At 33.5% G+C, this 72089-nt stretch overlaps 3 protein-coding genes and 1 non-coding gene across 4 annotated transcripts; 1 reads left to right on the top strand and 3 right to left on the bottom strand.

Moving 5' to 3' along the window:
- Window positions 1-44087: 44087 nt before the first annotated feature.
- LOC139872366 (mitotic spindle checkpoint protein MAD1) lies at window positions 44088-50168 on the top strand. The gene is made up of 16 exons (XM_071860226.1): window positions 44088-44385; window positions 45033-45132; window positions 45497-45657; window positions 45858-46055; window positions 46170-46262; window positions 46398-46514; window positions 46676-46923; window positions 47056-47227; window positions 47652-47759; window positions 47849-48052; window positions 48542-48704; window positions 48928-49018; window positions 49100-49169; window positions 49316-49444; window positions 49539-49577; window positions 49910-50168. Exons 1-16 carry the CDS (start codon window positions 44218-44220, stop codon window positions 49997-49999), a joined length of 2151 nt encoding a protein of 716 aa, XP_071716327.1. The 5' UTR covers window positions 44088-44217; the 3' UTR covers window positions 50000-50168.
- A 522-nt stretch (window positions 50169-50690) lies between these two features.
- Window positions 50691-52584, bottom strand: LOC139871080 (uncharacterized). The gene is made up of 2 exons (XM_071858820.1): window positions 52116-52584; window positions 50691-51463 (listed from the first exon to the last, which is right to left on the bottom strand). The coding sequence occupies exons 1-2, from the start codon at window positions 52582-52584 to the stop codon at window positions 50691-50693; spliced, it is 1242 nt and encodes a 413-aa protein (XP_071714921.1).
- Window positions 52585-54140: 1556 nt separating this feature from the next.
- Window positions 54141-61542, bottom strand: LOC139871941 (DExH-box ATP-dependent RNA helicase DExH9). The gene is made up of 14 exons (XM_071859699.1): window positions 61105-61542; window positions 60211-60411; window positions 59916-60134; window positions 59057-59386; window positions 58500-58604; window positions 58266-58376; window positions 57898-58148; window positions 57610-57733; window positions 56917-57199; window positions 56633-56787; window positions 55932-56081; window positions 55617-55849; window positions 55166-55430; window positions 54141-54536 (listed from the first exon to the last, which is right to left on the bottom strand). Exons 1-14 carry the CDS (start codon window positions 61393-61395, stop codon window positions 54258-54260), a joined length of 2997 nt encoding a protein of 998 aa, XP_071715800.1. The 5' UTR covers window positions 61396-61542; the 3' UTR covers window positions 54141-54257.
- An 8868-nt stretch (window positions 61543-70410) lies between these two features.
- Window positions 70411-70517, bottom strand: LOC139874021 (small nucleolar RNA R71). The gene has a single exon (XR_011767725.1). It is a non-coding gene; the product is annotated as a small nucleolar RNA R71 (small nucleolar RNA).
- Between the last annotated feature and the right edge of the window lie 1572 nt (window positions 70518-72089).

Genomic DNA, 72089 nt, shown 5'->3' with positions numbered 1-72089 from the left:
ACAGGTCATAGATCAAACTTTAGTGAAACTTATGAAGTTAATCATTTTTGTTACAAAAATATCATTTAATGACCATTTTTCTAAAAATACTTATACTTTGAATTAAATCATGAAATTTTTATGTGTTAACATATTCATAAGAAATATCATTTTTCCAGAATATAAACCTCCAATTCAAAGTTCAAGATGGTTTTTAATTATCCAACCCAAAACAGCCCCCGGTTATACTCCGACGTCGTAAATTCAGTTTTTAAGGTGTTCTTTGAAAAACCAAGTTATACCTTGTTAAATTAGCATATATTTATGTTATATTACAGGTCTTGAAGTATTTTAAAAGTTAAGTTAGAAGGATCCATTTAGTTTGCAAACAAGTTTGAAAACATTCAAACTATGTTCTTGTTGTTAAAATTTTATACCACAAAATAAGATAGCTATATATATATGAATCGAATAAGGTTATGAACAAAGTTACTACCTCAAGTTACTTGGACAAGATTGCTGTAAAAGAGGAGTAAGAACCTAGAACCAAAAGAGTGATGGAATTGGATGAAAGATTGGAAGTAAACTTGTGTTCTTGGAAGGATTCTTGAAGTGTTTTTGTAAGGGTTTTCTTATGATGATTAAGTGATGTTTTTGGAACTAGATCTTCATGGTTGTGAGCTGAGATGGTTAAGGGGTTTAAGGCTCATGAAAGTGTGTGTGTTTAGCTAGAAAATGGAAGTGAAAATGAATCAAAATGGAGTACTCCTTACCCTCCTTAAAAACGTGAATGGGGGAGACAAGAACAAATTTCAAGTTTGTTATTTTGTAAACTTAGTCATACTTGCTTCCAAATTCTAATTACCTTATACCTAGGGTAGTAACAAGGGCTGGTTAGGTGGTGATTTGATGTGTATATACCAATAGTAAATACGTATAGAAGCTAGGTATGATACGAGTACATATACTCTAAATATACGTATAGAATTCTTGTGAAAATGGAACGAGAATTCAAATATAGCTATCTTTTGTGAATACACTTATATTGTTTTATGTATTTAAGTCCTTAAAAAAGTGATTAAATACATTACTTATACGATATATGTATAAACATTATAGGTCATAAGTATTTATGTCAAATAACGTTACGTATGGTTATCGTTTTGAAAACTTAAGTTAGTAGTTTCAAAATATACTTGTAACTTATTGTTATTAATACAAAATGAGGTATTAAAACATTCTTAGATCATGTTAAATATGTATATATACATATATATACACAAACGTATAATTATCATATATTGTATAGTTCGTGATATCATCTGTCAAACTAGACGGTCAAACGTTGTGTAAAACTCTTTTCGAAGACATAAGTCTCAACAATTTGGATTGCTTATCATGTTGGTAAGGTTTAATTTATGTAAATATTAATCTTATAAGTATAGATCGATCGAAAAAGTCCGGGTCATTACAATATGTACCTAGTAAGACGTTGTTATAACGATAATCGTTATATATATCGTTTTCGAGTTTCTTAAATTAATAGTCTCATTTTTATGTATATAACTCATTGTTAAAATACCTAATGAGATACATACTTATAATAAAATCATGTTAACTATATATATAACCATATATATGTCATCGTATAGTTTTTACAAGTTTTAACGTTCGTGAATCACCGGTCAACTTGGGTGGTCAATTGTCTATATGAAACCTATTTCAATTAATCAAGTCTTAACAAGTTTGATTGCTTAACATGTTGGAAACACTTAATAATGTAAATAACAATTTCATTTAATATATATATAAACATGGAAAAGTTCGGGTCACTACAATAATAACGCCAAAGGAGCTAGCACAAATACTTGTTGAACGTTTACTCAGGTTCCGATTATTTTCAGGTGCATAACTATATGCATAAATCTTTCTTCTCGTAGATGAAGTGTGGTTGGTTCATCCTCTCGATTGAGGTGTTTTCAAGAATTACGAAAGGTTTGAACGCAAATTGTAATCGTCAAGATACAAATGAGGTTTAAGATGAAATCAAGTGGCAAACTTGAAGAATTGTTTAGTTTCATATATTATAATCAATATTTTAATTCATTTTAATTGTCCAATGTTATTAGTCCACAGTCGATAGTCCACAGTTGACAGTCCAATAATTCATATATAGTTTAATATATAATATTCAAATTAATTGATACGTATCGTGACCCGTATTCGTCTCAGACTCGATCACAACTCAAACTATATATATTATTGTAGAATCAACCTCAACCCTGTATAGAGAACTCAATCATTACTGCATATAGAGTGTCTATGGTTATTCCAAATAATATATATAGATGCGTCGATATGATATGTCAAAACCTTGTATACGTGTCCCGATATTTAAAGTGCGTAAAATAAATAACAGAAATTAAATGACGATAAATAAAATTGCGAGAATTAAAATTACGATAAATAAAAATGCGATAAATAAATTGCGATAAATAAAATGTAATACGGAATTAACAGTTAGCTAGGAACAGTTAGCTAGGATTTCGTTAGCGTGGATTCTTAACAAAATTTCCCATAGTTAATTTGTTTGTTTCTAACAAATTTTATTTTGTTCAACATTTTCTTCATTATGCCACTTGTTGGATTCTAATAGATCAAAATCCCAATATGAAATTTGAATGAAAATGGTTATTCTGTAGTGAACGAATACGTATGTCTGTGGATGTAAGTAGGATAGTAAATGACTGTTGAATCAGATTCGAAGAATGTACAATATAACTTATTAATGTGAAATCTAAATATTCCTCGGGTATTACCTGCCCGTTAAAATATTTTCACCATTAACAGTTTGTACGAAAGAATTTTTAATTACAATCTTTATGAAAATATATATACATATATTTTTTCTTCAGATATAATCACGGATTTAATGAGTTAATGTGATATTAATCTCATTTGATTTATTGTTAGAACAAGAATATATAATCTCTAAAACATTAGAGATTACATAATCGCCATACTGAAAGAAGATAATTGATGTAGAATGATACGTAGAACGATGATTATACTCGAGGTACGGAATGAGATGTTGAGGCGTGTGATGTTGAAACTTAGGTTGTTGGTGGTACTGGTATTGATGTTGGGGTATTGTTGGTGCCGGTGATGTTGCTGAAGCTGGTAAATTTTGCACCATATTCTCCCAATTGTTTACTTGAGCGCGAAGTTCGCTAATTTCTTCTATTATTCAAGGATGATTGTCGGTCAAAACGAGTAGATGAATAAGATTTAGAATTGTGGATAGAATATAATCGTGTCGAGCTACTCTGGATCTGAGGCTGAATATGGTGTTTCGGATAGATTCGCCGGTAAGTGTTTCAGGTTCTTCGCTAAGAGGGAAATTTGGTGGATGGAAGGGATCACCTTCTTCTTGCCTCCAATGATTAAGTAGGCTATGAACCCATCAGATGAATTGGGGATGGCTGATTGACTGATTCATTCTGGTGACACTGCTTTCGGAGCTTAGGCGAAACTCCATATCAGAATAGCTATCGGAATTCGAGGAATTCGAACTGGCTGAGGGAATCATCTCATACGATTAAATGATGGATTTTCGATAAGAAATAGATTATAGGATGTAGATTAGTACCCTGCAATACATAATTTACATATGCATATATAATACTCAAATCCCATAAGTTACGGAGGAATCTACGGAATACGACAGGCAAAGTTTACAGTAACAGGTACGCTAAGATATGGATTAGCAGATACGCTAAGATATGAATTTATCTATACACTGTCTATGCAATAGAGGCAGTAAGACATGTCTAGATTTTAAGGATGATAAGCAATTAATTTTCGACACGAAATGATAAGCAAAACTTTTGACATGTAGACACGGTCGAAGTTCAGACTCACTAATGCATCCTAACGACTATCAGTTAGACATACTAATGCAAGACCTGGTTCGCAAAGACCACCGCTCTGATACCAACTGTAGAGACCCGTCCTAATCCATTCGGACGAAGTCCATATCGATTATAAACGATTCACAACAGTTGATTACATCGCGAGGTACTTGACCTCTATATGATACATTTTACAAACATTGCATTCGCTTTTGAAAAGACAATCTTTCATTACATCGAAAATTGACGGCAGGCATACCATTTCATAATATATCTAACTATAATTGACTTAATAATAATCTTGATGAACTCAACGACTCGAATGCAACGTCTTTTGAAATATGTCATGAATGACTCCAAGTAATATCTTTAAAATGAGCAATTTCACAGCGGAAGATTTCTTTCGTACCTGAGAATATGCATGCTTTAAAGTGTCAACCAAAAGGTTGGTGAGTTCATTAGTTTAACATAAATAATCATTTCATAATTTTAATAGACCACAAGATTTCATTTTCAGTTCACATAAATATACGTCCCATGCATAGAGACAAAAATATCATTCATATGGATTGAACACCTGGTAACCGACATTAACAAGATGCATATAAGAATATCCCCTATCATTCCGGGAAATCCTTCGAACATGATAAAAACGAAATCGAAGTACTAAAGCATCCGGTACTTTGGATGGGATTTGTTAGGCCCAATAGATCTATCTTTAGGATTCGCGTCAATTAGGGGTGCACTAATTCTCAAAATTAGTGATGTTCCCTAATTCTTAGATTACCAGGCTAAAAGGGGCATATTCGGCTTCGATCATTCAACCATATAATGTAGTTTCGATTACTTGTGTCTATTTCGTAAAACATTTATAAAAACAGCGCATGTATTCTCAGTCCCAAAAATATATATTGCAAAAGCATTTAAAAAGGAAGCAAATGAAACTCACCATACTGTATTTTGTAGTAAAAATACATATGACGACATTGAACAAGTGTAGGGTTGGCCTCCGATTCACGAACCTATATCATTTGTGTACTTATGAATATACATAATTGTAATCGAACAAATTTATTTATTATATCTTAATTTATATAATATATATATTTAATTTGCGTATATATTAAAAATGATTTATATTTATATAGTTATATTAATATATCTATATTTATATATATAATTGTTTAGTGTTATTTTTTAAAAAAATCAATAGTTTGTGATATGCAAATATTTATATAAATAATATTAATAGGTTTGATAAAAAAAATTATTATCTATACATTTAGTTATATTACCACATCTATATATATCTATTATTATTAGATTTAAAGTTTAATAATTTGTTATATTATATATAAATATTTATATAAAAATATATTATGTTTGATATATGATTATAAAGCTAGGATATATATATTAAGTATATTCTATGTACATTATTTATCGTTTAAAAAATGATAGTTATGATAATAATAATGATAATAATGAAAACAAGGATATTACAAATTTTAAATATGTTAATAATACTAATAAAAATGATACTAATACTAATATTATTGAAGATAATAATAAATTTTATTCTAGTTCTTATATTTGTAATAATAACATTTATAGTACTTAACAATATTGATATTGATAATACTAGTAATAATTTTATGTTCATAACACTTAGTAATAATAACAATACTAATAATAATAATAATAATAACAACTATAATAATAATAATAATAATAATAATAATAATAATAATAATAATAATAATAATAATAATAATAATAATAATAATAATAATAATAATAATAATAATAATAATAATAATAATAATAATAAATAATAAACAATAAAAGGCTACCTCACTAGAACTAGCTCCAAAAATAACAGTCCACGCAGGGACTCAAACCCGCGACCTCCCGAACACTCGCACCAACACCCTACCATTGAGCTGCTGCCCATTATCCTTTTTAAAACCCAGACCGAAATTACATAACCATTATTTCTGTTTATCGTTCTTCCTCTTCAGTTTATCAATCGAACAGAATCAATACTCTTACCATTCTTTTATTAAACTTATTTAGATTTTAGATTATTCCCTAATATTATAAATAATCCTTGTTATTTATTTGTAAAAAAAACGAGAAAAATAAGAAGAAGAAAAAAACAATAGCACCTGGGTTTGCTGTGCGACAAGTAAAAACAAAACAAAAGAAAAGTTGATTTCGAGTTTAAGATCATTTTAGAGAAACCTTATAACATAAATTGTGTTCCAGTTGCTTCGTATAAACATTATTAGTTATCAATTTGAACAGAAACATTAACACGAAATCAAATTTCTTCATGAATCAAACAGTTGACTTTTTAGATTAAAGGTTTGACTTCAAAAATTAACAATCAATATAATGAATTGGAACTTCAAATTTTGCAGAAAGATTTAGTATTAGATTCCTAACAACTTTGCATTTACAGTTTTTGAAATTAAATTCAAATTCGAGTTATTGCTTATCACTGTCAAAGATACGATGAACTCCAAATCGAATTTCAAATTTTTGATCGTTTTAGATTAAGTTATAACATGAATTATGTTGTAAATACTTCCTTGAAACTTTAGGAATAATCAATTTAATCAGAAACATTAAGAAAATTACGAATTTCTTGATGAACAAAATGTTTGACTTTTTAAATTTTAAGTTTGACTCTAAAATTCATAATCAATAGAAAAAATGGAGATCTGAAAACTTACAGATAGCATAATTTAACAATTTTTAACAATCTTGCATTCTTAGATTTTGGAATTTGATTCGGTTTCGAGCTTTTGATTCAAAAGTGAATATACAGAGGTAACGAGCTGTGAAAACAGAATTTTGTTTTAATTTGGCTAATAAAAATTAGTGTAATTGATAAGTGTTAATTGGTTGATTACTTGATTGTCTTATAGCAGAAAATATCGACAAGTTTCAATCAGGAGCAGAAGATTAAAGAAAAAATTTCAACACCGATAGAGATAGGTAACAGAATACTCTTTTATATAATTATATATATATGTATTTTAATCGTATAAATATATAATGGTATACATATTTATATATATATCTGTATTTACATATATATATATATATATATGTATTTATAAAAATCTGTTTATATATTTGATTATTATATAATTCATATATTAAGATATTAATACTAATAATAATAATAATAAAAATTATTAGTAATACAATCGAAAATTTAATAATAATACTAATAATTATATTAGTAATAATAATAATGATATCAAAATAAATGACAATAATAATACAGATATGATAAAATTATTATTAGTAATAATAATAATAACTAATAATAATCGTTATATCAATAATAAAAATGATAATAAAAATCTTATTTATTAATATTATTAATAATAATAATATGAATAATAATAATATAACTTATACATATCAAATTATATATATATATATATATATATATATATATATATATATATATATATATATATATATATATATATATATCATATTAGAATTAATAATATTAAAAATAAAAATATTAATATTAGTATTAACCTTAGTAATATTAATGAAAGTAATATTGATATATCATTTATATTCAATCTTGTAATTTCAAATAATGTAATTAACTTTACATTTCACTACTTTGATAATACATATTCTATAAAACAATATATTAGAAAATTTAATATTTATATATATTATATATATTACTATATTCATATAATATTAATTGTGTACATAATTCATATATATATATATATATATATATATATATATATATATATATATATATATATATATATATATATATATATATTTATTTTAATAACATCTTACTTATTTTGTATATTGCTTTACACATTTACTTCAGATGATTGAATGGTATTATATTCATTAAATTTTATTTATATTTTTATCTACATATTTAATTACACATAATTGTTCGTGAATCGTCGAGAATAGTCAAAGGTTAAATGAATCCATGAAAATAGTTCACAAGTTTTGAGACTCAACAGTACAGACTTTGCTTATCATGTCGGATTTCATATAAAGATTAAGTTTAAATTTGGTCGCAAATTCTCGGGTCATCACACCTTTTCTTGATAGTCCATCAGTAGGGACTTACATCCAGTCATATGTCTCGAACAATCACTATCGAGATACCAGATTTGCTTGTTTTGAATGCCCTGCACAGTAGCTAAGAGATTAGTTCTTTTTGGGAACCCATCCAAGGATGGGTTCTGGAAGGGTCATCTTTGATGATCTCTTCCTGTCTGCTGGTTTGCTTGAAGAGGCAGCAGCAGATGGGGTTAGGATTAGAGTACACCGGTTGGCTAAGTGAAACTTGCTGCCACACTTGTAGCATTTTCTCACATTTGGTATTGGTGACTGGTCATACACTGAGTAAATGGGTGCAGTAAGATCGGGTCTACTTTCAGATATGGTAGCTATGAGCTGGTCAAGCTTGACAGTCATTATCTCAGTGATAGATGACTCAGCACATGATTCCATAATTTGGTTCACTTTAGCTTTTCCCTTAAGAGCAGCTTTCTTTTTGGAACCAGTACCATAATTGATGTGCGAAACGTGGTATCTAAATTGTTGTATGGAAAATACCGATTTTAAAGATTACACACACTAACGGGCAGTGTACCCGATCGTGTAGTAGTATAGATAATGGTAAAATCCGTGTATCGTTCCAAGGACAGTTATATGTGCAAGTTAAGATTGTATAAACTAAATTGGGATTTAACTAGATAAAATGAAATCAAACAAATACAAGATATTGAGTTGCCCTTTAACGATGGGCAAATCAATAAATGAATAAGTTTAAAAAACAATATTTTTGGTATTTTAGATTTATAAAAATGAAAAGATAGTTTTTATATCAAATTAAACAAATATGCTTGTCTAGACTTTTTAACCTCAAATGTTGATTGTTGTTTTAGGATTAAGACGGGATTGATTGACTACGTACGAGAACTAATTAATTGGTTTACCAAGAGTAGTCTTGTGCAAACACTCAAACGATATTACACGACGCAAGTGATGTTCTTGTCATCTAAGACCTCCTATTTGTAATCAATTAATTCATCTAGCCTAAAGACTTGAATGATGATCATGCCAATGATGTGTTGATCATGATCCACTCCTATGTCAACTAATGGTTTAGCTTGGTTCATTCCCTTGGTCCGGTTAAATGCCCAATTTACCCAACCCAAGTAATCAATTTAATGTAGCAATAGGATCCTTATAAACGTCACTAGATAAGGCAAATTACTAACACGTTATATGGAATTAAGTAATGAAAATATGTATAACAGATTCTAGGGAATTGATCGTTCTCCTAGACAACTACACATATCAATTAAGCTATCCGAAAGTATCTACAAGAGTCGTTCTTACATTCCTATATAGATTAATCGTTTGAACGCAACTTACCCCTTTTGGTAAAAGACGGGCAAACACTTATCACTAGATGCAAATCAATATACTAAATCAACAAGATGGTGTTTCTTAGTTGAACAAGGATACTGACTAATTGAATCGAAAAGATTAAACTTAACAAGAATGGTTCTTGTATTCAAACATCAAACTATCATGCATAAGAACAATCAATTAACAAAGGTAAACAATCAACATCTCGGTTATTTATCTAGACAAGCATAAAAAGAACTAGCTAACAATCATAATTAAAGACAATAACAAACTGGAAACAAAGATAGAATTCATTGAACTAACAAGAATCGACCTCTTGAAGCAATCTTGGATGATGATCCTCATAATTCTTGATTTCGGATTGAAATGATGGATTAGGTGATCCAGGATTACTCCAAGGATCACCTTGAATCGTAACCTTAGCCTCTGAAAATGACTGTGAACTGGTGTTTTAAGAATGAAGCTGGAAAGGGGTTTAAAAAGGCTGAACAGTAGCTGGAAAGTAAGGTGCGCCGAGCGCACAAAAGCACGTGCGCGGCGCGCACTGTTCACCTACCACAATTCCACTTTACAGCTCGAGTTGCACGTCCAGATCTGCTTTACACGTCAGAGTGCGCGGAGAAAGTGCGCTGAGCGCACTCCTTGGCGCACTCTACTATTCATGCTTTTTGACTTGTTTTCGATCCCAGAATTCTCTGATCAAAATTTGGACGAGTGAGCTGAGCGCACACCCGTGGTGCACTCCTTGGCGCACTCTACTATTCATCGATTTTTTGACTTGTTTTCGATCTCTGAGTAGTATCATCCAAAATCTTCCATATTTCTTCAATTACACAATGATTCTGACTATTTTACAATAAAATGGAATACAAACGAAAATACTATATTTACACACGAAATAAATAACGATAGAACTTGATATTGCCACTAAAGATATGTCTAATTTGAGCAATATCAAATCCATCACACTTAACTCTTGCTTGTCCTCAAGCAAGTCTTGTTTCAAAAATACTAATACAGAGCACAAAATAGAATACACGCACATTTATTGGAGAACACAATAATAGGAATCACACTCACACGATATAGTACACAAGTTTACAATAGTCACACGAAGTACACGAAACACACACGTTCTTTTGGAACACCAAACTCACGCTATATGAAACACATAATACACAAATGGAATACTCACACGTTGAGGTACACACACAATTTATGAATCACACGTACACATTTTGATTGTTTGGGAGAATCGAACTTTGGTGAAAGTTCTTAAAAATTTGGATCCTTAGGGAAAAGTGGATCTTGAGAAAACGTTTAAGTATTTTTTTTTTTTAAAATGTCAATGCTAGTTTTAAACTAGACACGTTTTCCGGTTTTAACCTCAAATTCCGGTTGAGGGTAACTGAAAACTGAAGTCTCAGTCGGTAATTAGCAAGCTATCCGCCCCCATGATTGTAGTATCATGGAACTCTTAACCGGGCGCCCCCTGACGCGATATTAATATCGGTCTTTCATGACAATTTGTACATTTTAATTCAAGGGTTAAAACTGCGAAGACTAAGCTATCGCGTGGGACAGATCCTGCTCCAGCTTATTCACCGTAATCGGTCTTACACTGGATAGCGACTTGGATTTACCCTACCAAGTTTATTTTCGGGTTTGAAAGTTCAAGACTTTTCCTTCCCAATTTACCTTTATATCGTGAAGTGATATTGGTATGAAATGACATAGTTTAGGAAGTTTGCTATATCAAGTAAGGTAACATTCGGAAGACTTTACTTCCTTCAAGGATGGACTAGATACATCCTTTAGGTTTAGTGACATTATTCTTTTTCCTTTCAAGCCAAAAGTATTTTAAACATTTTTCTTAGCAAAATTTGGTGATAGTAATTCGAAAAGATTAGTAAAATCCCCCACACTTGGCTTTTTCGTTAAGACTTTTATTTCAAAAAAATTTTAAAATTTCCCATTAAATTACGAAAATGAGCCAAGTTGAATACTGTTTGAATACCCGCGAGAATTTATACCATCCCCCACACTTAAGATTAAGGAATGCCCTCATTACTTAAAATCGGTAAAATTTAAATTCGAGAGGACAATATTGAGAAAAAGGAGTTCGAAAAACCTAGGTTCAAAAACCGGAGATCGTGGAATATAGGTGAGCGATGGTGCATCCTTCATTCCTTGATCTTCATCACATAAATTCTAATTTGATAGGTACCTTGCTGAATTTTAATGCTAGTGTCACTAAAACCTTTGAAAAACATCGTGCACTTTTATTAACGCGTCATGCACTCGACTGGACCCCAGAATTTAATGCCTAGTGGGGTTAAATTCTTCCACACTTTATCGGACGAGACGTGAAGTCGGTGGAAAAAGTTCCATGAATCAGAATAGTGAGCCAATCATTTACATCTCGGGTGGTGTATATTATATGTGATAAATCATTTTTTAGTTTCCCGAAAAAGGATGACCTAACCGGAGGGTTAACATACAACTCCTCTCCAAGTGCGGATTTCAGTAAAACTTTTATTCTTATTGGTGGATCTTGGTCAAATGGGTCTTTAAAGATTGTCTTCCCCAAATTGACATCCTCTGGAATAAGCGTGGACCCGCTGTGAATCTCAACTATTGAGCGGGGCTCAATTTCCAGCTTCAATTCCTTTAATTCTTCAGTTGTAGGTTCATAACCATTAGCCATGAGAACGAGTAGCAAACCGTCTTCGTCCTTTACCACAATTTCATCTTTATAAGTAGAAGAGTAAGAATGTAACTCGGGGAAATCCTGCAAAAGCTCAGAAAGTGGATCTAAACGAGTACATTTTTCAACAACCAGTTCGTCTTGCAAAATAAATTGTGAAGTTATAAGTTGTGGAGCTAGACTGGAATCTGTCACATTTGAATGTTCCGGAAACAGAATCAATGGTGAATAATGATCGGTAGAGAGTTGCATAGTGGGTAGGGGACTCGAATGTTTTACGTTCGGATTCATGAAACATTGCCAAGACCCATAAAAACACGGGCAGAAACCTTCGACTATCATCCTCTCTTTCATAGACATGTTTTTAGTGTTAACCACAACTTCATCTTCTTCTTTCTCTTGGTACCCCTCGTTGGTAACACTTGGAGATAAATATAATTCGATTAGTTTCCTTCGTTCTACTCTCATTCTCTAACCCATTGTCATATTCTTGTGGTCAACCATTTCCCTGCAACTGACAAAAACTAGAAAAGAATAAAAGCACCGACACTAAACAGTGATAAAAAAATAATAAAAACTCTACAAAAAAATGATAACATCTAAAAAATAATAATCACAATTTAGTTAACAATTCTTATCTTGACACAACTATCCCCGGCAGCGGCGCCAAAAACTTGATGTGCGAAACGTGGTATCTAAATTGTTGTACGGAAAATACCGGTTTTAAAGATTACACACACTAACGGGCAGTGTACCCGATCGTGTAGTAGTATAGATAATGGTAAAATCCGTGTATCGTTCCAAGGACAGTTATATGTGCAAGTTAAGATTGTATAAACTAAATTGGGATTTAACTAGATAAAATGAAATCAAACAAATACAAGATATTGAGTTGCCCTTTAACGATGGGCAAATCAATAAATGAATAAGTTTAAAAAACAATATTTTTGGTATTTTAGATTTATAAAAATGAAAAGATAGTTTTTATATCAAATTAAACAAATATGCTCGTCTAGACTTTTTAACCTCGAATGTTGATTGTTGTTTTACGATTAAGACTGGATTGATTGACTACGTACGAGAACTAATTAATTGGTTTACCAAGAGTAGTCTTGTGCAAACACTCAAACGGGATTACACGATGCAAGTGATGTTCTTGTCATCTAAGACCTCCTATTTGTAATCAATTAATTCATCTAGCCTAAAGACTTGAATGATGATCATGCCAATGATGTGTTGATCATGATCCACTCCTATGTCAACTAATGGTTTAGCTTGGTTCATTCCCTTGGTCCGGTTAAATGCCCAATTTACCCAACCCAAGTAATCAATTTAATGTAGCAATAGGATCCTTATAAACATCACTAGATAAGGCAAATTACTAACACGTTATATGGAATTAAGTAATGAAAATATGTATAACAGATTCTAGGGAATTGATCGTTCTCCTAGACAACTACACATATCAATTAAGCTATCCAAAAGTATCTACAAGAGTCGTTCTTACATTCCTATATAGATTAATCGTTTGAACGCAACTTACCCCTTTTGGTAAAAGACGGGCAAACACTTATCACTAGATGCAAATCAATATAGTAAATCAACAAGATGGTGTTTCTTAGTTGAACAAGGATACTGACTAATTGAATCAAAAAGATTAAACTTAACAAGAATGGTTCTTGTATTCAAACATCAAACTATCATGCATAAGAACAATCAATTAACAAAGGTAAACAATCAACATCTCGGTTATTTATCTAGACAAGCATAAAAAGAACTAGCTAACAATCGTAATTAAAGACAATAACAAACTGGAAACAAAGATAGAATTCATTGAACTAACAAGAATCGACCTCTTGAACTAATCTTGGATGATGATCCTCATAATTCTTGATTTCGGATTGAAATGATGGATTAGGTGATCCAGGATTACTCCAAGGATCACCTTGAATCATAACCTTAGCCTCTGAAAATGACTGTGAACTGGTGTTTTAAGAATGAGGCTGGAAAGGGGTTTAAAAAGGCTGAACAGTAGCTGGAAAGTAGGGTGCGCCGAGCGCACAAAAACACGTGCGCGGCGCGCACTGTTCACCTACCACAATTCCACTTTACAGCTCAAGTTGCACGTCCAGATTTGCTTTACACGTCAGAGTGCGCGGAGAAAGTACGCTGAGCGCACTCCTTGGCGCACTCTACTATTCATGCTTTTTGACTTGTTTTCGATCCCAGAATTCTCTGATCAAAATTTGGACGAGTGAGCTGAGCGCACACCCGTGGTGCACTCCTTGGCGCACTCTACTATTCATCGACTTTTTGACTTGTTTTCGATCTCTGAGTAGTATCATCCAAAATCTTCCATATTTCTTCAATTACACAATGATTCTAACTATTTTACAATAAAATGGAATACAAACGAAAATACTATGTTTACACATGAAATAAACAACGATAGAACTTGATATTGCGACTAAAGATATGTCTAATTTGAGCAATATCAATAATCATGGTATACTGCTTTGCCTTTGTTGTTTGACGAGCCAGTGTGGGAAGTTACTGACCCGTCAGCTGATGCCAGACGATTCGTGTGAATCTTGATTGCTGCCTTTAACTTGCTAGTATTGTATTTTGCTGGCTTGTCAGCAGCTACTGGTTAACCAGTACAATTTTCATCAGCTGGCTCAGCATTGGTGGAATTTGAACATGAAGGGGAATAAATTGTTTTTGACTTTCTTTGGTTGTTTTTAGTGATTTCCCTTTTAATCCGTCTTTCCTTTGGAGTAATGTAGTAAATGCTTGAGGGATCAGTAGTTTCATCAATTGAAGTACTGGTTTCCTTGGCTTTTACTTCATCCTCCAAGATTTCTTTCATGGACGGTGGTGGGGTCTCTGAAGGTCTGACAAACTTATTTGTTAAGACCTTTTTACCCTTAACTATCTTGGCAAAAGTATTTGGCAAGACAGCTTCAGGATCAGTTTCGAGAATGGGGTCCATGTAAGTAACTTCTGCAATAGCAGCAGCAGCAGAAGCATAGTCACCAGTAAAGAATGCTTCAACTTGGGCAGGCACCTGATCATTCACACATTTTGCTGTGCGTTGAGCAGATGTACACCAGGAAGCAACAATCTTTTTGAGATCGTTTAGCTGGTTCTTGACCTCTGCTGCCTCAACGTGAAGAGACTTTAAAGCAAAATTTTGTTTTTCAAGTTTTGAAATTTCATCCTTCAAGATCTTAATTTCATCAGTTTTGCTTTTAAGTTTATCATTTAAAGATTTGTTATCATTTTTCAAAACTTCTTCACGTTTACTGCCTCTACATAAATCAACTCTTAGGTAGTCAAACATTTTAGCTTTTTCATCATCAGTGTAAGTTTGAAAATTATCAACCTTATACAGCATTTCAGATTTCCATTGAGGTGAATCCTTTTTCCGATCAGCTTCCCTCATATCAACCACAAACGTACTACCATTATCATCCTCATCAGACTCCTCGACCTCCTTGGCCATCAAACACAACTTTTTACCAGAAGCATAACCAGCATCATCATCATCAGTATCACTGTCAGAAGATGAAGAAGATCTAGTTTCATCCCAATCATGATGCTCAGCAACTAGAACCTTTTCTGGCTGCTAATGCACCAGACCATGCACTGATTCGCCTTTCCAGAGGCAATGCAGCACACGCTCTCTCTATTCCCAAGTCTAAAGCCAACATTGGCTATGAGGGTTTGATCGACTACATCAGGCGATGCCCCTTGGTGAGATCCATCACCGAAGTTCCTTCTCGCCTCTATCCGGCCTGTTTAGCGAGATTCTGGTCTACTGCCACCATGGCCACCACTCAATAGAATGCTCCTTGTATTCGTGGCATGGTGACTGAAACCCTAAACTGCTCGATCACTGTTGATGCCATCCATCGTGTACTTCAATTACCCTGTGGTCCATTTGTTAAATCACCGACGAGCGATGATTTCAGGAGTGAAGTGTTGGAGACAATCGGATATGCTGGTCCAATTGCTCATACGCCGCTAAGGAAGAACATGCCACCGCTGTGGTATTACTTTTTTGGGCTGTTGACCCAGTGTATCAGCCAAAGGTCCGATAGTTTCGATCAATGCTGAGACTTTGAGCTCAAAATTGGTCATAGTTTGTTGTTCAACATGAACATTGACTACGCAGCTGAGATTTACCTCAGGTTAAGGGACATGGTGCTAGAACCCAAACGAACACACTTAATCCCCTTTCCAAGATTCTTGAGCCTGGTTTTTGAAAATGAGCTGGGTGAAGCTTACCAGCAGATCGCTGATGAATCATTTAACCTGCCTCTAAAGCAATAGGGGATGCCAAAGGATAGACCTACTGCTCCATATGCTGCTTTGACGCCAGCAATGCTTGAGTATCTCACTGCTCAAGGTGGAGTTGCTCAAACGACTGCCTCTGGTGTTGCACCAGCTGAGGAGGAGGGACCTCAGCACAAGCCAGCTGTTAAAAGGAAGAAGCCAGCTACCTCAACTAGTACAGCCACCGTCTCACATACTGGTAAAGCAGTAGTTGTAATAGAATCTAGTGCTCTCTGATAATAAAGAACAGCCCTAGTCTTATATACTGACTACCCACTTCTAGTATTTGAATCCGTTGCTTAACTATTTCTTGGTAACAGGTAAATCCAAACGAGCTAAAGCTGGCTCCAAGCACACCACATGAGGGATTGCCCCAGTCTCAACTGCTGCTTCTGAAAAGAAAGCTGTTATAGAACCTGGTGCGTCTCTAGACCAAATAGCAGAAATCTCTAACTTAATTAAAAATCTTTTAACTACTGACTTGAAAAATGAAAATGGAGTTAAAGGTATAACCTTGGCTCCCAAGCTGACTGGTTTTAAAACTAGTGTTAAGAAGAGTAGCAACCCATACTCTTCTAACCAGGCACTTCCACATTTTTCTAAATTGAACATCATGCAATATCCTCTGCTGACAGTACAACTAGCAGAGAACATAAATGACCCCCAAAGTAGTATTGAGCTGGTTCCTCATCGTGTTGAATCAGCTCCGGCCACTGCACAGCCTAAATGTTACTTGGAACATGTTAAGAGTCTCACTCCTACATCATTACCAGCCAGAACTCTTACACTGTCTGTGTCAACATGTGTTACCAATGAGTCAGCAGAGTCACGGCTGTACTTACATACACCTAACTCTGTCTCAATTGAAGGGTTGACTAAATCACCAGCCTGTCCCCAGAGACCAACCACAGATGCAATTGTTGAGTCAAATTTATTTGGTTCTACAGTTGTTAACATAAAATGTTCATTTGTTTCAGTTCTTAGCAGGGTAGATGAACAGGCAGAGGGGGAGCAAGAAAAGGATGTAATTGTTTCTACTGATGAGCTCTTCGTTTCTGCTACTGGTGTTGGTGCTACTAATATGTCTACTGGTGGTACTGATACTCGTACTGTTGTCTCTACTGCTGCTGGCTCTACTAGAGACAATGTGGCTGCTGGTTCCACTGCTCTTTCAGATACTGAGGAGCTAGCCACTGCTAATATTTCTGCTACTCCTCCTACTGTCTCTGGTATTGCTACTTCAACCACTGATTCTGAAGTGGTTCAGGAGATGATAATGGAACCTCCTCCTGTACTCGAAAAGGTCATTGATAATATTGTTAAGGAGGTTCTTGATGTTGATGCTACTGCCATTATCACTATTACTCCTCCAAATGCTACTACTACTGAAGTGGTTACTGGTAGTGGCTCACATGATGATGATGATGATTCTTCCTGGCCTTCATTTCTTCAAGATGTTGGTTATGTTCCAAAAGAGCCACAGATGGATACTGCAGCTTCTGCTACTATTATTCCATCTTCTGAGCAGTCATCCGCTACTGCTACTGGTTCTACGGAACCCATTTTGGATGCTGATACCTCTGATACTGCCACTACTGATTCTTCTCAGGCTACTGCTTCTGCTGAGAAGAAACCATATGTGTGCCAGGTACCAGATCCTGATGAAGTTGTACCTAACTTCATCTATAGGGGAGCATCTATCACTCCCAGAGTTGCCTTGCTGGTGGATCAGCTGACTATTGATCCTCAAACTACCTTAGTGTCAGCCAGCAAATTACCTAGAGAAGAGCTGACTGAACTACTGTCTCAGCTTGATCGACCAGCAGAAGAAGAGGTATATGAGAGGTTGGCCATGTTACAACAAGTTAATGAGCAGCCATACTACCATTACTTTGGTATGGCTCCAGCTGCTTCTCTATGGCCTGGTACTTGGAGGCCTCTCAAGTTCATCATCGATCCTACTACTGGTAAGTGTGTGATGCAGAATGTCCCTGATTCGCCAGTACCTTCTGATTCTTCAGCTTCTTCCTCATCATCTTCTTCATCTGATGGTGATGCTGATAAAGGTGCTGGTAAGGGCGAGCCAGTCACTCATGATAATGTGACTGATAATGTGACTGGCTCCAAAGACAAACCAGTGGATCTAACTGATGATGCTGATAATGATGCTGACAAGGATACCAGTGGTTCTAAACCTTTGGGTGAAGGTAAAAATGATGGTGATCATGGTGATGAGTCAGATTCAGACCTTCCACCTCCACCACCCCATGGAGGTAGTCCTATTGTCGCTGCTAGTGATCGCCCCTCAACCAGCAGTTTTGATGCTAATGAGGTGGCTGCCATCTCCACCCTGGCTGTCTATCGAACAGTAGCCAGGATCACACCAGATCTACAATGCACCATCCATACTACTCTTGTTAATAGAATGACTGAAGCCATATGCAGAGCTGGGGAGGTTAGAACTTCATCTATTGAAGCCCAGCTCGACAAGTATGTGCTTTTGCAGATCTTGCGGTGGAAGCCATTGTCAAACAACATGAAGAGGAGGAGGATCTCAAAAGTCGAATCATCTCTCACAATGAGTATGCTAATCATGTTACCCGTCTTCAAGCTAATTTGGATGCTGCTAATCATAGAATTCTTTTTCTTAATGAAGAAAATAGGGTATTGGAAGATAGATTGGATTCGCAGGAACAGCAAATGGCTACTATGACACCTGCCTCAGCTTATGTACAAATGGTGGAGGTAATGCAACGAATGGCTGCTCTTCAAGCTGATGTTAGGGCTGATGTCCAACAAATGGCCATGGGTGTTGCTAGGAATAAAGTTCGATCTTTAAACCTCTACCTCAGACAGCATGGCGAATATCCTGGTGCCCATCTATCTCCTGTTGATGCTGACTGGAATAGATTTGCTTATTCTGTTCCTGAGTCTGATAGTGACCTTGATGCACAAGTCTCCCCAACTCCTGCTTCTGCCCCTGCTGATGACAAAAAGGGGGAGAAGAAGTCTAAAAAGCAATCTAAAAAGAGAAAACAATCTGAGGGGGGAGCACGAGCATGAAAAGGCTCCAAAACAGCAAAGGAGGGATGGTGATGGTACTGGTCAAGGTTCTGGCACTAAGCCTAGCAACGCTCATACTGAAACAGGTGTTCAGGCAGCTGGTGAATCTCAACCCAGTGTGTCTGCCACATCTGTGGATGATATTGGTTCTGGCAGTAAGCCCAGTGATGTTTCTGAATTGGTTGTTGCTGAATCTTTTGCTGTCTCTCAAACTGTTACACGTAAAATGAAAAGAAAACTAGAGAGGCATCAGAAGAGATAGCAGGAACTAGATGATGCTTTCAACACTAAATTTGAGGCATATGCTGCTCTGAAACAACATAAAATTGAGCATGTACGACCCCTCGATCCTGAAAAGTGTGAAATTCATGATGAACTACTCAGCATTGAAGAACACAAAAGGGCTGCTTTGAAAAGAAATGCTAAGTTCATGATCAAATATGATATAAAGAAAGCAAAGTTGTATACTGAGCGAGCAGACAGAATTAAGAAGATGACACTTGAACAGATGAGAGATTACTTAGCTTCTACTGAGTCAGGAGGAGTGGGAGCTGATGTATTCATGAAATGGCTAGATGCAATGTTAGAAACCAGCCATTCCTCTCGACCAGCATCTTCTGCTCAGCTAGCTACACAACAACAACTAGCAGAAATTATGAACCTTGATGATGATGATACTCAGGAGGAGCACTTAGCAATTGTTCCCTATCTGCCTCCACAAGAACCAGTATCAACATAAGAACCATCAGCTGAACCCATGCCAATCAATAAACAAAGGGTGAAATCTGCTCCTACGGATAACCAGTCCCTAAGGAAAGGACCCCTATTTGAGGCAGCTGATGAAGATACTGTGGCAGTTGTGCCAGCTGATACTAATCAGTCAGCTAGTACTGAAGACACAGTAAGGAGTGATGTGATAGAAGACCCAGCCAGTAGTGTGCTGCTGGGTGAAACAAGTGTTGAAGACCCAGCCAAGGGGGCTGAGCTGGGTGTTAAACAAGATACTGATACTGTTGATCCTGCTGATTTTACAGTCTGGGGCAGAGGAGATCATCTGTTTGTTCAATCACCTATCTCTCCCTGGACTCTTGCTTATTTTGACAGAACACAGGATGGACGTATTAATCAGTTCTCGGTAAGTTTTTCTGGATTAGCAGAATTAATCATGTATCATCCATCTTCCCCAAAACGTCATGATAAACACACAACTTGGGAAGATGAATCAGTTGCCCAAGGTGAGCCAGATCTAAGAAGGATGAATCCAGATGAAAGAGAGGCTTACAGGCTGGAGATTACTGTACCTGAATTGCTTGAGCAAAGACAAGCAGCTATTTCTAAAAGGATACCCCAAGTTATATTGTTGTATCATCCTCTTGATCAGCCATTCTACATCACTGCCTTAACTTATGGCATTGAAATTGGCATGTATCTAAATAACAGTGGTCAAAGGCTACATACTGATGAAGAGAAAGCTCAATTTCATGAGGCTCAGCAACTGGGTATGGATCTAAGGCAATATCGCAATGCTCTTAGAACTGTTGAAGGCAGGAAAATGATTGAAACAGCAAAATCCCTGAACATTACTGCCGATGACTATCTTTTGGGTCTAGAAGTTGAAAGGCAAAGAAGGGAGGATCCCGATGCCGAATTTGCTAAGAGGCTAAGGCTTCAGGAGGAAGAAGCTAAGTTGGCTGCTGATAGAAAGCAAGAGGTTGAGTCCCTCAAGCTAGCCAAAGCTATTGTTAAGGAACAAGATAAACCTCTTGATGAACTGGAAGCTGCTGAGAAATCACCTGCTACTGCTCCTATAGAAACTGAACGAACAATAGAGCTATCTAATCACTATTATAGGAGCAAGTATGGTGATGTACTGACCAGGAGATCAAATCCCAGCAAGATCATCAAAGTACACAGAGGCACAAAAAGAGCTTTCAGTATCAGCAGGGAAGATAACATTCAAGAGAGGGTAGACTACACCAAATTGAAAACCTTTGGATTCAGTGAATGGATGGAGATATTGGAATACTTCATTGGTAAGGCTAAAAGTGGTATTAAAGATACATTGAAGCCTGAACTCCAAGAGCTCTTCAACAAAGTAACAAAATTTGGGAATGCACCAGTAGTAAACGTAGAAGAAGTACTTTCTCAAAAGCCTAAAGGAAAGAAATCTACTGGTGAAGGCCCACACAGAAGAGATCCCATCATTCTACCTCCTCATGTTCCAATTTATGACCCTGCTGAGCTGCCTTACTTGTTTCCTGAAGCTTGGGCTGCCTGGAAAGTGAAAGAAGAAGAACTATCTGGTGATGAACTAGAAAAGGATAAAGACAGAGACAGATAGCCTTCTAGTGCTCAAATTGTATCTTTTGTTACTTCATTTTTCATTATGATGTTTTGTAATTACTGTATATACTCTGTTGTAATGAAAATGAAATGAGTTTATCTTCAAAATCAGATCAAGTTATAAGATATAGATAACTCAGCAAAAGATCCCAAAAATAAACTTAAAAGGGACAAGTTTACTGTCTATCTTTCATTAGGTTCCTCAGTACTGGCTTTAGTATTTTCTCTAAATGTCATAAGTTTTGTCATCATCAAATAGGGGGAGATTTTTGAGTTCCCAAAATAATTAAGGATTTAATTATGACAAAACTGTAATTTATTTGCACTAAAATGTTATGTGCAGCCAGCACAAGTTTGTTTATGTATAGATAGCAAATATTGTTGCATCAAGTGTTCAGTATACTGCCTAGTCTACCAGCACAAGGTAGAGTGTATTCTTCGAATCAGCACAGGATGAGTACCCAGCAATTCAAGAATATCAAGTGACTCAGTATAAGAAGAACCAGTAAACCTGGTAAGCAGCATACAACACAAGATAGCCATGCTCCATTACAAGCATGGTGGTTTCCTGAGTAGTCTACATCAATTGTACTATTCAACAGAAGTCAAAGACAAAGTTAAATAGGAAAGGACACGCGTCGGCAGCTGACAAGTGACCTTACAAGACCATGTGGGAATGCAGAAGTTTAACGCATGTGCAGACATGTGCTATACTTTTTCAATGCCTAGGTAACACAACATTCTATTTGTTTAAACGAATAGTGGTGCCAAACCAAATTGGGGTGTTCCTGTAAATAGCTACCAAAGAGAAAAGAGGAGAGCACGCTCTCTGATGCAGTTGTCCCCATAAGTACAGACATCCTATGTACCAGTGGACAATAGAACCATTACACGGTTAATAGGACTACTATAAATTGTTGTATCCACTATTGTAACAACTAGTGGTGTGGGTTTTGTTATTTAGAGTCCAAAATGTGTAATAGCTTTAAGTTTATCCTCATAGTTATACTTAGGTAAATCTATATCAACCAACTATCATTCCGCCAAGGATAGTTGTAATTCTTTGTGATTTAATCAATAAAGAATAACAATTGAAAAATTACCTTTGACTCTATTTAAATTACATGCTTGAATACTAAACTGTGTTTAATTAGCTAGTTAATTAAAAGAAATTGTATTCACCCCCTCCCCCCCTACAATACTCCTATTGTTAATCAAGGGACCAACAGATAGGTTAAAATCCTTTGTATGCTCAAGGATAGGGCAAGGTATTGTGAAGTGTATATCTTGGGATACCTTTATCTCGATGATGTGGTTACGGAACGGAGTTCTAAGTGGGGGAGTTTGAACTCTCGCACGAAGATGTTCCAGTGTGTTGATATTGTACGATGCTCGTCTGGATTCGGAGCTAGCGTTGAGACCAACATTGGTCGATTGTGGTAAAAGTACGATTTGGAATAAATTGTACTTATAGTTTTGGATTTAATTTATAACCGAGGTGGTAATGTGGTGAATCTCTTTGAGAGATAATGGACATATTTGACGAGCAAGATGAGATCCCTTGGTTAAGGGATTTGCGTGTCGGATTCTCTTCTAGAGAATTATTGTTTTGTGCCTATGTGCGATATAAGTGTTTCTTGCTCGATTATGGTGGCGTTGTGGACACGTATATGTGATGCTTGTGCAAAGATTTTTGATGTGAGTGGGATAAGTATACATGTATGTATATAATGTATTTATTTGTATGAACGAATATGTGTTGTTCGAGTTAGTGATATATGTCGTTGTATAGTAACGGTTTTTATGAATGGATATGTGTTGTTCGGGTTAGTGATATATGTTGTTGTACACTAACGGTTGTTATGAACACCGATGGGAATTTCGAGTACCATTCATGTGTTGAGATTTGGGAGGTGGATCACGTGTGGATGCGGATTCACGATGACACATGTAGTTCGGTCATCTTATTGTGGAAGTGAGTCTCGTGTAGTTCGGATTCACAATGACACGTGTGGATGCGGTCATTATATTGAGGAAGTGAGTCTCGTGTAGTTCGGATTCACAATGACACATGTGGATGCGGTAATTTATGATTGGGATAGTGACTCTCGTGTAGTTCGGATTCACTAGGGCGCGTGTAGTTCGGCCAATCCCGATTGTTGTTGCAGTGGAGGTGGTGAGTCGCGTGTGGTGCGGATTCACTAAGGCGCGTGTAGTTTCAGCCAGCCTTCATGTGTTGGATGTGTGAACTATTGGTTGTTTTATACGCCAATGGTGGGGTCGTGAGGACCATGTTGTGTGATTAGTGATGCGATAGCCGTGTTTCGCTCACATGTTGTTGCGGGTGTGACGATAGTCGATTTTGTACACCTTGGGATTAGCGTTGCCATAGTCGTTTGGGCGCTATCGGTTTTAGCCGTTTGCTTATGATGTTGCAGTAGTTGCGTAATAGCCGTGTTTGCACACTACAAGGGTTGTTATGTGGGATGTGTTATCCGTAAGGATTCGTTTCTATTCGGTCTTCATCGGTTAGATGGTTGACTTTATTTTGGTACGTGGTTGTTACTAGCAATGTACTTGGTATGGGTAAGCTAGGAGTTGATATCTCGGTACGAGATTAGTTGAGCTTTCCCGACGCGCGGTATTGAGCAAGTTCTTGTGCTCGGATTTGTGGATTTTAATAAATAGCGGGGTGACGATTTAGTGGTTAAAGGTGACTCTTTGAGAAGAATTTCCTAGAGGATTTAGAAGAATACAAGGTGATTCTGTGTATTCTAGGTGACCGTTATAGACTTCGGATGTTGTGTGTGTTGTACGTCTCAGAATGTGTAACACCCTAGGCAAATCCCACATCGCCCACGAACATGAGTGATCATGGGATTATAAGGTAATACTCACGCTTAAATGACACAGCGCGTTTTGGGATCACAGGCTGAGTAGAAGTGCGAGTACGTTGTGGTTAAGCGTGCTCGGGTGAGAGCACTACCAGGATGGGTGACCTCCTGGGAAAGTGCTTCTCGTGTGTGGTCGCCAAGAAAAAGCCGTGCGCCTGCGGGCAAAGCGGACAATATTGTGGTTATGTTAAGCTGGGGTGTTACAGAATGGTATCAGAGCCACTCATGTGCCGTTGGGGGTGGTGGGGCAAACCTCATCGAGGACGATGAGTCCCTAAGGGGGGGTGAATGTAACACCCTAGGCAAATCCCACATCGCCCACGAACATGAGTGATCATGGGATTATAAGGTAATACTCACGCTTAAATGACACAACGCGTTTTGGGATCACAGGCTGAGTAGAAGTGCGAGTACGTTGTGGTTAAGCGTGCTCGGGTGAGAGCACTACCAGGATGGGTGACCTCCTGGGAAAGTGCTTCTCGTGTGTGGTCGCCAAGAAAAAGCCGTGCGCCTGCGGGCAAAGCGGACAATATTGTGGTTATGTTAAGCTGGGGTGTTACAGAATGCGTGCAAGCATGTATTTAGTTAAGGGATTAATCTTCGGGTTAATGAGTAATGTGATGGAAGTCGGATCGAAACGTTTGTTCAAGGACCATAGAGTGTGGGTCCGGATGGTTAAGAGACTAGGATCACGAGGACGTGATCGAAATAAGTGGGGGAGAGTTGTAACACCCCGTTTTCTCCGTATATATATATATATATATATATATATATATATATATATATATATATATATAGGTGTATCGTGTATGTACGACTAGTATATGAAGGGTTCGAGACGAGTTCGTGTGTTAGAATTCAAGTACACGAAAAATGGACAAAAACCCACCTTAGGTCGCGGCGCGACAGTGGGAGCCGCGGCGCGACAATTAACTAGTTTCAAGATCAGATGGCACGCAAACAAGACACCAGACTGCGTTGTATGTGTGACAACCCAGAAATTTCCGACCAAATTTAAACTTGATCTTTATATGATTCTGACACGATAAGCAAAGTCTGTAATGTCGAGTCTCAAAAATTTGAACTGTTTTCATGAAATTATTTGACCTTCGACTACTCTCGACGATTCAAGAACCAATAATTGTAAATAGGTATGCGTGTATATATATACCTGGTAATTGGAATTATAAATTGTAATATTATATGTCGTAATAAATATTAAAGAATCAATATATATTATAATTGGTAAATAGTAATAAATTCTAATATATTAAATCAAATACAGTTACAAGTTTGAATATAATTATCATTACTTTCAATATTAAGATCAATAGTAAAGTAATTTTAATATTAAAATCAGTATTATTAATATTATTATTGTCAATATACAACATATGAATATGAAAATGTATATATATAAATTGTCATAGTATTATTATTAATATTATTATTAATATTAGTATTATTATAATTAATATTATTATTAGTAATATTATTATTATTAATAATATCATTTTTATAAATTTTATAGTTATATTTATCATTATCATTAAATATTACTATTATATTATTATAAATTTTTATTATTATTTATAACATTAAGAGTATTATTATAGTTATATTTATTAATTAATAAGATTGATTATAATATGTAAATACAGATATATATACAGACATATAAAAATAGATTTATATATATACTGATATATACAGATACATTATACAAATCAGTATTATTCCATAATATAAATTACACATAAAAATACATACATATATATATATATATATATATATATATATATATATATATATATATATATATATATATATATATATATATATAAAATAAATAAAAATCAGTTGAACGATTGTATTTTTTTTTATTTCCTTCTGATTGAAAATTCTGTCCTTCTTGTCTGCAATGTGTTACCAATCAACTTCAATTCACATATACAAGCCAAAATCAGTTGAAGATCAATATCAGTTTTATCTTTTCATATTTGTTTTCTTCCTGATAGAATAATTCCTATTTTCAAATTGATTACCCACTGATCTCTATTCGGAGATACAAATAAAAAGATGACAGATATTAAAATCATAAATCGTACGAATCTGTTTCCAATCACGATCAAACCTTTTGATTTTTGTTTCTTGTTACTGTCTGTAAGAATCAAAGGACTACACATGCATCTCCTCTACATAACAATCAAACACAGTTAACCCTCCTAATCAAACTTTATTCATTTTGTTTCTGTCTATTGTTACAAGTCAAAAACAGTAATCACACAGAGGGATCCAAATTCTGTTAGCCATCGATTTCACCTTTTTATTTTTCTTGTATTCTTCTTCTTGGCTCGAATACTTCTGTCGACAACAATCACCACCTTTCTCCTTATTTATGAATATACATAAATGTTACATTACATAGAGATAGAAATCACATACGTTTGATATCAATCATCGGTTACAACCATCATTAATCACAGAAACAAACCTACTGAAACATTCACACCAAATCACCACCATTGTTGCCTTTAACAACCACAAACAATCACTATCACTGGAAGATACACAAAACCAAATTGCTATTGCACAATTTCTTTATAACATTTGTTGGTAGACTTGCTCGCTGCTATTTATCAGTTCCTATATCTGTTTCATCAACCAAACCATCGAAAAACCTGCAATTGTTGTTGCAGGTTGCTACTATAAAATCTTGTTCAAACAAGCCACTAGGAACCATGCTTAACAACTGCTACATCTACATTTGAATCAAACCAAACCCAATACCACGACATCCCCGTGAACAACCGGTTACCTCCATACACCACCTCATCTTCGTCACCACTACTCTCCCTCTTCTCTCTTCTCTTATTGATCATAAACGACCACCATATCACCACAATGAACCATCGTAATATCCTGCTGCAACTTCTGTTTTCTATTTACTATTGAGATCATAAAACCAACTCAAATCGAACACCAAATTTTTTTTATTTCTCTTCTTTCTCTTCATTTTCTCCCACTGTCCGTTTTACTTATTTGCAACCAACAATCATAAAACCAAACTGCTGCAACTTACAGCGTATTTTTTTTGTTATTTCTCTCTCCTTTCTTCTTTGAAAATCGTAGAACCAGGCTGTTTCTTTTCTATTTCTGGTTTTCTTTCTGCGTGAACCCACAAAGCTATCTTAATTACTAAGTGAAAGATAATAATGGTAGTTTACGGATTTTACGTGAAGTTGATGATATATAAAACGATAAAGATGATGGTGACTTTAATGATTGTTGAGGAGTGTTGATAGTAGATATTAAGCTGTAAAGGGGAAGGTAATACAAAATGATAAAACCCTATTTATCAACTCATATTCGTCATGAAAACATTTTTGTGTTAGCCTTGACGACCTCATTCAAATTTCGGGACGAAATTTCTTTAACGGGTAGGTACTGTGACAACTCGGAAATTTTCGACCAAATTTAAACTTGATCTTTATATGATCTTGACACGATAAGCAAAGTCTGTAATGTCGAGTCTCAAAAATTTGAACTGTTTTCATGAAATCATTTGACCTTCAACTACTCTCGACGATTCACAAACCAATAATTGTAAATAGGTATGCGTGTATATATATATATACCTGGTAATTGGAATTATAAATTGTAATATTATATGTCTTAATATATATATATATATATATATATATATATATATATATATATATATATATATATATATATATATATATATATATATATATATATATATATATATATATATATATATATATATATATATATATATATATATATATATATATATATATATATATAAGTAATAAATATTAAAGAATCAATATATATTATAATTGGTAAATAATAATAAATTGTAATATATTAAATCCAGTTACAAGTTTGAATATAATTATCATTACTTTCAATATTAAGATCAATAGTAAAGTAATTTTAATATTAAAATCAGTATTATTAATATTATTATTGTCAATATACAACATATGAATATGAAAATTTATATATATAAATTGTCATAGTATTATTAATATTATTATTATTATTATTATTATTATTAGTATTATTAGTATTATTATAATTAATATTATTATTAATAATATTATGATTATTAATAATATCATTGTTATAAATTTTATAGTTATATTTATCATTATCATTACATATTACTATTATATTATTATAAATTTTTATTATTATTTATAACATTAAGAGTATTATTATAGTTATATTTATTAATTAATAAGATTGATTAGAATATGTAAATACAGATATATATACAGACATATAAAAATAGATTTATATATATACTGATATATACAGATACATTATACAAATCAGTATTATTCCATAATATAAATTACACATAAAAATACATACATACATATATATAAATATATATATATATATATATATATATATATATATATATATATATATATATATATATATATATATATATATATATATATATATATATATATATATATATATATATATATATAATAAATAAAAATCAGTTGAACGATTGTATTTTTTTTTTATTTCCTTCTGATTGAAAATTATGTCCTTTTTGTCTGCAATGTGTTACCAATCAACTTCAATTCACAGATACAAGCCAAAATCAGTTGAAGATCAATATCAGTTTTATCTTTTCATATTTGTTTTCTTCCTGATAGAATAATTCCTATTTTCAAATTGATTACCCACTGATCTCTATTCGGAGATACAAATAAAAAGATGACAGATATTAAAATCATAAATCGTACGAATCTGTTTCCAATCACGATCAAACCTTTTGATTTTTGTTTCTTGTTATTGTCTGTAAGAATCAAAGGACTACACATGCATCTCCTCTACATAACAATCAAACACAGTTAACCCTCCTAATCAAACTTTATTCATTTTGTTTCTGTCTATTGTTACAAGTCAAAAACAGTAATCACGCAGAGGGATCCAAATTCTGTTAGCCATCGATTTCACCTTTTTATTTTTCTTGTATTCTTCTTCTTGGCTCGAATACTTCTGTCGACAACAATCACCACCTTTCTCCTTATTTATGAATATACATAAATGTTACATTACATAGAGATAGAAATCACATACGTTTGATATCAATCATCGGTTACAACCATCATTAACCACAGAAACAAACCTACTGAAACATTCACACCAAATCACCACCATTGTTGCCTTTAACAACCGTAAACAATCACTATCACTGGAAGATACACAAAACCAAATTGCTATTGCACGATTTCTTTATAACATTTGTTGGTAGACTTGCTTGCTGCTATTTATCAGTTCCTATATCTGTTTCATCAACCAAACCATCGAAAAACCTGCAATTGTTGTTGCAAATTGCTGCTATAAAATCTTGTTCAAACAAGCCACTAGGAACCATGCTTAACAACTGCTACATCTACATTTGAATCAAACCAAACCCAATACCACGACATCCCCGTGAACAACCGGTTACCTCCATACACCACCTCATCTTCGTCACCACTACTCTCCCTCTTCTCTCTTCTCTTATTGATCATAAACGACCACCATATCACCACAATGAACCATCGTAATATCCTGATGCAACTTCTGTTTTCTATTTACTATTGATATCATAAAACCAACTCAAATCGAACACCAAATTTTTTTTATTTCTCTTCTTTCTCTTCATTTTCTCCCGCTGCCCGTTTTACTGATTTGCAACCAACAATCATAAAACCAAACTGCTGCAACTTACAGCGTATTTTTTTATTGTTTCTTTCTCCTTTCTTCTTCGAAAATTGTAGAACCAGGATATTTCTTTTCTGTTTCTGGTTTTCTTTCTGCGTGAACCCACAAAGCTATCTTAAATACTAAGTGAAAGATAATAATGGTAGTTTACGGATTTTACGTGAAGTTGATGATATATAAAATGATTAAGATGATGGTGACTTTAATGATTGTTGAGGAGTGTTGATAGTGGATATTAAGCTGTAAATGGGAAGGTAATAAAAAATACAAAAGTGATAAAAGTTGTGATCTTTAAATCACGCTACCCTTAAAATAATTGGCGTTTTTTTTATTTCCTTCTTTTGGTCCACATTTATAATCAAGAGAACCACACAATACATCCCACTTGATTCCTTTTATTGTTAAAGGTTTATGTTACGTGGAATTATTTGATTAAGTAGTGGAGCACCAAATTTTTCTAGCAACTACAAGTTGGATTTAGGAAAAGGACGTGGGGATATGTATATCCAGTGGGAGTAATAACAATTAAATAAGATTAAAGTGTTGTAGAACTTCATGTTAATTAATAGGGAACGAGCCAGCAAGAAGTTATTTTAATTTTTGGCCGTAAAGTTTGCTTGGGCCGAAATTAAGATAACTGGGCTTAAGATATAGATGTTGGATCGACTTAAGCCTGGACCGAATTACTTTTAGTTTAGGTATTGGGCCGAGATCCATATTAGGTTGTATGTTGGGCCATGATTCAGTTTGTCTATTGGGCTTGAGATGGACTGACTCCTTGCTGTACATATTTAAAGTATATGGAAGTTAATTAAGGATAATATAAGAATGATGATTAGACAAAATGATGATCAATAATGATGAATGGTGATGAGAAACGACGATATGCATGATAGTGAAGTTAAAAGGTGACGATGATTATGATATGAATGATGATGAGGATGATCATGAGGTTAAGAGTGATGATAACGTTTAAAACAAAGAAAGTGATTCGAATGATAGTGATGATTAACTGTTTATAGAATGAAGAAGATAGATATAGAAAACGGGTTAAATAAATTCGGTTATAAAATGATCAGAAAATCAGGAATACCTGAATGGTTTAAGGATGTTATCGGGTTAGCGGGACGTCGCGGGTTCAAACCCGGACTTGGGCATTTTTTTAGGGCTACTTATTTGAGGTAGTTTACTTATCACTCATTATTATTATTATTATTATTATTATTATTATTATTATTATTATTATTATTATTATTATTATTATTATTATTATTATTATTATTGTTATTATTATTATTATTATTATCATTATTATTATTATTATTATTAAAAATGATTATTACAATTTTAATTATTGTTATTATTATCATAATAAAGACATTACAACTTTTTACTTATTATTAACATTATCATTATTTTTTTTAAATGAGTATTATTATTATAACTACTGATATTACTATTATAAAGATATTACGACTTTTTATTTTTTAGTATTATTTTAACTAAATAAACATTAGTTACATAAAATGTATCTAATACATATAACCTAACTCTATTATTATCTATATTATAAGTAAGATATATAAAATAAATATATGTAAGTTATTAATGGAATGCATAAATCATTTAAATAACAAGTATATCACTAATAATATATAAATTCGTTCGATTACGAGTAAATGTGTTAATGTATATGCAAATGATATAGGTTCGTGAATCCAAGGCCAACCCTGCATTGTTCAGTATCGTTGTATGCATATTTTTACTACAAAATATCGTATCGTAAGTTCATTTGATTCCCTTTTACTCTTTACATTTTTGGGACTGAGAATGCATGAGCTGTTTTCATAACTTCTTTATTAAATGCTTTTGAAATATATTCTGAACTGAGAATACATGAAATGCTTTTATAAATGTTTGACGAGATAGACACAAGCAAAACATTCCTCGAATGAATTATTATGCAGACAGAAGTTCTGTGGATTATTATTGAATTAGTTGGACGTTATAATTGCCACTAATTGTTGTGAATATTTTCCCCTGATTATTATTGCTTGGTAACCTAAGAATTAGAAACGGGTATGGCTCTAATTCACGCGAATCCTAAAGGTAGCTACCGGGTTTAACACCCCCACCCAGAATGTTCACTAGACGGAAGGGCTAGTGGGCGTGGTGTTTAGTACTTCGAAGTTTATATATTATACAGACGAGATGTTCTGTTTTGGGGATATTATTGATGCGCATTATATGTTAAGGTCGGTTACCATGTTGAGCAATGAAATTAAATTGAATGTTATGTATCGAGAGAATAATTTTTATACACAGGTTATGTGTATTATTTTTGTGCACGAGATATGTGTACGGTTATTTAAAAATTGCGAGGCAAACTACGGGGGAGAAAAGGATATGAACCTACTCTGCTAAGCATTATGAAAGATGGTTTTGTACACGAGATAGGTGTACTGTATTTAAATCTTGTGGTCTATCAAAATGATGAATTTTATTGTTTATGATAAACCTATGAACTCACCAACCTTTTGGTTGACACTTTAAAGCATGTTTATTCTCAGGTACGAAAGAAATCTTCCGCTGTGCATTTGCTTAATTTAAAGATATTACTTGAAGTCATTCATGGCATATAGAAGTCAGTACCTCACAATGGGACCATCTGATGAAGATTTCATCCAGGTGGATTAGGACGGGTCACTACAGGTGGTATCAGAGCGGTGGTCTTAGCGAACCAGGTCTTGCATTAATGTGTCTAACAGATAGTTGTTAGGATGCATTAATGAGTCTGGACTTCGACCTAGTAGTTGTTAGGATACATTAATAAGTCTGGACTTGAACCTGGTCTGCATGTCAAAAGTTTGCATATCATTCTTTGCCAAAAAAATATCTACCTATCATTTCCAGTCTCGACACATCTTATTACAATTAATGCATGGATGGTGTACAGACAAAATCATATCCCATCACATTAGACCTTGTCTGACACATTTTCTTAATTCCCTCCGTAATCTACGGGATACTTCTGTACTATATATAGGTATTCTATGTAATTAGAATATCATTCGATATCCGAAAATCATCTCATATTGAAAATCCTTTATCTAACCGGGCAAGATGAATTCTGCAACCAGTTCAAGTTCTTCGGATTTCGACAGCTATTCCGATATGAATTTTCACTCGAGCTCCAAAAGCAGTGTAACCAGAATGGTTCCACCAATTAACTATCATCAATTCTGGATGAATTGGGGCTGAGTTCGTAGTCGACTTAACCAATGGAGACAAGAAGAAGGCGATCCCTTCCATCAACCAAATTGCCCTCTTGACGAAGAACCAGAAGCATTTACCGGTGAACTAGTTCGAAACACCATATTTACCCTCATAGCTCGCAACGATTACGTAATATCTACTATTTTGGATCTTATTCGTCCGCTCGTCCGAACCGACAATCATCCCAGAATAATAGAAGAAGTCAACGAACTTCGCGCTCGAGTAATCAATTTGGAGAATATGGTGCAAAACTTACCAGCTTCAGCAACATCACCAACATCCACACTAGTACTACCAACTACCTAAGTTTCAACATCACACTTCTCAACATCTCATTCTATACCTCGAGCATAATCTTCGTTCTACATCATTTTCTTCGTTCTTCATGGCGATTTCTCTTAATGTCTTAGAGATTATGTACTCTAGTTCTAACCATAAATCAGATGAGTTTAATATCTTATTAACTCATTAAATCCACGATTACATCTGAAGAAAATATATATGTAAGTATATTTTCATAAAGATGATAATTAAAAGTTCTCTTGTACAAACTATTAATGATGAAAATATTTTAACGGGTAGGTAATACCCTAGAAATATTTAGATTTCACATTAACATGTTACACTGTACATTCTTTAAATCCGATTCAACAATCATTTACTATCCTACTTACAACCGCAGATATACGTATCCGTTCACCAAAGAATAAACCTTTTCATTCCAATTCAATTTCATATTTGGATTTTGACCGATCAGAATCCAAGTCAAGATTTGACAAGTGGCATAATGAAGAAAATAATGGACAAAAAAATAAAAAAATAAAATTGATTAGTAACCAACTAATTAATTAGGTAAGACTTTAAACCTATACTAACCTTGGACTATTGGACTCCTAACATTGGACTACTAACCTTGGACAATTAAAAAGTATTAAAAGAGTAGGAAATATTAATTATAACACATTTTGATTTAAAACATCGTTAATAAGTTACATCTACTACAGTTAAATATTTTCTCAAGTTTGCCACTTGACTTCATCTTAAACATCATTTGTATCTTGACAATTACAATCTTCATTAAAACCCTTCGAAATTCTTGAAACGCCTCGGATTGATAATCAATGATTCAGTTATGATAACCTTGAATGCTGATGAAGCAGCAAAAACTGTAGATGGTCATAATGTCCAAAACTTTGATAAAGAATGGAGTGTTGGAAACACTCAATAGAAAATTGGTACCGGAAAGCGGATTATGCAAAAACTATGAAGGAGGCTATAGACAAATCACCAGGACTAAACCTTTACTTAATGAATCCAGATGATTCTGTATCTGATGAACTGTTTAGCGAATATCTTGCTCCTTATCCTTGCGGAATATCAACCTTCGATCTTAGAAATTCCAAAATATCATCATAAATATCTTCGATTTTTCTGAGGATATTTTCATAAATATTCTTGTCTGAAATTAATCTCTTCATGCTATCTATATTACATCATAAAGGAAACTATTTTAGTTTCTAAAAATTCTATAACCTTCGAGTTTGAATTATGAATGGTTTCTGGAGAAGTGTAGGGAATTGAAGTATGAGTTAGTATAATATAATGGCACTTGGCCAACATGATTATATTACAGTAAGTCATGCTGAATTCCTAATGGAACGTGATGATAGTTCACAGATCATACCCTCATCATGTGCCATGTTACACGATTCTTTCGTTCTATTTAACCTCTAAACATATCAAGAACATAATTACTTGATAGTTCTATCTTTCCCGAATATTCTAGTAATTTGACAAATCAAATCGTGCTAATACATTCCGTTCTGCTTAGAATATTATAGTCATTCAAAACTCTATACCTACGAATTCTGGACCATTATTCGTTTGACTTGAAGTAGGATGAGAGTGGTGACAATAAGGAAACAAAGAAGGTGAATTTATAGTGAAATATCAGACATAACAATCAAGGCAGACTACCGCATTTAATTAAAGAGGATCCTAAATTTTCTTAATTACTAAAGAATCAAATCTTATATAGATTTTGAAGATTTTCATTCCTTAAATTCCGAAAATCCACCGTGACTACATCAAAAGTTAAATCTCTATCTCAATCTTTTGTGACAGCTTCACTCGAACGCTCCACATGATCGAATCGGTTTATCTATATTTATCAATAATGATAAAATCCTATTTATCAACTCATATTCGTCATGAAAACATTTTTTTGTTAGCCTTGACGACCTCATTCAAATTTCGGGACGAAATTTCTTTAACGGGTAGGTAATGTGACAACTCGGAAATTTCTGACCAAATTTAAACTTGATCTTTATATGATTCTGACACGATAAGCAAAGTCTGTAATGTCGAGTCTCAAAAATTTGAACTGTTTTCATGAAATCATTTGACCTTCGACTACTCTCGACGATTCACGAACCAATAATTGTAAATAGGTATGCGTGTATATATATACCTGGTAATTGGAATTATAAATTGTAATATTATATATCTTAATATTATAAATTGTAATATTATATATATATATATATATATATATATATATATATAAGTAATAAATATTAAAGAATCAATATATATTATAATTGGTAAATATTAATAAATTGTAATATATTAAATCCAGTTACAAGTTTGAATATAATTATCATTACTTTCAATATTAAGATCAATAGTAAAGTAAATTTAATATTAAAATCAGTATTATTAATATTATTATTGTCAATATACAACATATGAATATGAAAATTTATATATATAAATTGTCATAGTATTATTATTAATATTATTATTATTATTATTATTATTATTATTATTATTATTATTATTATTATTATTATTATTATTATTATTATTATTATTAGTATTATTATAATTAATATTATTATTAATAATATTATTATTATTAATAATATCATTGTTATAAATTTTATAGTTATATTTATCATTATCATTAAATATTACTATTATATTATTATAAATTTTTATTATTATTTATAACATTAAGAGTATTATTATAGTTATATTTATTAATTAATAAGATTGATTATAATATGTAAATACTGATATATATACAGACATATAAAAATAGATTTATATATATACTGATATATACAGATACATTATATAAATCAGTATTATTCCATAATATAAATTACACATAAAAATACATACATATATATATATATATATATATATATATATATATATATATATATATATATATATATATATATATAATAAATAAAAATTAGTTGAACGATTGTATTTTTTTTTTATTTCCTTCTGATTGAAAATTCTGTCCTTCTTGTCTGCAATGTGTTACCAATCAACTTCAATTCATAGATACAAGCCAAAATCAGTTGAAGATCAGTTTTATCTTTTCATATTTGTTTTCTTCCTGATAGAATAATTCCTATTTTCAAATTGATTACCCACTGATCTCTATTCGGAGATACAAAATAAAAGATGATAGATATTAAAATCATAAATCGTACGAATCTGTTTCCAATCACGATCAAACCTTTTTGATTTTTGTTTCTTGTTATTGTCTGTGAGAATCAAAGGACGACACATGCATCTCCTCTACATAACAATCAAATACAGTTAACCCTCGTAATCAAACTTTATTCATTTTGTTTCTGTCTATTGTTACAAGTCAAAAACATTAATCACACAGAGGGATCCAAATTCTATTAGCCATCGATTTCACCTTTTTATTTTTCTTGTATTCTTCTTCTTGGCTCGAATACTTCTGTCGACAACAATCACCACCTTTCTCCTTATTTATGAATATACATAAATGTTACATTACAGAGAGAGATAGAAATCACATACGTTTGATATCAATCATCGGTTACAACCATCATTAACCACAGAAACAAACCTACTGAAACATTCACACCAAATCACCACCATCGTTGCCTTTAACAACCACAAACAATCACTATCACTGGAAGATACACAAAACCAAATTGCTATTTCACGATTTCTTTATAACATTTGTTGGTAGACTTGCTCGCTGCTATTTATCAGTTCCTGTATCTGTTTCATCAACCAAACCATCGAAAAACCTGCAATTGTTGTTGCAGGTTGCTGCTATAAAATCTTGTTCAAACAAGCCACTAGGAACCATGCTTAACAACTGCTACATCTACATTTGAATCAAACCAAACCCAATACCACGACATCCCCGTGAACAACCAGTTACCTCCATACACCACCTCATCTTCGTCACCACTACTCTCCCTCTTCTCTCTTCTCTTATTGATCATAAACGACCACCATATCACCACAATGAACCATCGTAATATCCTGATGCAACTTCTATTTTCTATTTACTATTGAGATCATAAAACCAACTCAAATCGAACACCAAATTTTTTTTATTTCTCTTCTTTCTCTTCATTTTCTCCCGCTGTCCGTTTTACTGATATGCAACCAACAATCATAAAACCAAACTGCTGCAACTTACAGCGTATTTTTTGTTGTTGTTTCTCTCTCCTTTCTTCTTCGAAAATCGTAGAACCAGGCTGTTTCTTTTCTGTTTCTGGTTTTCTTTCTGCGTGAACCCACAAAGCTATCTTAAATACTAAGTGAAAGATAATAATGGTAGTTTACGGATTTTACGTGAAGTTGATGATATATAAAACGATTAAGATGATGGTGACTTTAATGATTGTTGAGCAGTGTTGATAGTAGATATTAAGCTGTAAAGGGGAAGGTAATTGAAAATACAAAAGTGATAAAAGTTGTGATCTTTAAATCACGCTACCCTTGAAACAATTGGCTTTTTTTTTATTTCCTTCTTTTGGTCGACATTTATAATCAAGAGAACCCCACAATACATCCCACTTGATTCCTTTTATTGTTAAAGGTTTATGTTACGTGGAATTATTTGATTAAGTAGTGGAGCACCGAATTTTTCTAGCAACTACAAGTTGGATTTAGGAAAAGGATGTGGGGATATGTATATCCAGTGGGAGTAATAACAATTAAATAAGATTAAAGTGTTGTAGAGCTTCATGTTAATTAATAGGGAACGAGCCAGCAAGAAGTTATTTTAATTTTTGGCCGTAAAGTTTGCTTGGGCCGAAATTAAGATAATTGGGCTTAAGATATAGATGTTAGATCGACTTAAGCCTGGACCGAATTACTTTTAGTTTAGGTATTGGGCCGAGATCCATATTAGGTTGTCTGTTGGGCCACGATTCAGTTTGTCTATTGGGCTTGAGATGGACTGACTCCTTGCTGTACATATTTAAAGTATAGGGAAGTTAATTAAGGATAATATAAGAATGATGATTAGACAAAATGATGATCAATAATGATGAATGGTGATGAGAAACGATGATATGCATGATAGTGAAGTTAAAAGGTGACGATGATTATGATATGAATGATGATGAGGATGATTATGAGGTTAAGAGTGATGATAACGTTTAAAATAAAGAAAGTGATTCGAATGATAGTGATGATGAACTATTTATAGAATGAAGAAGATAGATATAGAAAATGGGTTAAATAAATTCGGTTATGAAATGATCAGAAAAGCAGGAATATCTGAATGGTTTAAGGATGTTATCGGGTTAGCGGGACGTCGCGGGTACAAACCCGGACTTGAGCATTTTTTTAAGGCTACTTATTTGAGGTATTTTACTTATCACTCATTATTATTATTATTATTATTATTATTATTATTATTATTATTATTATTATTATTATTATTATTATTATCATCATTATTATTATTATTAAAAATGATTATTACAATTTTAATTATTGTTATTATTATCATAATAAAGACATTACAACTTTTTACTTATTATTAACATTATCATTATTATTTTTTTAAAATGAGTATTATTATTATAACTACTTATATTACTATTATAAAGATATTACGACTTGTTATTTATTAGTATTATTTTAACCAAATAAACATTAGTTACATAAAATGTATCTAATACATATAACCTAAATCTATTATTATCTATATTATAAGTAAGATATATAAAATAAATATATGTAAGTTATTAATGGAATGCATAAATCATTTAAATAACAAGTATATCACTAATAATATATAAATTCGTTCGATTGTTATTGCTTGGTAACCTAAGAATTAGAAACGGGTATGACCCTAATTCACGCGAATCCTAAAGGTAGCTACCGGGTTTAACACCCCCACCTAGAATGTTAACTAGACGAAAGGGCTAGTGGGCTTGGTGTTTAGTACTTCGAAGTTTATATATTATACATATGAGATGTTCAGTTTTGGGGATATTATTGATGCGCATTATATGTTAAGGTCGGTTACCATGTTGAGCAATGAAATCAAATTGAATGTTATGTATCGAGAGAATGATTTTTATACACATGTTATGTGTATTATTTTTGTGCACGAGATATGTGTACGGTTATTTAAAATTGCGAGGCAATCTACGGGGGAGAAAAGGATACGAACCTACTCTGCTAAGCATTAGGAAAGATGGTTTTGTACACGAGATAAGTGTACTGTATTTAAATCTTGTGGTCTATCAAAATGATGAATTTTATTGTTTACGATAAACCTATGAACTCACCAACCTTTTGATTGACACTTTAAAGCAAGTTTATTCTCAGGTACGAAAGAAATCTTCCGCTGTGCATTTGCTCAATTTAAAGATATTACTTGAAGTCATTCATGGTATATAGAAGTCAGTACCTCGCAATGGGACCATCTGATGAAGATTTCGTCCAGGAGGATTAGGACGGGTCACTAAAGTATGTCGCGGCGCGAGGATGGAGGGCCGCGGCGCGGCGTTACTGCACAACTGGTACCGGATTTCGTGATTTTAAGGGTTTTTAGGGGCATTTTGGTCATTTCTCATGTGTGCCAAATTTGAGATCTTAAATCTCATCCACTCATCTCATTTTATTCATTTCTTTTTCCTTTTCTTTCTCATTTTTCTCTCAAAACTTCAAAACCCCATTTGATTCAAAGTGAGATTTGGAAAGGAAGAAGCGGGATTCGATCGAAAGCGTAAGAGGCAACTTTGTTCTCCTCGTTCTTAGCTACAAGGTGATACTAGCGGTAAGCTCTAACTCCGAATTTCGTTTTCGTGTTCATCATTTAAATTTAGGGCTTTTGATTGTATGTTCATAATTGGAACCCCACTAGTTGTTAATGGAAGATAACAACTAGGATTCGGGTTTAAAGGTGTTGAAGGCGGGTTTTGGTTTGGTAAACTAATTAACCAAGTTTAATGCTTACAAAAGAGTGAAATCACTAGTATTTAGTGATTATTGAGGTATTGGAAGCCATTTGTGTTCTTGTGGTTGACTAATTTTAAAATGGGTCAAAATTAGGGTTTGGGTGTCAAATTGGGCATGATTGGTGCTTAACACTTATGTTTGGGTTTGGTTGGCGTTATTGGAACCCTAATCACTCTAGAGTATGATTATTGGTGAGTTTGGGCGTGGATTGTGTTTGAAAGTGCAATTGGGTCGAAAATTGCACTAAGTGTCAAGTTGGGTTGGTTTGTAATCCACCCTAATTGTGTTGTTTGTTATGTGATGAATGGAATAGGTACTTTCCATTGGCGATTGCGGATTATTCGGTTGCATCCATCAAGATTTCAAGGTGAGTGTAAATTTACTATGCACATGTGTATGTGTAAAATGGCTGCGTGTGTGTGGAGTGACCCTTGCTTGGGTTTACTCTATGTTGGTGTGGGTGAATGGACTCCTCTTGTGCTTCGGGTCTATGTGATACGCTTATGCGTTTTGAGTTTTTACCCTTGGTGTGGTGATTTGGCTATCGTATTGGATAACCCTTTTGGCGATGGGTTGCTAGCATTTATTGTTGAGGAAATGAATATCGGTTAGTGCGGATTCATGATGACTCGGCTAGTTCGGTCATCTTGGTGATGAGGTGGTGAATTTCGGGTTGTGCGAATTCACTAAGGCTCGGGTAGTTCGGCCAACCTCGATTGCAGAAGTGGTGAAGGAAGTGAATTTCGGGTAGTGCGAATTCACTAAGGTCTGGGTAGTTCGGCCAACCTTCATGTGGTTTGGGTTAAGGGGTTAACCTTATTTGTTGTTGTTGATTATATTTATTGTATACGCGTATATACTTATCGTTGTGTTGTAGCATCTTGTGGCGTTAGCTTGGTGATCAGAGGCGAAGCCAGAATTTCATGATAGGGGTTGCTTACGCGATAAAAAAATTAATATAATTACTCTATCGATAATAAACATTCCATTTACGTAATAGACGATCAACGATAACAAATCCATCCATATATAATAACAATGTATCATTACAAAAGAACGTAAACGACCACCATTCTTAAATAAGAACAAGTTTTTTCCAAAAGAAATCATCAAAAAATAGATTAATATCTAACACGCGTCGATCCATTGTCTCATTGAGTAACCTATAAAAAAGTTATAATAATTGTATAAGTTAAATATATATAAACATACACTAAATAGTTAGTTGTTTGTTGTTGTACCTTTGGCATTTGAAGTCGAACACGTCTACGTTTCTTGGTAGCGAAATCATCTATTGAAAGTGTAGAATTACACTTACAAAATTCAAACGCATGTCCTTGTAGAATTGTAGTTACGGCAGAGAGTATTCCCAAATCTTCAATATCTATCTAATAAGTACTAATCCACACCTAATTGAGTACGAGGGTATAAAATTGAGGTTTAATATTTATGGGTAATAGGCCATTTATACTAATAGACTAATGAAACTAAAATTATGAAGTCCATAAACAATTGGACTATATGATACGAATAGGGGGATGTTCATTTAAAATTGTAGTATATTATATACAAATTGAATATGCTAGCCCATTTAGAAGACAAATAAAATAAAAAGTTGGTATGTAGTATGCTATGCACTTATGAGGGGTGCTCACAAACAATTGACAAAAATTAACATATGGTATTTGTTGTCGGTGATTCACTTGGGGGTAGCTCAACACCCCCAAGCTACCCCTAGCTCCGCCATTGTTGGTGATTACGTAGCGTGTAGCTACTTTGTGTATGTGCTCTTTTGTAGTTTGTTTACCATGCGGAGCCGGTATGTGTTTATCTTGATGCTTGGTGATGCGTAGCCATTTTATGCATATGTATGTGTATAGTATCTTTACATTCACTAAGCATTAGCTTACCCTCTCGTTGTTGCTATTTTTATAGATTCGCATGGAGGCGGTGGCTCGGGTAAGCGTGAGGACTAGTGGACTCGCGTAGGTTGCTTTAGAAGACGTGCTTTTGTATTGATTAGGATTGGGTAGCGTATCCCCAATCACCATGCTCGGTTTTGTTGGAAATTAAAATAGTCGGGTCGTGTTGCCCGTTCGGATATTTAAACTATGTATTAAATGTTTTAGAAGTTTATTGAACTTATTATTTGTGTTAAAGATGTTTTCGGAAACATAATTGGGACCTAAATATTAATGTATTAAAGAATTTTTTTTTACGGGCCGGTTTAAACACGGGTTGGGTCGTTACAACTTATCTTTATTCTCGGATAGAGGAATGAATGTCTACATCTTACCTACCTCATGCACCACTTATGTGGTATTGAGTTTTTTTGTTGTTGTTGCTGTTGTATATTGTATTTAATATAGATATTTAATTTATTTAAATTAAGTTATATACCTATATTTCATTGAAAGTTTATTTATATATATTACTATATTTCACACACACATATGTGTCGTGGAGTACAATTTATGCTTGGATATAATCTTTTCTAGTAGGATGCGGATTTTGTTTACTAATTTTTTATGTGTATACCTGATAATAGCTAATAATAATATTGTCACCTTTATTTAAGTAACTGTATTGAATTTAGAATATGAATACTTTTCTTATTTGAGAAAATCAATTAATATATGGTAAAAAAGATAGAATGACATGTGGCAGAATTAATCAAGAAGTGACACGTCAGCATAAATGCACGTGCTTTATAATATGTATAGAATAGATAGATAGATAGATGATTCAATTTACTTATTATATTGTGTATTATACATAAAATACTAATTATTTTGTAAATATTTATTTAATATATTTAAGTTTAATTTAAATTTAAATTTACTATTAATTTGAAATAATAAATAATTCATATAAATGAAAAGCTCGTTTAGGCTCGCGAGCATGTTCAAAATTGATATAAGAAGCTCGAGCTCGTTTAGTAATCGATCCTAAAAACACATTCAAGTTCGCTCTCAAGCTAGGTTAAGCTTAGTTCGAATCGAGTTTTTAACGAACTCGAGTCGCGAGTAGGTCGGGTCATCTTCCGTGTCCAAGACCTTGCCCGCGTTGCATTGGGCAAACTCTGCACTCAATAGGAGTTGTACTACTAGTATTTAGGCGCTTTCCATTTCAAATCGACGTTTTCACAATATTCAAACTCCACCTTTATTTCATTTCAATATTCAAAACCTAGGGTTCGTAATCGTAATCTGTGGACGGAAAAATGATCGTAAGAACACCTTTGCCTAAGAAACGAAAGCCTGAAACCGGCAATTCAGAAAGCCCTAATTCTGATGGCCGTTTAATCATCTTCGAAGACCTGCCGGTGCCGGAACCCTCTCATCAACATTCCGATGATCAGATGCTTTGCACTTACCAGTGCCGCCAATTGGTATTATTATTTTATTTCTGTCACAACACTCCTTTTTACTATTATATAAATATAAATATTAATATTAAATATTAATAATATAAATCCAGCCGCTGTTTTGTCTATTCGAGCATGAAAGTTGAGTCGGTTTAAGTTGAGCTTGAGCTACTATTTTCGATCGAGCTAAAGCTCGTAATCTGTAGAGCTTCTGTTATTTTACTTACTCTTAATCTATACAAAGTATGTATTTATCCTAGTTATCATATTATGTAATTGTTTCATGTCAAGCTCAGCGCTAATTAATCGAACTAACTTTTGTAAAAATGTTAACTGACAACATTGACGTGCTACATGCCTTGCCTGAGAATAATATGTTGAAAACTATGTTGAGCATATGCCACCTTTAGTAACTCTGATATATTATAATATTTGATGTTGATGATTGAGATGGGCTGAGCTTAGCTCAAATGTATCGAATAAATCGAGCTCAGGCTTGAAATTCAAGGTTCGATCGAGCTTAAGCTGAGTCTGAGCTTCCAAATTTGTGAGCTGACCTTGAGATTGGTACTGTTGACTCGACTCGGCTTGGTTAAAGAGTTAGTAAATAGTATTTGTACGATCTCTAATAAGTGGAGTACATATAAGTGAAATACATATTGTCATTCTAGGTCAAAGCAGATTTCATGGATGCTTTAAGCAGCGCTGAGAAGCAAGCTCATGATTACCAATCCAAACTTGAGACAATGAATGATGACTTTCACAAATCTGGTAAGCAGTAACTCTATTTTATGGGTGATATGTATGAAACTTTTCGTTAATTTGTAGTGCCTATCTGCATTGTAGAAGGATAACTCTAATATCTGATGGTGTATTTCTGTTAAATATTTTTCAAATGCACATCAGTCTCTAGTAATAAAGTTGTTGCTCAAGTAATTATAAATTTATCACTCTTAACCTACTATCTGAAACACTAAAACTAAACTAGACGAAACCACAAAACTTGTGACTTCTGCTTAACAGTTTCTATAGTCAGTTTCTATTAGCTAAATGTATGTATGTGAGGCTATAGAAACACCGACTGCGTGTATGTATTGTATACCTTTAGCTAAACAATGACTTTTACTTGCTGCAGAAGCTGAAAGGATGAAATTTCGGGATCAACTTCTTTATGCAGAACAAGAACTGGCTGCTGCCAAGGGCCGTGAACAGGCTCTTCAAGACCAGCTTTTGAAAGAAGTCAAAGAATCGCAAGAGCGACTAAGAAAGCAAATTCATATCCATAGTGAACTTGAGGTTTGACATCGACCATAACTATATCGATATACGAATTTCCCATTTCATTCAAGGGTCATTTGTTCTTTGTATATTTAGAGACAGCAAACTATAATTTTGATGTTACTTTGAGTCTGCAATCTTGAAATTCATATGTTTGCATGATATTTTTCTTTCAATAGATTCAAGCTTATAATAAACTTAGCTCATGCTCTTTCTAGGTAAAATTTAAAAAAGAAATAGATCTTCACAAAAATGCGGAATCTTTGCTAGCCTCATCTGAAGAAAAGGCAAGTCAATTGGAGGGGAAGCTGAGTCATGTTTCTGAAAGCATCGAGAGGGAAAGAATTCGTCTTCAGAAGGAACTTACGCAACTTAAAGAAGAATCCAAACTTTCCATTTCTAGAATTAGTGCAGATGTGAGTAGTCTTAAGCTATGACACCTTTTTTTATTTATTAAAACTTGTTTTATCTGTTTTTTTCTTTCTCATTTTACACGATATGGAATTAATTACTGCTATTCTTTTACTTAGCTTGAAAGGATGCAATGCAAAGCAAACAATTCTGAGAATGAAGCTATTTTGCTAAAGGAACAACTGGAGAATCTTCAAAGAAGGCTTAATGAGGTTATATAGCTGCTTTAGCTTTACCTTGTTATAAATTGTAGTATACATCCTCATAAGATATACACTTACATTTTGTATAGAGACACCGAGACAGTATTTGCCTAACGATGTTTTTTTTTTATTCTTCTTCGCCAGTGTTTGCAAGAGAAGAATGAAGTAGAGAAAAAACTTACCACTTTGTTATGTCAAGAGTCTCATTCTTCAGATGACAGTATTTTGGTGAAACATCTGAGAGAAGAGCTCAGAAACTATGTATGTTTAATTGTTCCCCATTCTAAGTATGACTTGATTTACTATCAAATAAAGGGTCACAACTCACTAAGGCAACATTGTTTTTGAAAAAGATTAAAAGCACATTCTTTAACTTCAGTCACAACAACTGAAACCTTGAATATTGTTATATTTGACATCAGGAATCAGAAGTTCGTGAAGCTAGGAAATGGAAATCTTCACATGAGGACATTGAGTTACTGAGGGAGAAGTTGTTGGAAGAAAAGGGTCGTAGAGAAAGGGCAGAATTGGAAATTTCTAAACTATCAGAGGCACAGATTAACGCAAAGAAGTTGGAGGATGAATTATCCTTATGGGAATCAATAATGAAGGAGATTCCAGGTGTCACATCTGCTACTGACATACCTCTAAAGTTTGAAGCCTTGCACAAGTACGTACCGACCATCTTGCATAATTTCGTGTCCCAGTTATTCATTTTGGATCAGTAATTAACTACTTATAACTTGATATGATAGTTTTAGCTGATTCTTTTTACATTCTAAATTGGTTTTGTGCACTACAGGGAGGTTCTTGAAGGCATGATGAAGATGGGAGAGATGAGTGCACGTCTGAAACAAGTAGAGGTTGCACTTGATGCTGCAGAAAACTCTAGACAGAATGCTGAAACAGAGTCTGCGTTGACTAAAGAGAAGTTGGAACTTTTGAAATCGGATCTCAAACGAACTGAGTTGCTAGTAAGTTTGTATTTACACGTACACCGATGGAATAAAATACTAATACACATGTCTATAGCATAACACAGTTTAAATTTCCTCTTAGATTACATAAACCAACTTTCTCTTGACCTTTTTGTTTTAGCCTTTATTTTATCTGTGTAATTTTTTATATTAACAATGTGATCATGATTCTTTACATCTCTTGATAAGAAACAATTACTGTATAAAATTTGATGTTTTATTGTACTGCATGAACTTGCTGGTACTACCTATATTGCTGTGACTTGTTGCTTACACGTTTTTCTCCGTTCGTTCAAAAAATATATTATTTCAGTTAGATTGTATAGTCAGGCACGTTATTTGCAGCCTCAGTTCAAGAACATATTCTTTAACTATCACCAAATGTGTGACGTTTTTGTTTACTAAAATTATACGTCTGCAGCTTTCTTCAGTTACCGAGGAAAGAGATCATCTAAAAAATGTTGTTGATCAACTAAAGCAACAAAAGAACGTTGAAACAGGGGCTTCAATATCTGATGGAACAGTTAAGGTTGTTGGCTAGAGGTCATGTTCTTACCTTACATCTAGTATGTGGGTCCCTGCTAATGAACATTTTGTTACAATTGTTTGTATGAACAGGAACTCGAGTTATCTCTTGCAATGAAAGAAGACCATATAAAGAAACTTGAAAGTTCTATACTCGAGCAAAAAGATGTTAATGCTCGTCAGTATAACGAAATAAGGTTACTTAATGAGAAGCTGAATAATGAATCAAGAAAAATAAAGTCATTAGAGAGAGAAGATGATCGTCTCCGCTCAGAAATAGCTATATTGGAGACCAAGGTTCAGTTCTCGAAGATTGCATTAAATCTAGACAAAATATCACGAACGGTCCCTGTGTTTTGTATTTGATTACACTTATGGTCCCTGTACTTTTTTCCGTCAAGGATGGTCCCCATGATTTGCATTTAAATCACCGGTGGTCCCTGTGGTTTAGATTTTTCCGTCAAGGATGGTCCGTGTTGTTTGCACCACAGGGACCTTCAGTGATTCAAGTGCCAGACCACAGGGACCATCCACGAAAGAAAAAAAGTACATGAAACACTGGTGATTTTCGATACAAACCACAACGATCATCCGTGATATTTTATCTTGAATCTGTTACATGCATTTGTCTGATCCTATTTCTGATGTATTGCATTTCGTTTGTAGTTATCTGAATTATTATGTCTTTAAAGTACTTAAAAATAGCTGATAAAAATGGGCAGTTATCCTCCGTGTTTGTCATTTATTATTTCTGTTCTGTGTGTTTATATGTTCCCTTATTTGCAGTTGGGCCATGGTGATTTTTCATCTGCAAGTACGAAAGTACTGCGTATGGTGAACAGCTTAGCAGTGGACAGTGAGGCAAAACAGACAATAGAGACTTTACAGAATGAATTACAGAAAACAAAAGAGAAATTACAAGCTGTCGAGGAGTTAAAAAAGCAGTCAGGTATTTCTTTTTTTTTAAAGAAATTACATGTTTCGTGTATGATCCCTTGCTATTATTTGATTCCTTTTCTGATAACATAGTATGCACGAAACAATGTTAATTCTTGTTGATAAGTTGAACCATATGTAAATAGTCCTGTTCTTCAGAACTTAAATTATTAACTAACACGACAGCATCTTATATGTCGAAAATCTAACCCGTAAATATTCACTCGTATGTTTAGGTGATGCAGGGACATCGGTAGACTCGTATGTATCTGGAAAAATAGTTCAATTAAAAGAGCAAATCGCCACCCTTGAGAAACGTGAGGAAAGGTAAGTGACATTTTAATTTTGTTGATGTATGAAACTTTTTCACCTTTCCAAAAATAAAACCAAGGATGCTGCATGTTACAGGTATAAGGCAGTTTTTGCTGATAGAATCTCAGTTTTTCGAAGGGCGTGTTGTGAACTGTTCGGTTACAAGGTATATGTTCGATTGCATATTTTAATCTTGGTACATGAGGGAGTCTTTCTTGATTTGCATCATTTTCTATTTGATGAAGATTGTTTTAAATTCTTGTTATTATTAATATTTTTTTTTTTTTTGTTATTATTAATATTAATGTACAGATTGTTATGGATGATCACCAACGATCAGATGGGATCCCTGTGACACGATTTACTCTTCAATCGATATACGCACAAAGTGATGATGAAAAACTTCAATTTGAATATGAATCAGGAAACACAAAAATACTGGTAAGATGGCAACAACACTTGTCTGTTGTTAAATTCGATCAGTTAAAAGATTTTGTATCGCATTATTCAGCCAAATTGTTCTGTGATGTTTCAGGCAAATAACTACACACAGCGACGTGAGATATCCCAACAGGTACCACCTTTAAATTGTTATTGTTCAGTATTTAGCTAGTTATTGTCAAACTAGAGTTTATGTATTAATTACTATTTAAAACACTGTATGGGTCAGCACAATAGTTTATAAGCCAAATTGACCGATAAGAAATAGATTAACCATTTTGACCTGTTACCTAACCAACATGACGTGTCCATATTGCCAACTTTACTATGTTTTTGTAATCACTTGTCTTATAAGCCAAATTGAGGATAATATATTTTCTAGACAGGTTGCATTATTTTAGCATTTGGAGCTTTACAGTATTTAACGAGTAACAAATTTAAATGATAATGCTTTGCTATTTTCAGGTTGAGATTTTCATTCGGAAGCTGAACTCCATTCCAGCTTTCACTGCCAATTTGACAGTTGAGTCTTTCAATAAGAGGACACTGTCGTGAGACAAACCTACTTGCAACTTATCTGGTTGCTTTGATGTTATACTAAAACAACGTCGTGACTCAATTTCTTGAAATGATCTGTAATCATGTATTGAATTTGCAGTATTTCCTGAATATTTGGTGTAATGGTTTTGAAAGCAACTCTACATTGATTATCGTTCATGTTCTTAAATCAGACTTTAGTGTTGTGTTGAAGCTTGAAAACGTATCTTTGAAAATATACTGACATCTTAATTGGAAGTATATAACTAAATCATATACTGTATAAGTCAAGTGATTGAATTGAACAACAAAATATGCAAGACTATGCTAGGAGTCCCGTTGGTATATCTATATTACTAATCTAGTTTGAAACTTTTTTCATTTGAGGAGTCCTTATAACATGTGTGGAGTTCCTATTTACCTTTCGTGAAACCACTCCGTGAGTGGTGTTTAGCGTGCGCTAGTGAAGTAAGGGGATAGGCATGGACCCCTTAGTGAGGTACTTGAAATGCTAGATTTATTAGTTGATCAAATAACAAAAAAGAGATAATTTGATCCAGAGTCTTTCAACATTCGTGTAAAATTGTCACGATCTTGGAACCTAGGTTCCTTATTTGTGCCTTATTTTATTACACGTATAGTTAAGTTAAATTAAATACAGTAAAATGTACTTATACAAGGTACTACTCCATGGTTAAGGAATAAGGATCTATCTTTTGCACACCACACCTTGCCCATCCAATCCACTTTGGCACTTCAAGCTTGGCAACTCAAAGTTCAAAACAGAACCACCTTCTTCATGGTTTCCGTTAAATTTGGCGACCGAACAATCAGCTGCAAATAAACTCCCACTCTTGAATTTTCTATCTCCTCCCATCACTGGCATTAAAACTCCCATTTTCACTTTGCTAACGTAGTCCCTCTTGTACGTCTGTCCCAAAACTCCGTCCACTTCGTTACTCAAAGAGAAGAACTTGAATTTAAGGTCAAGATGAGAAAAACAATCGTCATCCGTAATTTCATACTTATGGATTCTTGATTCTTCTTTTGTGATTGGAACAACTTTAGCAGTTATCGTAAATAGGTTAATAACCTCAACAACGACATTGTTTGTGTCCTGAATCCTAGTGATCGTTGCTAATGAAGAAGAAGATTGCCATTTTGCGCCTTCGGTTTCTGGGAGAAAGATGGTTTCTCCATCAAAGGTTATGGAGATACGATCAATGGCGTCATCCCAAGTGGATGTCTTTTGAGCACTGATTTTTAGTTGGTGGTTGTTGAAGAGGACACCGATGGATTGAACCCAAGTAAAGTCTCGGCCCATGTTTTTGTTCCTCTTGCCAATGAAGTGACCATTGATGTGGAGGTTTTTGTCGGAAACAAGGCAGAAATCTTGATCCTTCTTTCCATGGAAGTAGAAAGTGATGCCGTCAGCACCAATGAAACGAGGATCTTGACACACTGCTCCCGGCATATCACAATCTGCAATTAAAATTACACACATAAGATTAGGATAATAAAGTTGATGGCTAGCTAGCTAGGTGTAAAACGTTAATTTCCAGTTATATGAATTAATTAATAGTAAAAAACTTTTTTTTTAGCAGCAAAAATACACACTTTTTGTCGACTACGGGACTCGAACTCACAACCTTAATCAGTGACGGATCTAGGAATTATAGTCACGGGTGTACTGGTTAAAAACTAAAAAAAATTAAACTATCCAACGTTATTACTTCAAAAATTACACTCTCCAATGATATCACTAGTTAAAACCCCCAAAAAAATTCCACTTAATCGCGTATTTCACTGCTGGCCCGTGACAAAGCATTAGATCTGCCACTAACGTCAAGATTGATGAGTTATCTTGATACCGCGAGCAAGAAGCCCTTTTGGTTAATTACACAATCAAATTCTAATAAAGGTCATATGAAATGTATTTTAACCCTATTTGAAAGGGCTTGTGTTCTGGCGGTATTAAGGGAACTTATCAACCTTGAGTTCGAGTCCTATCGTTGACAAAAAAAAGTGTGTGTGTGTTTGTTGTTCCAAATAAAAAGAAAAGTACGTGCTCAAATTCTATCACTTTTGGTGTTTGTATATAAAAATGTAGAAACTGGGTTTATGAATAACTTACTGCAAACTGGCTTGCAGGCGACACAATCAACTTCACATTGGTTAGGACAAGAAGCAGGACAAACATGCTCAGTGGCATAACATTGTGGATAACCTTTGTTTACACACTTGGCTTTCATTGGTTGAGGAGGTGGGGTAGGATGCCATACAGGAGGTGATGGGGTCGGAGTTGGCGGTGATGGGGTCGGAGTTGGTGGTGGCGTAACGACGGGAGGATCCACTGCTGGTGGTGATGGTGTAGTAGAGCCAATACAAATAGGTTTGCATGATTGACAATGATGGGTACAACCATCGGGACAAAACTTGGGACACACATGCACCAAGTTCTTACATACTTTGAACTCTTCGTTAGTACAACTTCCTTGGACCGGGTTTTTAGCAATCCCCGGCGGAGTACTAGCCGTTTCACTAAACGTCACCATCATTAAGACTAGAAGAATGGTAACACAACCAACCATTGACGTACCCATTGTATAATTTGTAATGAAAATATAAATATATGCTGAAATGTTATTCTATGTATGTATTGAGTTTGCGTTTTTGCCAATGTTAGCGTCCCTATTTATAGATGTGGAAAGGGCAAATGATCAAATGCATACCTTCAAATTTTAGGTATCTAATTAATTATTAAGCGTCCCTTTAAATTACTTTTGATGTAAATTAGGTAGCCTAGCTTTAATTTCACATACGAATATTATTGAAATAATGATATGATTGTGGGCTACTCCATCGAAAGGTTTCTAACTGACCGGCAATAACATGCAAATATGATCAAATCATATAGTATCATATATACATATTACATATACATATAAATAATATAATACCAAACAGAAATTCATTTATCTTTTGTGGCAATGTACTGTATTAAGGCATTTTTACAATTTCTTAATACAATCGGTGCAAAATTGTTAGAAAATTGATAGGCATGAAGACATGAATTGACTTACGTTTACCTTAATTAAGGCATCTTTATTTTGCACATGATAACAAAGTCAAAGTCAAAGTCAACCAAAGAAACTATATGACTTGTGTGACACTTCTTATTCAGTTACCAGCTGTGTAACTTGTGGGGACGATGATCCAATCAATTATGTTTGAACTAGGGTCGTGAGTTGTGTCGTACTTTCTCAGAATCCATGCATTATACGCACTCGTACTACAATTCTGTTTCATGATATAATATAATATAATATATGGTCTAATTTCTCTTTTCTAATTTCTATTTTCGGATCATAATATACTCTATAAATATTTCTAATTTGATAAGATATCTTATAAACTACCAATCATCATATATTCCCAAGTTGTCAAGATTCAATTCAATTCATGTTTTCCATTTTATATCATGAATTTTTATTTTTATTTTCTTCTTACATATTTGTTTGGGTGTTTTATTGATCGTCCATGTAATAAACCGACCATTTTAATAACACGTTCATTGTGTTGTACTGCTGTTAGTTTGATACGCCAGTGATTTTTCCCATGAGTTCCGATGGTTGCCCGATTTGACCTTGGGATTGTTGTTTGATTTTGGTGTTAATGTGTTATGATTCAGATTTAACTATTACATAAATAATAAATAATAATAGTTAAAATAATAATATAATACTTAATATGATTATAAGTGAATAAAAATTACATAAATAATAAATATTTAATTGAATAAAATTAAATAATATTAAAAAATAAATCTATGTAATTAACGAGTCGAGCTCGAGCTTTAAAAATACTCCGTATCAAACCAGCCGAACTCGAGCTTAAGATATTAAGCTCAAACCGAGCCGAGCTCGAGCTTTATGAAATTTAAATGAGCCGAGCTCGAACGGTCGAGCCTAGCCGAACTCGGCTTGGCTCGTTTAAAGCCCTAGGTTTATGTAAAAAGCAAGTCTTAGATAAAAAGGTTTAATACACGAGGACTGTATATTTGTCCTAGAAAAAATTGACATTGATAATCATAACTTTTTAGTAAAAGCAAAGTGAATGTCTTAAAATTGATTTAGATGAAATATAATTAACCACTTATAAAAGCAATTCTTTCAATAAATACGGGTATACAGTATAATAATACAACAAAAAAATTACGTAGTACTAAAAAAAAGAAAGTAGTATCATTCTTTGGAAAATTATAACTTATCTATCCCTACAAGTATAATGAGGCTGCAAAAACAATATCCCTCTTGATCTTTAAAACTGCTTCATCAAACTTGGCTTCAAGTTCAACTTCACCAACCGATTTTGCCGCCAATATTAACTGCTGAAGTATTTCTTCCATTCTCCTAATACCTCTGATTAAACTACCTTCAAAAACTTGTGTGATTTCCATTATTTCATAAAACTTGGACCCTTTTGCCCATGCATAAACCGCCTCCATAATATCAGGTCGAAATGAACTCACAAAAGTATCCACATCAATTTGAACCTGTCAAACAAATAAGACAATTACAACATTTATACTATAAAGTTGTATACACTAACGCAATGGCAATAACAAACTTATATCATATTAACATTTCAATATCACAAAATTCTCTCAGGATATGTAGATGTGGCAAGTTGACTTTTTTACTAACAATTGGGTCACCGGGTCAATATGGGTTGTGTTTTATCTCAAAAGGGTCAATGAAATTTTAGGTAGAAACAAACTAAGTTAGATGGGACAAGTGAAAGTTGCGCAGTCCCTATATTGAACCTACACGTCCTAACTTGTAAATGTGGCAAGTTGACTCATTTACTAACAATTGGGTCACTGGGTCAATATGGGTTGTGTTTTATTTCAAAAGGGTCAATGAAAAAACTTAGCTAGAAGCAAAAAAAGTTAAACGGGACAAGTGGGTTAAAAGTCGGCCAGTCCCTATATTGAATCCAGACCTAACATGTTAAATTATTACATTAATCATATTGTTTATGTAATCATATATTGACACAAAACATAACTGCACAATTCAACCCAAATAGGCCCATTTTCGACCTGTTACCAAGCCCGTTTCGACAGTGAAAGATATTGAAGAATTGGTTAAAATAATTAGAATGAAGTTAATAGAATCAAACCTTGCACTCGAGCTGAACTTTAGCAACTCTACGTGCGGTATCTTGCAATTGTGTAAAGAGCATGTCTAATTCTTCTCTAGGCTTTTGAGCATCCTTAAGTTTCTCTTGCCACACAAAACAAGATAAAAGAGATACCATATCCTCTATCTTTATGTCTTTGAAAACACCATTAAACATGAGCTCCGTTAACACCAATTCATCTGCACTGCTAATTTCACACGCAACTTTACCCTTCAACTCCACGACATCGTCCCTAGTCACATATCTGCATCATATAGCAGATAGTGTTAAAACTTAACAAAATATGCAGTTGGTATTTTGGAACCCAAGGTGGAAGACATCTCAAACTCTAATATGTAATAAGACAATATATCCTAATAACAGTTAATTAAAAATATTACCAGCAATATAACTATAATAGAATGGAATCTTTAATGTATATGTATTTTACCCGAGTCTTCTTAGAACCCTTTTTCTTGCTTTGAGCTCATCTTTGAAGGCAAGTGCAGATGTAGAACGCATCGACCTCTTTATTGTTTTAATTTTAGCAGTAATTTCTTTCTTCTTGTGTAATACTTTAAGCTTTTGCTCGATAAGTGGAGACTTTGCAACTTCATGCTTCTCAAATAGGTTCTCTAGAGCCTCAATTCGGCGGGCCACTTTCCTATATGACCCACTTTGAACCTATCAAATGCATAACAAAAGCATGAGATATGTTTACATATGGGCCCCAAACGCTGCAAAAACCAAGTGAAAATATATAAACCTTCATATCTTCTTCGGGATCTAAGAGGGGTATTCCTTGTTTAGAGAATCTTGAAAGAACTTCAGACACCTTTTTCAATGTATTTTCCCGATTTTCTAACGGCAAAAGATCCTTTGCGATTATGAGTCGGACACTACTCAAGTTATCTATCTGTTAGTTTAAAAATCATTTATCAGCGTTTTGACCATTAAGGAGCGAATAATAAGCTAGTAAGATTACCATTAAACAAGAAATTGAACTATCAAAAAGTAGTTTAAAGAGTTGTTCTACTACAAAATCTAACTAAACGCAGGGTGTTAAGATTTACGTTTTGGAACTATAATTGACCACTTGAAGTTGCACTATTCATCGAAAAAATTATGCATTTAAGGGTCAAATAATTGGTATCGGATGATAAATCTTATGCCTATATTAACTTAATTTGAATTAATAATATTAATATGCTTAAACTCTTATTTTACAAAATAAAAATAAAAAATGCACCCTTGATCTGACTATTATACCATAAACAATCCGAATTTTCCCAAACAATCAAAGTTCTTGCAACTTCAAACTCCAAATGTGTTGTGTTAAACATTCAACAGCCAGTTTTATTTCAGTTATTTATTCAACATCACAAACACAATCATTTTCAAAATGCACACCATTTACTCCATAACACTCAAAAAATAGACAGCAACATAAAAACTATTGAAACTTGCCTGAGAAACAGGAACAGATACAACAACAGGTTCTCCAGGCTCCTTCAGTGGAACAATCTTTATTGTTTTCTTTGAAAGTTCATCTTTAGAAACTGCACATTTTGTAAGAATATCCACTGTATAATTTGAATCTTCTGGGCTTTTATTCGTATCGTCTGAATTACATAAAAGACAAATAAACACAAACATACATAAGTCATTAGCCGCTCAAGCAAGTAAGCAACTTTCACAAGAAACATACTATTTACAAAAAAAAAATAATACCAAAAAATAAAAAATACAACCTTCTGAAAGACCCTTTATCCTTTGAAAGTTGACTATAACACCCCACGTGACAGGATCTTCGATGGAAAACACATGGGTACTTTCGTCATTATCTACACAACGAACACACACAAGCCTGCCAGGCTGCAAAAATGGCAAGCAGTATTTAGGAGCAAAGATGATGTCACGAACATCTTTCTTTAAGCTTCTATATTGCTCCAGTAAAGAGTAATAGTTTTCTAAACTATCCTCCTCTTCGATATGAATCGAGTCCCTTTCCTCCTGCAGATCCTTCATTTCTCTCTGCAATAGACATAAATACATAAATAAGCAGTAAACGTGGCAATTCCAACCCATCAAATGGGTCAACTGAGATATTTTTAGTTCCTAACCAGTCATTAGGGAAAAAACAGATATTTTTATTTTCTAACAGTTAGCTGTAACTCTGTAAGAAACAAGTCAAAAGCCTCTCAACATGTACTATGATTCAAAGACCTAGAAATATTGCATTACTATCATTTATTATTAATGAAATAGATATAGATATTCATATTAAAACAAAAAAAAACAAAAAAAAAAAAAAAAAAAATGAATGAAGAATGTTTCATGTGATAGACAAATTATGGACAGGACGTGTTATGGGTCATAACCCAACCAGACCCAAACCTTTAAGACCTGCCTAAAATGTAAATATAATAAGCAAGATGCCCAACCTCAAGATCAGGTATGGCTCGATCCGCTTGGAACTGATAGAATGAGTTACGAAGCAAATTTTCTGGATCCCCATCTTCACATCTCAGTTGATTTAAAAGCATGTTGTAGCTTAAATGGAAAGCACTGCGAACGTCAATAACAACAAGTTAATTCAAGATAAAAATCCAAGAACTCAACATCATGAACAATATTTAGTAACCACCACCAAATTCAAACAATGGTAGTATAATCATGACAAAAAAATTATCTTTTGACATACACTTTGGCAGAAGCAAGAAATTGCATACCTGTTCAAACAATCAGCACTCCCTTTGACCATCATTTTAGCAGTTGAAGGTTCCAACTTTTCATCAACCATAAGAATGCACACACCACGATCATCGATACCTCGACGACCCGCGCGACCACTCATTTGTATATACTCCCCACTTGATAACCATCTGAACTTATCACCATCAAACTTGCGAACATTTGAGAAAACAACCGTTTTTGCAGGCATATTAAGACCGATACTGAATGTCTCTGTGGCAAACAAGCACTGATACAAAACATTTCAGTATACAAAACCATAAAAGAAAATCTGATAGCATATACTAATATAAACAACTGCACTCGAGTAAAAAAAAAGATCAAACATATATGATCTTCTTCCAACCTTGATTAGACCTTCTTGGAATAGTATTTCGATGACTTCCTTCAGTATGGGCAATAATCCAGAATGATGTACACCTATTCCCCGCTTCAAGAGGGGAAGCATATTTGACACCTGGCAAACCAAAATAAGATACAACAACCTTGTACCCGGAAAAAAAAAAAAAAAAAAAAAAAAAAAAAAAAAAAAAACTCATATCTTATAGTAGATGTAAATAGAAATGTGACAATAACGTACCTGAGGTAGCTTCTTATCATCATCCGATAACATGTCCATAGCACTCCAGAAAATGTGCTCGATGTTTACTTTTTCATCATCCTCATTTAGATCCATCTTTGCCATCTACATGATTTTTAAGATATGAAACTAAGGGTTTAGTCCATATTATAATCACACATGCATAGATAATAAAACTCAAAGGTTAAAGTGGGAGGGTCTAATGGGTCGGGTAAATGCTCAAAACAGATAATTTTTAATACGGCTAGGGTTAGGTTGGGTTGACCCAGAAAGCAAATTGTTGTATGGAGGAATCAATATCTCATCATGAGCCAAAAGGAAGATTTTGTGCCACTCACCTGGTCGTTATAATATTTCAACAACAGTAAAATACTTTGACTAAATAAATTAAGAGAATGTATTCACTATAAATAAACATTAGAAAACTTTTGACCCGTTAAAGATGCAACATAATCTGAATTGTCCTGTGCATGTATAATTGGGTCAAAACTACCATAACAACTATAATATAAACAATTTTAAATAATAAATAAGCAAATAAAAACAAAAATGTGTACCTGCATAGCAAGAAATTCACATTCCCTTTTGCTGAAACTAAAAATAATAACGGGGTCATACTGGCGTTGAATAATCATCTTGACCATCTTGAAAATATCACTGTCTTCTACTGCTTTGCCATTGACCAGCCCCTTCTGCCATTTCCCGCTATCTTTCTTCTCATTGGTCGGAACAAGAGCATTTAAAGCTTTTTGGAAACTATCCTCACGAAACTTTCCCTTTTCATCCACCACCAAATATAAACCATCACCGCCAGTAGGAAAAAGATAATGTTGAAGAGGCGTCGGCCTATAATCTGTATACACTATATGACATGGTTGCTGATGAACCTGCATCATATGTTATCATATTCATTTAGCATTATCAAATCAAGCTTATATTGTCGTTTATCAGTTATACTCAGTGGCGGAATTAGAGTAGGACAGGGGGCACCTGTCCCCAATGGATAAGAAATTTTTAAGCCTAACCTTTTGGATATTTTTATTTTGCCCCCAACCCAAAAGCCCATGACCCAAAAGCCTCCATCTTTTTCATTGTTGGACTCTTTACTTTGAAGAAAAAAGGTTGTATTTTTCCCAAAAGCCTCCATATTTTACTCCCAAACCAAAAACCCATGACCCAAAAGGTTGTATTTTGCCCAAAAGCCTCCATATTTTGCCCCAACCCAAAATCCCATGACCCAAAAGGTTGCATATTCATGAAAGAATGGAGGAATAAAAGTTGCAGTAAATGTGAATGCTTTTAAAAAAAATTTCACCCCCGCTGAAATAAACTCCTACTGGTTATACTATGCAGAATTATAAATCATAGTTGAAGCGTAGCAAGCATGCAAAGTTAAAACCCTGAAAGTTGGCTCACCTTTGCAACCCAGTCAGCAAACTCCTTCGCATTTGGAACGGTAGCAGAAAGGAACACAAAACGCGCATTTTTCGGGGCCATAACAATACTCTCTTCCCAAACCACACCTCGCTCTCTATCACGCATATAATGCACCTCATCAAAAATGATCCATGCCACTTCCCTTGTGAGCTCTGATCCTCTGTATTGCATACTACGCCAAATCTCCGTGGTCATCACCTAAAAAAATAAAACTTTAAAAAGATGAAAATATGCTAACACATATAACCGATCAAGCAGATATAAATAGCATTACCAAGCAAGATGCATTGGGATCTATAGTAACATCACCGGTCATCAAACCCACATCAGAGAACTCTTCTTTAAACTCTCTGTACTTTTGGTTACTCAATGCCTTTATAGGAGACGTGTATATTACTCTTTGTTTATTTCTCAGTGACATGGCAATAGCATACGATGCCACAACAGTTTTACCAGCTGAAGTATGTGCTGATACCTGTAAAAGCAAAAATCTACACAAATTCAAACTCTTGAATAACAAAAAAAACATAACACTTTTAAAGCCTAACTAGAACAGCAGAAAATCGAAGGCAACTTGATCGATCACATTATCTATATGACAAAAATATAAGGATTCTCAAAGCCAAACTATCTTATAAGCTAAATTTATGATTAACATAAACTTTTATACTCGTTCATATAACATTACATATAAAAGCATTTAGGGTGTGTTTGTTTACCTCTTAATTGAATGGTTTAGCGCTGAATGCTGAACCATTCAACATTCAGCGTGTTTATTAGCGTGTTTATTTATGACCTTTGAATGACATATGATGCTAAATGGTTCAGCATTCGGCATTCAGTGCTAAACAAGTTGAAACACTATTAAGTGCCTAAATTTTCTGTAATATCCTCCTCAAATCATGAACACTTAATAAACAATTATATTGAATGTTTTATCTATGTAACATTAATAAGGTAATTTTAACCACTTCATATCGTTTATTGAAAATGAATATCAAACAGCACATTTTTCATAGAGACTTTAAATCATTTAGATTATGAACTTAAATCATTCAGTTTTATTAAACGCAACCATACTTCAAAAACAGGTACTTCATATATCAAATCATTAATAATTAATAAATACAGGAAAACAAATGAGTGTTTAGAAAGTAAAGAATGTTACCATAACAGATTCACCAGCATTGAGACAATTAATTGCTTCCGACTGAAAAGGATCGAGAGTGAACGGAAAATCCTTAGCTGGTTTTGTATCTTCACCGTTAATTGACCGCCGTTGAACGGAAACGTAATTCTCCGGGTATGACACGTCATGAACACAAGCAATTCCGGCGTCCACGTCATCGTTGGTTCCAATTAAAGTATTGCGATTGTTGTTATTGTCTTTGTGTTGTTTTTGTGGTGGTGTAGGAATTGAAGGACCTTCTTCTATTGATTTCCTCTTAACTGATCCCATTTTTGATTAATTAATACTTAAATTAAATTTTAAGCCGTGATAATTTTAGGGTTTAAGGTCACAATATGTGAACAGACGGTGAAACCCTAGTTCAGGGTGGGTTGGTGCTTCGAAACAGAAAACGGAAAAAAGGGCGGCCAACGTTTTATTAAGCATAGTTTGAGACAAATCGGAAAATAAATATTTTTTACTGTCTAGGATAGAATACGGTGTAAATAAAATAAAATGTAACTAAAATAAATAAAAAGTACGTAAATTATAATTAATTAAATTAAATTATTATTAATGTAAAACAAAAGAATATAGAAAAAAGTAAGAAGTGAACAAAAAGTACTAAGTAAATTGTGTTTCAACATGCTTGAATCAATAAGTGAAAATTGTGTCTATCATCCGAGGTCATGTTTTGGATTATCATGTGCGCACTAACTTGCAAGTTATTTGAACCACCGGAGTCTATTGACATTTTCTAAATGACACTTTCATTTTGACATGTAACATGTCACAAGATGACGATTATTATTAATTACAGTATATGACAATAAAACTGATGTAAAATTTTATAGTTTTATAGTTTTTTTAGATAACAATAAACTCAAAAACTATACTTAATAAACTAAATATAGATTATTACATTAATAAACTAAATTGATGATTGAAAGAAAAAACAAAGAAATAAAAAACAGTTATTAACTAAGTAATATTAATATGAAGTCATAAATCAATGTTAGAAGTATAAAATACTTGAATCGTTAAGACGAACTTTTTTTTGGGGTTCCTTCGACTCAAACAAGAAAATGTGTTGGGAAAAATGGGACCGGACACTTTTATCTTATAAAAAGGGAGGTTTGAATATCGGCTCACTTTTTGCAAAAAAATCTCGCGCTACTATGTAAATGGTGGTGGCGTTTTAAAATTGAACCTAATGCATTTTGGGCAAAAATAATCAAAAGTATTTATGGTATAGATGGTGGACTACTGGATACTAACAATCGCAGGTACTCTCTTGAAAGAACAACTTGGCAGGAAATTATCAAAGCTAGCATAGTAACGGATGAAATGGGAATTGACGGTTCTTTTGTAAGAAAAGTTGGCGATGGAAGTGCAACAAAATTTTGGCAAGACTAGTGGATCTGAAATGACAGTCCAAACATCCTTCAATCGATTATATCACCTCGAGGCAAACAAAGAAGCTACCATCTCTGAAAGGCTAACACAATCGGACGAAGGATGCATAGGGAATTGGTCTTGGATTCGACCTCCAAGAGGTCGATCCCAAGCAGAACTATACGAACTTAATCAACTAATTTCATCTTTTATCTTGTCTAACAGGTGCGACACGTGGAAATGGAACTTTGACACCTCTGACACCTTCATAACTAAAGCTCTTTCGAAGTTAATTGATGATAAGAAGCCGTAAGCCCATGTTGCGAACACAGAGACGTTATGCAATAAAGCTTTACCTCAAAAAATTGACAATTTCATTTGGAGATCACTTATGCGAAGATTGCCTGCAAGATCGGAACTAGACAAACGTGGAATGAATTTAGACTCAATTCTATGTCCATTATGTAACTCGAGTATTGAAACAGTGGAACACAGCCTAATCGAATGTCCCACATCATCCAACATTTGGTCACTTTTTCTAAAATGGCGGAATGCACAAACCCACATCATTTCGAGCATAGAAGAAGCTTTCATGGAAAATCAAAATTTCGCAAGCACTTCATTGGGAAAAACCTTATGACAAGCAACAAAATCAGTTTGTGGTTATTTAATATGGAAAAATAGAAGCTGATAATGCTAAAAACGAACATATATTTCATAGCATTATCCCTCAAGAAAGACAAGCTTTTAGTTGCAATTGTTCTATTTACAAGTGATATTCGTTTAAATAATAAAAGGTGAAGACAAAAGACAGATTCGATGAATTGAAGACGCAAACGACCAAAAAGCTCAAAAGTACAAAGTACAATCAAAGTGGTTCAAATTATTGATAAGAAACGTCTCGAAATTACAAGAGTACAAAACGCAAAACGCAAAGTACAAGATATTAAATTGTACGCAAGGACGTTCGAAAATCCGGAACCGGGACCAGAGTCAACTCTCAACGCTCGACGCAACGGACTAAAAATTACAAGTCAACTATGCACATAAATATAATATAATATTTAAATAATTCTTAAAATTATTTATATATTATATATATATTTATAAACCGTCGGCAGAATGCAAACAAAGACATGTGACCTGGAAAAGCAGGCCATGCGATCGCATGGCTTGGATGAGAGAAATCCATGCGATCGCATGGCAGTAGGTACCAGGCCACATGCCTATAAATTTCGCAGTTTTGAGCAACATTAAACCATCTTTTTCTTCTCCTCAATCTCAACGTATATATATATATATATGTGACGATCGCTCCAAATCCATATGGACGAACACGTCATTCATCGATTTCATTGCGAGGTATTTGACCTCTATATGATACGTTTTGTAAACATTGCATTCTTTTGAAAAGGCACACCATAAATGAATATTTAAATCAAAGGTTTTCGACATCTGATGATTTCTACATATAGACAATCACCGTAAATAATAGTTTACAATAGTAATTCCGTTGACAATGCAGTCAAAATAAGATACATGGTGATGATTTGATGAATGCAACGTTTCCTTGATAAATATGACATGTAAGACTCCATGCACATAGCTTGTCTAACATATAAGCAAACAGCGGAAGACTTCTAGGGAACCTGAGAATAAACATGCTAACAAGTGTCAACACAAAGGTTGGTGAGTTCATAGTTTTAGTGTTTCGCATAATCTGTATATAAAGGTGGATCACAAGATTTCAGTTGTTTCATCCAAAACGTTTATCAAAATATTTTACGAAATTGAGCACTCTGGTAACTAAACTTAACGTATATATAATTTATACCCTTTGTATAATCATCTTAATAATACACGCAAACCAACGTGTACGCTTCTCAAATAGCATACATCCGTTAAAGGGCTAGTGCTCTAGCTCAGACGGGGATATCAAGCCCTATGGATCCATATACTACTACTCGCGCCCACCAGTTCTTATAACCGGCCGTTACTAGTTACCAAAGCTAAGGGATTTTCGGTTCAAACTCGGTGTAGAATTTAGTATGTACTTGTATCCATTGCGTTTAAAATAAAGTGCATGTATTCCCAGCCCAAAAATATAGATTGCAAAAACAATTAAAAAGGGATCAAATGAAACTCACCTTAGCAGCACATAAGGTCATTCATCAAAAAGTGACCGTAACTCGGAATGCAAGATTAACCGTAGATCTCAACCTAGAGAACGTATGTTGGTCAATACATGTCTAATAAACTAGGTTAGATTATAGTGTATCACAATCCTAATGCTCGAGATCGACATACAAAATTTATCAAAAGTCATTTCAAAAAGTCAATTTTGACAATTGTTCAACAAAACGAGACGTGCCTTATACAAGGATTCATTTACTTGGCTAGTAGTATTTTATCAATCTCATAAACAGGTTGTTTAAATATCAATTGCAAATTCAAAAGCAATTCCAATTAACGTCAATTATAATTCAGTTGACCATTTTTGATTCGTTCATCAAAATTACGCGATTTCTAAATGAAAAGTTATTGATTTTTCGCCAGCTTTCCAAAAATATGTATATCATATACCTTTTACCAGTAATATATGTATTTAATTCGTGATTCATTATAAACTTTTTAACGACGAAATTTAGCATACAAGCATGTATAAATATATACTCGAGCACTAGACATGTATACACTATTAATATATAAAAGATAAGATATGAGTGCTTACGTATCAATATTGAGATTCAATATTGCAGGAAAGTACGTAGACGCAACAGAGATGATAAATACTAGGTTTGACTTGCGAACAATACCCATGAACATTACCCATAACCTCCATAGCTATAACCCATAATTTCCTTAGTTCTATCCCGTTTGAAGCTTATTTTGAAAGTGACACGCTCATGACCTCGTCGTAATATTTTATTTATAATATTACTAAAAATATTAAGATTAATAATAATAATAATAATCTTAATAATATAATAATAATAATAATAATAATAATAATAATAATAATAATAATAATAATAATAATAATAAATACTTAGGAGTAATATGTGTAAAAAAACATGCGCAAGACACCTGGTATTTATAGCCATAATTCCTGATTCTGATGCCCATGCGATCGCATGGGTTTTATGCCTATTTCTCATGCGATCGCATGGCCGTCAGATCCAGCTCACATATTTTTTGTTTTCTTGTTTGTCGACATAATTAAATATAATATATATAATATATATAATTTAAATAATTAATTATACATTATATTAAATTCATGTGCATAGTTGACTTGTAATTTTCGTTCCGATGACTCGTACGTTGTCACTAGACTTATGTTCCAATTCCGGTTTCTCGAACGCATTTTCGTACGCTTAGAAAACTCGCAATTTACGTTTTATGACTCGTACTTTTGTCAAAATATAGTCTTAAATTATCACTAAACTATATCATTCAAAGTGTATCTTAAACTTTCGAGTGTTTTGGTCATTTACTTCTATAAATCATTGTCTCGCTATTTGTTAATATATATATATATATATATATATATATATATATATATATATATATATATATATAATAACAAATCGTTTTATGATCAAGTTAATATATATTTTCAACATTCATAAACACGTTTTAAATATACGTCGTAAGTTATTCATACAATTAATATTCCAACTTATCATATATATTCAAATAAATATTTAAACCAATAAGTTTAATGTACGGTATCAAAAAAATTAATACACTGTTACGTTTTCAAGTTATAGTATATATATATGTATCTATATACATATAATTATTCGCGAATCGTCGAGAACAACCGAAAGGTATTTGAATATATGAAAATAGTTCAAAAAATTTGAGATTCAGTTTTACAGACTTTGTTTATCGTGTCGAAAATGTTACTGATAATGTTAAAAACGAACATATATTTCATAGCATTATCCCTCAAGAAAGACAAGATTTTGGTTGCAATTGTTCTATTTACAAGTGATATTCGTTTAAATAATAAAAGGTGAAGACAAAAGATAGATTCGACAATTTAAAGGTGCAAACGACCAAAAAGCTCAAAAGTACAAAGTACAATCCAAGAGGTTCAATTTATTGATAAGAAACGTCTAAAAATGACAAGAGTACAAGCCGCAAAACGCAAAGTACAAGATATTAAATCATACGAAAGGACGTTCGAAAATCCGGAACCGAGACATGAACTAACTTTCAACGTACGACGCAACGGATCGGAAATAATAAATTAACTATGTATATAAATATAATATAATATATAATTAATTATATAAATTATATATTTATATTATATTTATAATAAAAACCGTCGGTAGCCTTGGATCCTTTGTTTGGTGAGCTGAAATTGAGGGGACCGCACTCGCGGAGGTCTGAAGAACAAAAGGGACCGCACTCGCGGAGGTCCCATTTCCTATAAAAAGGGATGCAGTTCAACGATTTTAGAGACATATATATATTTATATTTATATTTTCTTTACCCAATTTATGTATCAAGTGTCACTCCAAATCGTAATCACAATTTGTAATTTTAATTTTAAGTTAGTGATAATAATAAGGTTCGATTAGTCGAATGTTTTAAGGTTTTGTAAGTCGAAACTCTGTCCGTGTACCGCTACGCTATTAATACCCACTGTAAGTTATGTTTATGTTATTTTCATTAATGTCTCGTAGCTAAATTATTATTATGCTTATTTAATGCCGAAGTAATCGTGATGTTTGACTAAATATTAAATTTGGGTAATTGGGCTTTGTACCATAATTGGGGTTTGGACAAAAGAACGACACTTGTGGAAATTAGACTATGGGCTATTAATGGGCTTTATATTTGTTTAACTAAATGATAGTTTGTTAATTTTAATATAAAGATTTATAATTGGACGTACCTATAAATAACCATATACACTCAATCGGACACGATGGGCGGGATATTTATATGTATGAATAATTGTTCATTTAACCGGACACGGGAATGGATTAATAGTCTATGGAATTATTAAAACAGGGGTGAAATTATGTACAAGAACACTTGGCATAATTGATAACAAAGTATTAAAACCTTGGGTTACACGCAGTTGATATCCTGGTGTGTAATTATTAAACAAAGTATTAAAACCTTGTTACAGTTTAAGTCCCCAATTAGTTGGAATATTTGACTTCGGATATAAGGATAATTTGACGAGGATACTCGCACTTTATATTTATGACTGATGGACTGTTATGGACAAAAACCAGACGGACATATTAAATAATCCAGGACAAAGGACAATTAACCCATGGGCATAAAACTAAAAGCAACACGTCAAACATCATGATTACGGAAGTTTAAATAAGCATAATTCCTTTATTTTCATATTTAATTGCACTTTTAATTATCGCACTTTTATTTATTGTCACTGTATTTAATTGCACTTTTAATTATCGCACTTTTTAATTATCGTAATTTTATTTTATCGCACTTTTATTATTCGCAATTTCATTATCGTTATTTACTTTACGTTTTAAATTAAGTTTTATTTATTTAATATTTTACATTAGGTTTTAACTGCGACTAAAGTTTTAAAAATCGACCAACCGGTCATTAAACGGTAAAAACCCCCCGTTATGCTTTGTTTAAAAGATTCCCTGTGGAACGAACCGGACTTACTAAAAACTACACTACTGTACGATTAGGTACACTACCTATAAGTGTTGTAGCAAGGTTTAGGTATATCCATTCTATAAATAAATAAATATCTTGTGTAAAATTGTATCGTATTTAATAGTATTTCCTAGTAAAAATAAAGCTATTTCATATACACCTCGCATAACATCAAGTATTTTTGGCGCCGCTGCCGGGGAACTTAAACGCCGAAAGCGCAACGCTAATGATATAAAAAAATAATAATAATAATAATATAATTTTGTAAAAGTTTTTATTAAGTCCTTCGTATAAAAATATAAGTTTTTTTTAAAAATATAAAAATATAAAAATACAAAAAGAGTTTGTTAAAAAATATATAAAGTTTAAAAAAAAAAGTATTTTTTACTTTTGAGTTTGAAAATAAGTATTTTATTGTTTTATAAAAATATTTAGTTATATTTATATTTTATATATATTTGATAAAACAGAAAAACATAAAAAAAAGAAAAAGAAAAAAACTGAACCTGTGCAAAATCGAACCCCTTTTCAGCCTAAATTTGATCCTCCGCGACTCGCGGAGCTTTTGAACTGGACCTAACCGCACTCGCGGAGGTCAATCTGACAGGTCAACCTAGGACTGCAATTAATACGAAATTAGAGTTTAATTAATTTAATTATTTAGTTTTTAGGGTTTTATTTAATTAATTAGTTTAGTTATTTATTTAATTTGTATTATTAAGTTATAATTAGTTTAATTAATTTATAAAATTAATAGTTTTATTAAATAAATAATATAAAAATAATATTTTTATAAAAATTGTACTTTTTACAACTTTAAGTATATTTTTATATTTTGTACTTTTTTTTATTCGTTTTAGCGTAATATTTGTATTTTTCGCTCGTATTTAGTTTTAAATCATAGTATTTGCCATAGTTATTTTTATTTCTAGATTTTTAGGCTTTGCCGTAAAATCCCTTAAGTGCTTTTTCTTTAGACTAAGATTTAGGTGCTTTAGAATTTTGCGACGCTGTTCTAAGTTTTTAGTACCTTTTTAAGATATTGCCATTTGGGATATAGAATTCCTTGTAAGCTTTAATATTTTTAGACGCAACTTTTAATTCTTAGTTTTTAGTTCCTTTTTAAGTTTCGACGCGCTACTTTCTTATTTTTATTTTTCGACGCCTATTATTTTTCAATCTTTTATTTTTCGACGTTTTTCGACGCGCTCTTTTTCTTTCTTATTTCTCGACATTCTAGTTTTTAGGACTTAGAATTTTCTCTATTTCTTATCTAAATTTCTTAAATTTCAACGAAAAATTATTTTAAGCGGTTAAATTGATAGACTTCAAAATTTTCTGGTTCGTAGTAATAGTTGGATTTGTACGTGGACCGGGTTATTGGAGCCAAACAGTACTCAATTATATTGAGACCAAACGAATCCTGCCCCTCTGCTGCATCTTTTGGCTATTCGAAACGTGGGCAAAATCAAAAAAGTCTATTAATTGGATAACTTATATAATTTTTCTTTCTTTTTAAAAACTAATAGGATATTCAGTGAATGCACCGAGCAAAACGTTCATCACCTTTTGTACGTTCACCACCTGTAACTCGATCAAGACATCTAGCAAATATTGTCACCGTTGATTTTTCTTCAGAATTATCATCCAGTCGACCAAGTACTCTAATTCAAATTTCCGATAATCTATTTTTTGAACCCGACCTCACAATTGAGAATCCGGAGAATATTCAAAGACAATTCATAGATCCTGAACTATTAATTTTTCCTCCGGAACCACCAATCATTCAAACAGAGATTGTTGAGGAACGAACCATTAAATCAGAATCCTCTAGTGATTCAGATTCAACAAATTCAATCATGGAAAATCTTGAACCTTTAAGTATGGAAGACCGAATGAGAGCTAAACGCACTGGCCAAGGTCACGTAATTACTCATCCAGACATTAATGCGCCAGATTATGAAATCAAAGGAAAAATTCTACACATGGTAACTAATGAATGCCAATTTAGTGGTGCGCCGAAGGAAGATCCAAATGAACATCTTCGTACCTTTAATAGGATCTGCACTCTATTTAAAATAAGAGAAGTGGAGGATGAACAGATATATCTCATGTTATTTCCCTGGACTTTAAAGGGAGAAGCCAAAGATTGGTTGGAATCGTTACCTGAAGGGGCGATTGATACATGGGACGTTTTAGTTAAAAAATTTCTTAAACAATTCTTTCTGACATCTAAAGCCGTAAGACTTCAAGGAGAAATTATTACGTTCACACAGAAGCCAAATGAAACTCTATATGAGGCATGGACAAGATTTGGAAAGTTATTGAGAGGATGTCCACAACATGGTTTAGACACTTGTCAAATAGTACAAATATTCTACCAAGAATGCGACATCACTACAAGGAAAGACATCGATATATCAGCTGGTGGTTCCATTATGAAGAAAACAGAAACTGATGCTTATAAGATTATTGATAACACTGCTTCCCACTCACATGAGTGGCACCAAGAAAAAGATATCGTTAGATCATCTAAAGCAGCTAGAGCCGATTCTAGCCATGACTTAGATTCCATTTCCGCAAAGATAGATGTTGTCGAGAGACGAATGGAAAAGATGACTAAGGATATACACTCAATACAAATTAGTTGTGAGCAGTGTGGAGGACCACATTTGACAAAAGATTGTCTCAGTATTGAACTAACAATGGAACAAAGAGAGAATGTTTCATATCTAAACCAAAGGCCTGGAAATAATTATCAGAATAATTATCAACCGCCAAGACCGATTTACAACCAAAACCAGAATTATAATCGAAATGTTCCATACAACAACCAACAAGGTCATAGTAATCAACAAGTATCCAATAATACTTACAATCAGCAAAGACCTAATTTTCAAAACAAACCACCACAAACCGATGATAAAAATCCGAATTTAGAAGATATGATGACGAAGCTAGTTGAATCTCAAACGCAATTTTTCACATCTCAGAAACAAACAAATGAACAAAATGCTCAAGCATTTAGAAATCAACAAGCTTCTATTCAAAATATGGAATAAGAAGTAAGTAACCTAGCAAGGTTAATAGGTGAAAGAAAACCGGGAAGTTTACCTAGTGATACAAATGCTAACCCCCGGAATGAAACAGCTAAAGCCATTACCACAAGAAGTGGTATTACACTTAAACCACCTGAAATACCTGTAATTTCTGAGGAAGCTATTCCTACTCCACAAGAACCACAACCTGAACAAAATAAGGAAAAAGAACCGGTAGTTGAAAAGATTAATGAAGATAACACAGTTAAGGCTAAACCTTATGTTAAACCATACCAACCACCACTTCCTTACCCGAGTAAAATGAGAAAAGAGAGACTTGAAGCCGAGCAATCCAAATTCTTGGATATGTTTAAACAGATAAATATAAATCTTCCTTTCATTGATGTGATTTTAGGAATGCCTAGATATGCTAAATTTCTGAAAGATCTAATCTCAAATAGAAAGAAAATGGAAGAACTCTTGGCTGTTACTATGAATGCTAATTGTTCAGCAGTGCTGTTGAATAAGATACTAGAAAAACTATCTGATCCAGGAAGTTTCACAATTCCATGTTTTCTGGGTAGTCTTAGTTCAATAGAAGCATTGGCAGACTTAGGTGCTAGTATAAATTTAATGCCGTATTTACTATACACTAAACTAGACCTTGGAGAATTGAAACCAACACGAATAAGCATACAACTAGCCGATAGATCAGTAAAATATCCTAGAGGGATAATGGAAAACATGATAGTTAAAGTTGGTACTTTAGTATTTCCAGTAGATTTTGTTGTTCTGGACATGGAAGAAGATTCTCAAGTTCCTCTCATATTAGGAAGACCATTTTTAAACACGGCTAAAGCAATGATAGACGTGTGAAAGGACCC

This window comes from Rutidosis leptorrhynchoides, chromosome 10 (assembly GCF_046630445.1).
Source record: "Rutidosis leptorrhynchoides isolate AG116_Rl617_1_P2 chromosome 10, CSIRO_AGI_Rlap_v1, whole genome shotgun sequence".
In the NCBI taxonomy this organism is placed as follows: Eukaryota; Viridiplantae; Streptophyta; class Magnoliopsida; order Asterales; family Asteraceae; genus Rutidosis; species Rutidosis leptorrhynchoides.
This window is presented reverse-complemented; position numbering and strand designations above follow the sequence as displayed.

Excerpts from the sequence above, each read along its gene's own strand:
- LOC139872366 (XM_071860226.1), top strand. The coding sequence starts at position 44,218 with ATGATCGTAAGAACACCTTTGCCTAAGAAACGAAAGCCTGAAACCGGC. Across the intron at positions 46,056-46,169 it reads TTTCTAGAATTAGTGCAGAT|CTTGAAAGGATGCAATGCAA; the intron begins GTGAGTAGTCTT and ends TCTTTTACTTAG. Across the intron at positions 49,019-49,099 it reads CTTGAGAAACGTGAGGAAAG|GTATAAGGCAGTTTTTGCTG; the intron begins GTAAGTGACATT and ends TGCATGTTACAG.
- LOC139871080 (XM_071858820.1), bottom strand. The coding sequence starts at position 52,584 with ATGGGTACGTCAATGGTTGGTTGTGTTACCATTCTTCTAGTCTTAATG. Across the intron at positions 51,464-52,115 it reads CGCCTGCAAGCCAGTTTGCA|ATTGTGATATGCCGGGAGCA; the intron begins GTAAGTTATTCA and ends TTTTAATTGCAG.
- LOC139871941 (XM_071859699.1), bottom strand. The coding sequence starts at position 61,395 with ATGGGATCAGTTAAGAGGAAATCAATAGAAGAAGGTCCTTCAATTCCT. Across the intron at positions 58,149-58,265 it reads TCCAAGAAGGTCTAATCAAG|TGCTTGTTTGCCACAGAGAC; the intron begins GTTGGAAGAAGA and ends GTTTTGTATCAG. Across the intron at positions 57,734-57,897 it reads AGTGCTGATTGTTTGAACAG|TGCTTTCCATTTAAGCTACA; the intron begins GTATGCAATTTC and ends TGACGTTCGCAG.